The sequence below is a fragment of the Rhipicephalus microplus genome, chromosome 4 (assembly GCF_043290135.1).
Source record: "Rhipicephalus microplus isolate Deutch F79 chromosome 4, USDA_Rmic, whole genome shotgun sequence".
In the NCBI taxonomy this organism is placed as follows: Eukaryota; Metazoa; Arthropoda; class Arachnida; order Ixodida; family Ixodidae; genus Rhipicephalus; species Rhipicephalus microplus.
The window spans coordinates 14,758,702-14,830,790 of NC_134703.1; positions in this window are offsets into that span (position 1 = coordinate 14,758,702).

Here is a 72,089-nt window from a genome sequence, read left to right on the forward strand (position 1 = left end):
AGCTTTCCCGTGCTTAGCAATACCTGCAAGACCAATGTTCGTGTTCTACAGGCAGTACAAGCCCACGCACTAAGAGTGTGCCTTGGTCTACCCAGATGTACGTCAACAGAGGCAACAATTGCAATTGCTAGTGACTATCTGTTACAAACTCACAGTGTTGTAGAAGTCCTGAGAACGCACATCAGAGAATTTGCACGTGCTCCCTTTCATCATCTTGCACTGTTGCCTTCAGAGAGGCGCCAAGCATCATTCGCTAAAATGATTGTGAAATACAACGATAAACTTCCCTCGGACTTCACTCCTGCATCTAAGCCATCGACACCTCCTTGGTGCCTTATTCGACCCACAGTGCATCTTAGTTTACCAGGGATCCAAAGGAAATCTGAGCTTTCATCACCCATGTTGAAACAACTGTCTCTTCTTCTTTTGCACGAGAAATATTTAGACATTGTACATACATATAGCAGTGGCTCCACGAACCGCCAGTGTTCGTCAAGTGCAGTAGTTGTCCCAGAAAAAGTGTTACCATCAGCTTTAGGCCTGACCACTCCACGGCATCTACAGCAACGGAACTAGCTGCTTTGCGTGCTGCACTTTTGTATGGTCAATCGGGAACCTCCGCAACAATAGTTGATTTTCAGCGACTCAAGGGCTGCCCTACAATCTGTGATATCAGCACTGCGTCGCGGGCCGTACGAACAGATTGTTTTTGAAATTTGATGCCTTCTCCACACTTCACACGAGAAAGGGCATTATGTGACGTTTCAGTGGCTGCCAAGTCACTGCGGCGTCATGGGGAACGAACAGGCCAATACTGCCGCGCGGGTAGCTTTTGAAGGAACACGAGAAGAAGCCATACCACTTTCGCAGCCCGATGCAGCCAGTAATCTTCGATGACTTGCGCGTGAAATCACGTTTTCACTATGGTTCCCACCAAGCAACGAGACGAATCGTCAACACCATGCACCTGTCCTCTTTGATGGCTATCCGCATGCCCACTGGGCTCGACCGAAGAGAAGGCACCTTTCTTCATCGCTTATGGCTAGGAGTGGCATTTACAAAATCTTATTCCTTCGTCATAGTAATGGCGGACAACGCTCTCGGCGATGCTTGTCTTTGCGAAGAGACGCTACACCACATCCTGTGCGACTGCCTGTTGTATGACATCCAGAGACAGCCACTGGCATCCGTTCTTGCGCGCATCGACTACAGCCAAATATCTGTGGACACTATTCTGTCAAGTGCCCGAGAGAAGACTTTGCAACAGAAGGTGACAAAAGCTCTGTTGAAATTCCTACGCGACACAGACTTGAACAGGCGGTTGTAACAGCAATGTCACACACCACAAAAAGAAGACTGGACAATGACTGAGTATGCGTGCGTGTGCTGCCGAATGTGCTGTGTTTATCTCTCCTCCCTCTCCGCTCTCGATCTTTCATCGCCCCACCCCCTCCTATGCACAGTGTAGCAGACCGGCTGCCTATAGGCTGGTTAACCTCCCTGCCGTTCTTTTCCTCCTATTTTCCTTCTTTCCTTTAAAAACAGGCTACAATCGTCATGACGTGTCCGAGGCATCTCTACAGCCTATATCGTTTGCAGGGGATTTCAGCTTAGCTGCACTGGAAGGGAAAAAGGTAATTGTGTATACAACGTTGACGATTATAATAATTCACAGATAAAAACAATATAAACACTTTCGGACTATTTCCGCATGTAAATGTTTCAAGTGGGACTTGTAATATTGTTAACATTTTATTGAGTAGCTCACCTGGCCTAGTAACTTGGTTCACATTATACCAAAAACAAGCGACCATTAAACGCTGTCGAACATTGAATCAGAAATCACACCGGAAAATTCATTCTCAACAAGGAGAATTGTTTTCTCAAAGAGGGATGATTAATTTAGTATCTCTCAGGGACTCCCCAATCATTTGCCGGTTTTTTATGTGAATACTTAAATTAATATAAAATGAAAGTTTCACGGAAGTAAAACCCAAATTCAACTGGGAACTTCTTTTTCTACGGGAAAAGTTGAGACTAAAGTTTTTATTTAACATATAGGACAACAAGACTGGCACTTGAAGCGAACACTATCTCACACGACCGCATTGCGTTTTTTAGCGCAATGACCACCCTTTAAGAATGCTAGTAGTATCATGCCTTGATGAAGTTGTCTCCATACTCCGTCTTTTTAGTCAAAACTATAGAATTACGTAAAAACTATTGCGCAGTGAAACAGGCTGTGGGGAGAGCAAGTGTGCAGTAAGAATGAACATTTGTTTTCTTCCCCTGTGACCCCGCTGCAGTAAGGTCTTCGGGCCAAGAGGGTCAATCCTTGAATTAAAGACAACGAATATTTCGTCGTAAAATATATGCTGCACTTCTTACTTCGCTATCGAAACAATCATCGAAATATGTACGTGGTACATCTGTTCGTACGATAACGCGATAATTGTGAAGATTCAGGGAGGAAACCAGGCACAAAAGTGTATACGAGATCGCGAGACGCAATTCGTAACCGATCAATCATTTCTTGAGAAATCGTTGCTTCTGGATGTTACCTTCCGATTGATTTGATTTATTTGTGGGGTTTAACGTCCCAAAACCACTATATGATTATGAGAGACGCCGTAGTGGAGGGCTCCGGAAATTTCGACCACCTGGGGTTCTTTACCGTGCACCCAAATCTGAGTACACGGGCCTACAACATTTCCGCCTCCATCGGAAATGCAGCCGCCACAGCCGGGATTTGATCCCGCGACATGCGGGGATGTTACCTTCTATGAGACAGTATGCGTACAAGCGTAAGCCGTTCTAACTACTACCATAACCACCAGCGCCGTTTCTTTACCGCGAGAAATTTCGCAGAGTGAACTACGAAATACTGAGCGCGCCAGAGACGCGAGCTAATTTTCGAAACAGTTTCTCATGCTATAGTTTGCAGCACCTTATCTTTCGAGCAAGGTGCCAGTTTTTGTATTTGTTTTTGTTTACTTAACTTTATTTTAGTTCACACAAGTCGCTCTGTTCAATGTTCGCGCCATTCCCTCTTTGTTGATGTCGTCTAGTTTTACTTCACGCTCGTGGTCTCAGGCCAAATGCTCTTCCAGCGCATGTTCCCCCCCCCCCCCCCCAAAAAAAAATGCTTTTAGTCACTCGTGACTTTGCCTGCCTGCGGCTGGCACTCAGAAACCAGCCAGTGCAATGCAATGTAAAATATTCCATTTGAAAACTGAGTGCATATACTCCTCCTCAGAAGAAAGTGGTGCTAAATTTTCAAAGGAGCCGAGGTGTAGGCCAAAATATTACATTCGAAGATTTCCGGACCGGTGGTTTCAATAAGCTTATTGCATAGGAACAATCGTGTCACAAAACTCATTTAAAGTTACAGCATGTCGTTGCGCCTTCGCTGAATCAAGATATTCAGCTATGCTGATAGTACGATTACTAGAACTTCGTCCTGCTTTCACTCTCGGGGTCACAGAGGAAAAAGCAGCGCCAAAATTACTGTCGTTACATTTAACTTTCATGCAAGCGCTCTCAACGCACACAGCTTTACGACACGCTTGACTACACGGTGAAGAAAGAAAACTTCGTCTTTTCTTCGTAAGAGTACCATACCTCTTCAGCACAGAGACATTGGCATTACTTTTTCAGTGGCGATGATCTTTAAGGGCCATTAGCCTTGTAGGGCAGTCACCGTGTAGAAAAAGTGGCCCATTCCACACTGTCGTGGGAGTTGCCGCACAGCAAAGCTATGGTGATGATTAGGATGATGACTTTTTCGTACCGCTAATAATAATAATAACCTTTAGAGCATCATCATCATCAGCAACAATTGTTTTGTTTGTATTTTTATTTACTCCGGACTCTTTTCGCAGGACATGTGCAGCGCCTTCTATTGCTCTACCAGAAGTGTGCAGTAAGATACGATGTTCTGGTCACCATCTCCGATTTTGACGAAACTTACTGTGCCCCTGCGCATTAGCGCTAGAACAATGGTTTAAAACTTCCTTTTAGGTAAAAAAGGTTTTTGTCTGAAAAAATACTTCTTCTGCTGGTAAAAAACGTTTTTCTACAATTTTCGCGATTTAGGAAATTCGAGCCCACTTATGTAAAAATTAGTTCACTTCTCAATCTCAGTATTTGTTCGACTTAAAAAAAAAGGTGATCGGCAATGTATCGAAGCATTATTATTAATGCTTGCTGAAAATATTTTGAGGAAAGGTCACAAACATTGCAAACATCACAAGAAGCTGTATTTCAGAAAAGTATTGCAGCAATGAACTGATCACAATGAACTTTGATACGTTAGTTTTGTTTTTAATTTTATTAGCCTTCATGATTCTTGTGCACTTTGTTTTACATGCGATGAAATGTCAGCGGTTTACCAATACGTTGAAGTTGAAAAATGTTTTTCTCATAAATACCATGTCTAATTTTCTAAAATCCCTCTGATCGAAGTCAATGACTTCATACACCAGTATGTGCAAAAACCACGTTGCATTTCTTTTTTGGTTGTTAAGAAGTTGCAACACAACACATGTAACCAATGTCAGCCTTGCGGCCGTGCCGCTCTTTAAGGGCTGAAAACCGAATATAACCCTATTAAAAAAATGACCACCACATGAATGGTGGATTATGGTGCTAGAATTTTCGGTTCTACATGGTGTATGGTGGCGACTGGTGGATGCTGGAGTTCCGGCAGTGCTGAAGCGCAAAACGTCGTCATAACTTTTTTTTTCTTTTGCTTTATTGCCTGTTCCCAGACACTATGTAGATGAACGATGATGTAAAGGTCACGACAACAAGTATTTCCAGTACTACTCAATAGACACCAATTTTAAGGTTCCTTGAGAGCTGTCGAGGGTATCACCCTCGACAACCACTCAGGTACAGACTCCTGTGTTTTCTGAAGTTCCACAAATTTCGACATGCACTCTAGGATGTATATTCTTGCCGGTCATGCATCTGAATCACAGTTTAATCCTACTAAACGAGCCTGTCATAAACAGTGGAATCCTGTTAACATTACTAAGTCAAATGGCAAATCTTTATTATGTATCGAAAGAATGCAGATACCGTATAGGTACAGCGAAAAAATTTGTTTATTGTCCTTTGCAATACATCCCTAAAATACTCTCCCTCCCAGCAATGCCAAAAAAAGCGTGGTAAATAGTTTCTGGCTTATTACAAGTTAGACAATCTTACCCCCAAAGTAGAAAGACACCCCGCTCTTGCAGAAATACCTTGACGTGCAAAATGTCAGTGTGAAAACTGAAAAAGAAAGTCTTTGTGCGAGGAACCACTTGCATTCTTTTAACCCTTTTTACATCGAAAGCTAAGATGAGATCACAACTCGGGTCAGGCGCATTTTTCCGCTGCCGCCTCCGCTGGTGTCCGTAACAACATCGCGCAAAATGAGAAAAAAAACTAGCAGTAGTGACATGGTGGGGCTTGAACCCGGGTCCACCGGGTGCCAGCCCAGTATTTTACCACTGAGTTACGCTGATTCTTGTGACTTGCTGTCAAACTTTATTTAGGCAGGCTTGACTTAGCACCAATGACACAATATGGCTCGAACCCAGATCCGCTGGGTGCCAGCCCAGTATTCTATCACTTAGCTACACCAGTTCTTGTGATTAGTTGTCTAACTTGTCTTAGGCAGGCTTGATGTCGGGAAAGCGATCGAATTCATACGACTTATGCAGCGCTTCAAAACAACGAAAAAACAACCAGCCATCGCACAATGCGAACAGCGTAACGAGAGGGCCATCCAATGCTAAAATCCACCACAAAAGCTTGCTCTTGTTCCCCTATTAACTGGGGCGCATACCCATTTCAAACGTTTAAATACAGTTTCCTATGTCACGTACTCGGGATAAACGGCATCTGCACCTGTTATCAAAATTTGCACATTTAATAAACACAATCAACTGTTCTCTGCAACGATTGCCACAGCGATAATGGCAACAGCGCTAGGTCTTGTTAGAATTCACAAGAGCAAAAAAAAAAAATCAAGTGGACTGAGCAGCAGGTATACTTTACCGGCGGTTACATTTCGAGTTTAATATCCGTTTCTCGCTCGTTCCAAAGGCTGACATCTGAACAGGCTTTGTGACACGTCTAGGCTCAATCGATAGATATGCCCCACAACTGATTTAGTACTGTGATGTTTTTTGCGCAACGTACAGAGTCGTCATGCCAGCACACAGCTGTAGCTCTATTGTTAGCAACAACTACATAACGACTTGGCCAAAACGAATACAGGGTGCCGAAAACATTATGCCATCATATTAGTTCAGTAAGCATATGAATTGATAAGTCTGTGTTTTCGCATAATATACAGATAAGTACTGGCAAGTGCGGCAGGAGAGTGTCGGAGAGCATAGGCGTACGATTGATGGAGAGGAGAATCGAGGAAGAAACACGCGCGTGGAGGAGAGTGCCGATTCGTTACTTTCTCAGATCAAGAAGCTTCAGAGAGGGTGCGTGTTAAAGGTCGTCGCTCCATGCGTTAGAATGCGCGTGCGCTTGTCTTGTGATCGTGGTGGTCTCGTGCTAGCGTTCAAGGTCACTTCGCTCGCTTCGGCAGCCACGTTTGTGAAAGAAGCGCGCTCCTCAGAATAAAAATTTAACAGTGGCCGTTGTTCACGCTCACCCGTGAGATATTGGTGCACATTGAACAGACCCAGGGGATCGACATTTCCGAAGCCCTTCAATACAGCGTCTTTCATAATAATATCTTGGCCCTCGGACGTTAAAAGCAAAATATTATTACAAGTTTACGCTCGTCCTGTGTATATTTGTGCGCTTGTTTCATGCATCCTGCTTCGTTTTTTTTTTTTTTTTAGCAGCACGCTTTAAGGGTCGAATTGTGACATGTTCATGCTCATCGTGCGTATGTTCTTTTCCTACGACTTTTTTGTGCGAGGAGTGAGCAATTTCGGGCTGCTTGCCGTTACATTTTGTTACTGTAACATTCATTATTTTGGTCCTGAGGCGAAACCCTGCATAACAAGCTTTCGACAATAAAAAAATAATCGAAAACACTACGTACGTATTTCGTAATCTATACGGCTTATATCGCATGTATGAGCAAAGTATGTATGGCCATAGTCCACTTCATCTAGCCGAATCAAATTGCGGATAAAGTTCGTACAAATAGTGACAAGCTATATTATGAACTGAGGAGAATTAATTGAATTCGTCTAGTACAGCGATCACAAAGCAATACCCTCGCACTAAAGTATTATTAAATTGTACCCTACGATGAGCGTGAATGACGTTTGATAAAACCTTGCTGGTTATACAACGTCAGTGGCCAAAGTATTCAAGGAAACCATTCATGTTAAGAATAGGCACGGCTGAGAGAGAGAACACAGAAAAGGCAAGGATGTCATGTAGACTATATATAGTTTGCTATCCTGTTGTGAGCAGGCTTACGAGGTAGTAAAAGAAAAGAAGGAGAGAAAACTCGAGCGCCTACAATCAGTTTATCAGTTTATTATCATGTCAGTTTATTATACAAGTCACAATACACAAATGCATTGCAACGTATTTACCGGTGCTTCTTTGATCCCGCGGCCCGCAAGACGTGCATAAGGGATCGTTTGACTATGATAATCACTCCGGCTACTGACGATATAGATAACCACACAGGGCAATAACACCGGAAAAACGACAAGCAACGCGAATACCACCAAATGAGAACTATATATCTAGTGTAATATGATACCCTCATCATTTGCCGTTCTTGAGGCGCTGTGTGATTACCGATACGAATAATAATAATAATAATAATAATAATAATAATAATAATAATAATAATAATAATAATAATAATAATAATAATAATAATAATAATAATAATATGAACAATAACATGACCTCACTCTCCTTTACCTTCTATGCGTAGGATCTCGTGCTTTAATGTAGTAGTGTAGCCCTCATGCGAAGCGCACAACAAAAGTGCCATTTGTGCTTTTGAGGACTACATACCTGAAGTAAACTTCATTTTGACAACTACCACTCTTCATAGGTGTGTTAGAGGATTTATGTGTTATTTTTGCGTATATGTGCAATTGTTGTATATACCATATTCTGGCACGCGATCCGTGCAATAGAAGGCGAAGGAATGAACTATAGGGGAACCTCCCATTCCTCCTGGGGAGACTACGCAGACCAGCTCGGAGTCGCAGGTGCAGCGTCGTCTGATCTGGAGGTCACGTGGAGTATAGTGCGTGACAATGGGGCCCTGAACTAAAAGATTCACATAGAGAAGGTCACCCAGCCTTCTAACGATAAATGGTTTTTCAATCTCTCTGCGGGGTAACCGTTAAAAAAATGTCACCTATATATTTGTAGCTTCTTATACGCTCTCTTCATAGCTTTAATAAAAGACCGCTGGCGCTTTGGGGTGCTGCTTTAGTATGTCTTCTTTCCAACGCTGAGGTTAAATAGAAAAATGCAACGCCAACTTCTCCACCTGTCCACTCAGAAGCTTGCATTTTTCTCATTTTTAACCTTTTGCTACTCTCCAGCTCATCTCTCTCCCCTGCAATATTTACCATGAAAGCGCGACTTGAACAGTGATGTTTTACACTGCCATTACAGCCGGCAATGCAGCGTTCTATTCGGAGAATCGTGCGTCCTTAGTAGCCCACCCCTGAAGTCCATCAGCAAGCCTTAAAAGGGTTTTCGTGTTACCCAGTGTTAGGGTACGCACCGGTGGCCGCTAATGGGAGAACCATTGGCGCAAACACCTCCCCGAACACCCTGCACAAGAATGTCGCCCAAGTGAACTACGGCACGAAGGACCGCTTGGCTTGTGGTAGGCGACCAGAGACATCGTGAGAACCTAAAGAAGCCGCAAGCTTTCTGTTCCTGGCTCGCGAAGGCACAATTCTATTCACCTGAGGTACAATTACTGTGATGAAGCGAGGATGTCATCAGGGCGTCCGGTCGCGTAAGATAATCCCAAATGAATTTTGTTACACGAGTGTAACGTGGACGCATGTTTCAAATAAGATGTGACTTCATTTTTTTGACAATGTGAAACAAGTTTTTCATTGCTATGTCGCAAGTAACATTTTGTATTAGTTGATTTCGGCGAACGTTAATTATTGAAGTATAATGGAAAAAATGATCAGAATACCGTGCACTGTGGCATCCTCAACTGCAGTTCTCAAAACATTCGACAGATTCCACGTTCCTTGGCAATCGACGTTGTGTTTAGCATGCGGAAGGAAGGTGACCGTGTTGTAATTTATAGGGGCGAAGTTCCTCAAGGTGTGGTTTGTTCCCTCCTCCATTCGTATGTAGTATGTATGCAGCCACATTTAGTTTATGAATCGCTCACTGAATGGCATTGTGTGTATATGTCGTCAGCGGTTTTCGTAAGTTCAAGATTAAAGAGGATGTAGAGAGCGCTGTTATATCAAGAAATCACCACCGTATCAATGGAGACAATGATGATGAGTGGGGCAAAGCGTCGGTCCGTCCGTGTTATGCTTGCTATAGTGTGATAGGGACAGACAGACAGACAGACAGACAGACAGACAGACAGACAGACAGACAGACAGACAGACAGACAGACAGACAGACAGACAGACAGACAGACAGACAGACAGATAGATAGATAGATAGATAGATAGATAGATAGATAGATAGATAGATAGATAGATAGATAGATAGATAGATAGATAGATAGATAGATAGATAGATAGATAGATAGATAGATAGATAGATAGATAGATAGATAGATAGATAGATAGATAGATAGATAGATAGACAGACAGACAGACAGACAGACAGACAGACAGACAGACAGACAGACAGACAGACAGACAGACAGACAGACAGACAGACAGACAGACAGACAGACAGACAGACAGACAGACAGACAGATAGATAGATAGATAGATAGATAGATAGATAGATAGATAGATAGATAGATAGATAGATAGATAGATAGATAGATAGATAGATAGATAGATAGATAGATAGATAGATAGATAGATAGATAGATAGATAGATAGATAGATAGATAGATAGATAGATAGATAGATAGATAGATAGATAGATAGATAGATAGATAGATAGATAGATAGATAGATAGATAGATAGATAGATAGATAGATAGATAGATAGATAGATAGATAGATAGATAGATAGATAGATAGGTAGGTAGATAGATAGATAGATAGATAGATAGATAGATAGATAGATAGATAGATAGATAGATAGATAGACAGACAGACAGACAGACAGACAGACAGACAGACAGACAGACAGACAGACAGATAGATAGATAGATAGATAGATAGATAGATAGATAGATAGATAGATAGATAGATAGATAGATAGATAGATAGATAGATAGATAGATAGATAGATAGATAGATAGATAGATAGATAGATAGATAGATAGATAGATAGATAGATAGATGACAAAGTGCTCACAGAAAGCACGGAAACGCTTCGCATTTAAAATTCGCAATGTATATTGCGAAACTTTTGATTCGATGAAGTTAAAGAACAACAAGTTATGCGCAAATGTAACCGCACAGTATTAAAAATTCGTGATTTCTTTCACACTACGTTAGAAATGATAATGCACTATATTATAAAGCTATATTTACGCGTTGATGATATGCTTCTCCGACAGTGCTTAACGAACTGAAACATTTTCGCTCGCACACTATGAGAAATGTTTGCAACATTGTTTTTAAGTGTTCAACTTACGACTTAAAGGTAGCCCCGCCGCAGTGGTGTAGTGGCTAAGGTACTCGGCTGCTGACCCGCAGGTCGTGCGATCGAATCCCGGCTGCAGCGACTGCATTTCCGATGGAGGCGGAAATGTTGTAGGCCAGTGTGGTTAGATTTGAGTGCACTATAAAGATCCCCAGGTGGTCGAAATTTCCGGAGCCCTCCACTACGGCGTCTTTCATAATCATATAGTGATTTTGTGACGTTAAACCCCCCATATCAAATCATTTTAAAGGTAGCATTATCAGAAATTTTGGCATCTCACAAGCTGCACAACAACTGCAAAAAATAAATGCCGTCACTAACATCTCGGATTATTTGTAGCGACTTGAGCTTCTTCACCCGATTATGTTATCTTACAACTACCGCTAATATTCACGCAAGACTTTCGAAGTTTATACAATGGAGCGCCGCGTTTGTTCTTTTCTCTCTCTTTTTTTTTTGCAGCCCTCTATTGTCTTTGTGCTGGACTAATGCCAGCGGCGTAGTGCACGTTTGAAAACCTGCTACACGACTCCGATCGATCGCGCTTTCTCGTTGTGCCTTTTCTTTATATTCATTTAGCGCAACGTTCTCTCCTCTTCTCTCGGTTTCTTTTCCTCCTCTCACCTTGCGTTGTCACTTATGCTGTTCGTGAACCTTATACCGTTGTCGGGTTGCGGGGGGTTCCACTCGGGTAATGGACTGCTTGTCCGTGCCACTAACACATAGCGAGCTGCCCACGTTGTTTCCGTCTCTCGTCCTCCTAGAAACGGCAGCTAAGTGAGTGCTGGTATATTCTTACTAGCGGCAAGCTACCGCGCGAACTGGTTCCCAGTCTGTTAGTCATTCGAATGTCAACACTATATGTACTGGTGAAAACAGGCTTGCGTTCTCATCATATACGCGACGCAAAAAACGCCATCTCTTTAGGCTGGGGCAGACACAAAACCACGAGGCGCTTCGATGCAGCTCCCGCTACAACACTTTTTACCTCGTGGTATGTAGATCCAAGTAGCCTAAATATTCACGTTACAAAGCGTATACAAGCCGTTATCAGTTGTCATGTGTCGTCTTTGTGAGCACGTATCAATTTTTGATGACACTACAGTAACATCGAAAGACACATTGAACAGGATACTCGGCACCGATACTCGGCACCTCCCTAACGAGATCACGTCATCAAACACGGGAGGGCTCTTTCCCTTGCAATGTGCGTTGCCAGGTTGACGATGCCAACGAAGTTTTAGCCTGAGAGTTTTTTTTTTGTTGCAAACGCTTTTAATTGCTCCACGCCTCATAAAAATTCTTGTATTGCAGCTACATATTTTTATATCGCCTTACTTCTCTGAATGACTCTAGGTTACGATTTCTGGGCGCCGACGCGGACTCTCATATCACTGCAGCGTACAAAGTTGAACGTTTGGGCTCACAAAACTGTGACGCGCGCAATGCTGCATCAACTGCTCTCAAACACACCTAAGCAACCCCTCGGATGTCAACTGTTATTATTAAAATCCGCTGATAGAGAATATTAGCATGCATGGTTTTCCTGCTAATCCAAAGGAGTACCAGAGTACAAGGTTACTAGATAATATATATTGTGATACTTCGGGCAACTGCAAATTATCTATCTATCTATCTATCTATCTATCTATCTATCTATCTATCTATCTGTCTATCTATCTATCTATCTCTATAATAACCACAATCATATACATAACACGTGATCCACGGTGTGTACCAATCTATATGGGTGGGAATCCAAGCACGACAACGTCAAGGAGCTCGCTTTGCAAAAAAAAAAGAAAAACGCGCATGCATTCATCGAGGAGTTGTTGAGTGAAATATGCCGATAGAAACAAACAATAAAGATTATTTCTCGAGCCAGAATCGAATAGAGCCCTCCAGTGTGGCCGCAAAATATTCTGCTACCGAGGAACATCAGCGCTTTAAGGACATCGTGTAGGCCGCATACGGCCCATGCATCTTTGGTCATTTTGAGGTAGCGTTTTCTTGATGACAGACAGAGATATTGACATAATTCATACATTTTCTTTTTCAATATGTTTCGTTTTTAACGGGAGCACGTGTATTATATCTGACTGTTATTAGAATTTTCTGGAACCACAAGGACCTTAATTTCGAGTTACTTGGCTTATGGAAACTATGTGGAGAAGAGGAAGACGAAGTGATTCTTTGTAGAACACATCTCGCTCATCGCAGTGCTTTTCTGAACTTTTCGATGCAGTTGTGGGGTGCATTGCCCCGTAGGTTGCGGTAATGAATGTACAACCTCACGAGGCAACGTCTGACTCCGGTTCGACCGCGGCCACTTCCTCGAGGAAGCGAGGAAACACATCCAGTGAGAGTGATGACACTGAGCTGTACTCCGCGTCTTGCGACGAGTCCTCAGACGACGGCTTTCAACCTGTCCTGCACCGCAAGGCCAAGCGACGGATCATCAATCCATCGCCGGTGTCAAGTACAGCCACCGTGAAAACGGCGCCCCAGCGATGGCCCCATTCCATCCTGTTTGTGCCAAAGAACGCTACCGAAAGTCTGCGTGTTCTGAACAGGCAAGCGCTTTCGCTCTATTTTGAGAACACTGTGCCGAACGAGATTAAAGACCTACGGCTTAATACAAGAAGAAACATCCTGGCTGTCGATGTGCGGCACCCGAGTGCGCTGAGCACGCTGCAACGAGTAACACAACTGGGAAACAATGCAGTTAGGTCCATCATACTAGCCGATGGTGCGACCACATCAGGAGTAATTTACGACATTAACACAGAAATCCCAAACGCAGACCTTCCAATACTTATAAAACCAGCGAGTCAAGACCACGTCATTGTCGGCGTTGGACGGCTTGGATACACACGCGGTGTGAGAGTAACGTTATAAGGTGACTGTCTTCCCGCATACGTGAAGGTTGGCCACTTTCGTCAACAAGTTCGACCGTTCATTCCTAAACCCGTGCAATGCTTCAATTGTCAGAAGATCGGCCATGTAAAGGGTGTTTGCAGGAGCTCCGCAGCATGCCCCCGGTGCGCCGAACCACACGCGGAAGACAACTGTAGCGCTACCCCACTGAAGTGTCCTAACTGTCAGGGTGCTCACAAGGCTTCTTCGAAAGAATGTCCGCACATAAAGAAAGAATTTTCTATTCTGAGGCAAATACAGCTCAACTCACAAAGCAGCTGCCAAGAAAATCCGGCAAAGATGACGTCGCCGTCGAAGGTCTTCTCGTCGGACAGCGCCAACTTCAGGCGATAAGTCGACGCATCAGGAAAGATCGCCAGCTGCAGTTTACAGCACGGCAAACACAGACGTTGTAAAAGATCAAAGGGGCAGACCAGTCTCTACAGATGAGTGGCCTCCACTTACGCGTACACAACGCTCAGAAGAGCCGCAGCAGAAGCCGTATTCTTCAGAGCAAGCTGCTGTAATGGAGGACTTGCGGAACACAGATCAGCAAGTGATAGCTCTTTTGCGACCATTATTTAACGCCATCCGCTTGTTGTTGAGCAACTTGCACACACCGTCAGCAAGAAGTGCATTGCAATTACTGGACGCTTTGAGTCCAGTACTCGCAGCGCTTCAGTAAATAATGGCTCACCAGCCACTGTCTTTCAGAGAAGAGGTCCGAAAAGCAGCGATTATTCAATGGAATGCCCGGGGACTCAGGTCACGCATCGCCGATTTCCGTCGGTTCGTGTACACCAATAAGTTCCCCATCATTGTCATCTGCGAGCCAAATTTGCAGAAAGAAATCAGACTTTCTGGTTATGAGTCATTCATGTCGTCTACAACTGCAGACAATAGCAAAGTTCTGATGTTTATTCGCCGCGACCTCACCTACATTCATCATCCGGTGTCACCCCACGACGACAATCAATATATAAGTATAACAGTGAAAAGGAGACTTACCATCACGGTTGTGGGTGCCTACCTCTCTCCGACAAGTCGTTTCGACCATACAAGACTACAAGGTATCCTGTCAACAACTTCTCACCCATGCATTATAATTGGCGACTTCAACGCCCATCATACAATCTGGGGAAGTTCGAAGACCAATGTTAGAGGAAGAAAGTTGGTGTCCTTCGCCTCCGACAACCAACTTTTCTTGCTAAATGATGGCAGTCCAACGTTTCTACGAGGTTCAAGATATAGCAGCTGCCTTAACCTGGCCTTTGTCTCACGAGGCCTCGTCAGGCATGCTGAGTGGTTTCCAGACATAGAAACGCATGGGAGTGACCACATTCCCACTAACGTCAAAATAGAAGGATTGTCCCATGCTAAGATACGCGACAGTGTTCAGAGAGTGGACTGGTTGAAATTCCAGTCTCGCATGGAAGAGCAATGTGAAGCAAACATAACCCTCGACATAGAGGAGATAATTAAAAGCACAATACACGATACTACGTGTACCCTCACCTGCTCTCCCAAAGCAACGGAATTTGACATCGAGCTAGAACGACTTCGAGCAATCCGACGGCGTGCTGAACGAAGATACCGACGCACGGAGGCAATGGAAGACTTACGGATTGCTCGACGTATACAAAAGAAGATTCAGCGCCGGATAAATAAACTCGAGTCACAACGTTGGACTGCTTTTTGTGAGTCACTTGACCCCCGAAAACCTTTATCCCAATTGTGGAAGACGGTACGAGGCCTCCGCACAAAACCCACTCAGTGGTCACCATTCAGGGCTCTCGCACTTTTTGAACAGAGACGCAGCATTGACGTGGCAGAAGACTTCTGTGCCAGAGTATCTGGGCCACTCGCAGTGCCCAATAGCCTATTGCCCTCGACTAACACTCCACAAACACTGGATTCCCGCATGGATATGCCTTTTTCCATCGTGGAGCTCAGAGCAGCACTAGCGTTGTGTGGACGCACGTCGGCACCAGGGCCCGATAGAATTTCTTATAGGGCCTTGTGTCATCTGGGTGAACGCGCGAGAATCCTCCTTTTGGAGTTGTACAACAAATCCTGGCAAGATGGAACGCTCCCGACAAGCTGGAAGACAAGTCGCCTAGTTCCACTTCTGAAGCCAGGCAAGTCACCGTTGGACCTCTCATCTTATCGTCTGATCGCATTGGCCAGTTGTGTAGGCAAAGTTATGGAGAGGATGGTCCTGGGACGCCTGGAGTGGTTCTTGGAGTGTAACAACATCTACCCAGATGCCATGGCAGGATTTCGGCGTGGTCGAGCATCGATTGACAACGTAGTCGACCTGGTCACTTATGTCCAACACGAGAAAGGCCATAAGCGTCTCTGCGCATCTTTGTTCCTAGACGTCAAAGGGGCGTATGACAACGTTACGCATGAAGCTGTTCTCACCGCTCTCGAAGATATAGGAGTAGGTGGTCGGATGTATCGCTGGATACGTAGTTATTTGTCAATGCGATCCTTCTTTGTGAGCACTGAAGACGGTCCAACATCTCCACATTACAGCTACCGGGGCGTCCCCCAGGGTGGCGTACTCAGCCCTGTGCTGTTCAATCTTACGTTAATTGCTCTCACTGAGCATCTGCCAAGCACGGTCAGGCTATCAATGTATGCAGATGACATCTGCATTTGGGCATCGGCTGTAACACGCCTGCAGTTACGAGGAAGAATTCAAAAAGCTGCCACTTAAACATTACACTACCTCCGAAATCGAGGCTTGGAAATTTCTTCCGAGAAATGCGCCCTCGTAGCTTTTACACGAAAGCCTATGGATAAGTACACTATAAGCACCAATGGTCAAACTGTACCATACGTTCGATCGCACAAGTTTTTGGGCGTCATAATTGACAGAAATCTATCATGGAGCAATCACGTTTCGTACATGAAGAAACGGTTAATGGACATCTGTAATATACTGAAGTTCTTTGCAGGGAAGACTTGGGGAATGTCTCCCAGTGCAATGCTACAGCTGTACAGAGTACTTTTTCTCGGTTTCCTGCGGTATAGTTTACCGGCATTGACCAATGCAAGCAAAACAAGCCTTCAAACGCTACAGTGTGTTCAGTCCCAGGCACTCCGGATTTGCCTCGGCTTGCCTCGTAGTGCGTCAACAATGGCTACTATAGCTATCGCCGGTGACCACCTCATCACAACACATATCGACGTTGAGGCACTCCGGACACATATAAGGCATCTTGCTCGGACACCCTGCCACCACCTAGCCTCTTTACCAGTTGACAGACCACGTTCGTCATTTTGCCAAACGGTCACCACATACCGCGATTCTTTGCCAACATGCTTCACACCCGCCGCCAGGCCTTTGACTCCTCTCTGGTGCCTGACTCAGGCTAATATCAGGCTAACTATACGTAGCATCAAGAAAAAAGCAGATATGTCGTCACCTGCTCTTAGACAGCTTGCTTGCTGCTCTTGATATACGAGACGTATCAAGGCTGTATACACGTATACACCGACGGCTCTGTTTTACAGAAGATTTCAACGGCATCATTCGTTATACCGATAAAAGACACGACAAAAAAATTCAAGACCTCCCACCTTACGACATCAACGGGAGCAGAGCTCACAGCTCTTCGTGCCGCATTGCAATTCATTAGCGATCAACAGCCACAAAAATGGACAATTTTCAGTGACTCAAAGGCGGCACTGCAATCCCTCATATCACCTTTACGCCACGGCCCGTACGAACAGCTGGTATTTGAGATTGCAGAAAAGACTCACCAACTCATTGAGGAAGGACATGAAATAGCCTTTCAATGGCTGCCAAGTCATTGTGAAATAATTGGCAATGAACGGGCCGATCGAGCTGCCCGTTCTGCCCATACTGAAAGCGATGAAGTATCAATTCCGCTTTCCAGAACTGACGCTGCACGAAAACTCCGCATGCTTGCTCGCAAGCACACCACGTCACAATGAAACGAGCCACATTTCTTCCATGCACGGTTAGGTACTTTAGACCCAACTCTCAGTCTTCGAATTCCTCCGGAATTACGCCGACGAGACGCTACTATGCTGTGCAGATTATGGTTGGGCGTCGCATTTACCAATGCGTACGCGTTCCGCATAGGAATGGCTGACACTGCTGCCTGCGACTATTGTGGCAGTGATGAAACAACTTGGCACATTCTGTGTGAATGCCCACAATACTGCTCGCAGAGACAGTCACTCTGCAATGCACTAGATGATCTGGACAACCAGCCTCTTTCGGAAGAAAGACTCCTGCGCTGCCGACAGGACTTTATGTCGCAGAAGAAGGCTGTGAAGGCGCTCATGCGCTTCTTGCGTTCAACCGGCCTGTCCAAACGACTGTGGTTGGAACTCCCTGAATGTGTGTGCATGTGTTTTTTTCTAATTTATTTTATATCTCTCCATAGCTATCCTCTTTCCGACCCTTTTCCCCACCCCGTACAGGGTAGCAAACCAGTTCGTCTAGGTTAACCTCCCTGTCTCTTCCTCTTAATTATTTCTCGCTATCTCTCTCTCTTGGCTTATGTGAAAAACGGTACCAAAAAAACTGTAAATTACATAACTTATAATCTGCTTCAGTAGTTGTAGGCATTCGTGTAGAATAGAAGTAAAAAATATTCAACAGTTTCTTCGGAATACATAAAATATCCTGGTAACTAAGAATTTAAAATCACAGTTCTGAGATAATCGAGTTTAAAGCGCAAAAACGGCGGAAAATTAAACACTTATCACAGATACCATTAAAGTGTTTTATTTTAGCGACAAACATCATTGTGAAAGTCAATTTCCTACTTTTGAGCCTCTCGTAATGCGTGCCTTGCTTCTTTTGTGAGCTGTCATGCAGCTCCATCACCACGATATCGTCAAGTGTGGTCAATGTTTTCCAGCAAATTGACTGTTGTTTGGTCAAGTTTTAGTGCTATTTCATAATTTAGCCTCGTGTGATACTACTATAATCAAAATGCTAAAACAATATCCAATGTCGCAGTTCTTAAGACTATGAACCTAAACAAAGACAACAAAGACTGTGCGACGAAATTCCCATTATTCGGTACTTATACCCAGCAGTTGGCACTTGCTAATTTGGTCTAATTGCATTGCAAATACTAGTCGTGTTCATTAGAGCACACCTGCGGTTATCACTCTCCATGTGATGCGGCTCGAAGGATGCTGAAAGGCTATGAGGTTCACCAATGAAGAGCTTGGTTTTTGAGCGTTCAACGTCTCAGTACGTCACTGACATTTCATGACACTTACAAGAAGTTGCCACGAAATTCACACCTGCTGAAGACCTCCTTTACCTTCAGCATCTTCAGTTATAGACAAGCACGACAAACGTAAGGTGTAATGAAGCAAGGAGATTTAAGTGTCCGAGGCGATGCGCTTCGTAGGCGAAGTGCGAACATAAATGCGCCCAGTGCCTTCGAACTGTGTTGTAGAAGTTGCCCGACAATCTTGTATACACAGCAGACTATTGACAAGTGTTTTGGTTATCGCACATTATGTTAATTAAATAGAGTAGAAGCCCCGAGAGCATACGAATACATTTCCCTATGGTGTGCTATCACTCTTTTCTTGCTTCCCGAAAAACTGATCTTGAGGCAAAAAAAGCCCTAATGTGTAACATAAAAAATATTCACAAAAGGACACCCTTCCAATGTTCTATATATATATATATATATATATATATATATATATATATATATATATATATATATATATATATATATATATATATATATATATATATATATATGGAAAGAAGTGTATACCTAAGGGCTCGTTTTTCCGTGTTTTGACACAATAATAATGAGATCTAACCGACAGTAATGCCAAGGAATGTACAGCGGAGTTATTAGAACCAATGAAATGTAAATAAGAAAGAAAAGTGGGTGAAACAATAACCAGCCGTGAGCAGGAATCGAGCCAAAGACCTTCGAATAACGCGTTCGATGCTATATATATATAAGTGAGAGAAGTGTATACCTAAGGGCTCGTTTTTCCGTGTTTTAACACAATAATAATGAGATCTAACAGACAGTAATGCCAAGGAATGTACAGGGGAATTTATTAAAACCAATGGAATGTAAAAAAAAGAAAGAAAAGTGGATGAAAAATAACCAGCCGTGAGCAGCAATCGAACCTACGACCTTCGAATAATGCGTTCGATGCTCGAGCATCGAACGCATTATTCGAAGATCGTAGGTTCGTCCAGTGCCCTCTTAACTTCGTCTCTTACGCCGTTGCTTACTGCTGCTAATAAACGAACCTCATTAGAAATCTGCTCCAACCCTCTGCTTAGGAATTGAAGGGCTCCTCTCAATTGAGTTACTTTCAGACAGGTAATTATTCTGCAAGACCAAGAAATACTGATAAAAGAGCCAGAACTACAGATAACTGTAGCTCCAATGACTTTCATGAGCCTAGAAGAATGCAGCATGGTGCTGTAATGATAACCGCAAGTATAGCATTAGTATAACAGGAATAGTTCTTGAAATAGAAAGAACGCCAGGCCTGCGCGGAAAGCTCAGCATCGTCACAGCGAAAGCATGAAGAGCAGCCTTTCACAGCCTTTTCTGAACAATATGGGTAAATACTGGAAGCAAACTCACTGGGTACTCATCATCATCATCATCATCATCATCATCCTGAATACGTACACTGCAGGACAAAGGCCTCCTCTCCCATGTTCCGCAAGTCAACTCGGTTCTGTGCTTGCTGCTGCCAATTTATACGCGCAAACGTCTCAATCTCATCTGCCAACCTAACCTTCTGTCTCCCCCTGACCCACTTGCCTTCTCTGGGAATCCAGTTAGTTACCCTTAATGACCAGCGGTTATCCTGTCTACGCGCTACATGCCCGGCCATTGTTCATTTTCTATTCTTGATTTCAACTATGGTATCCTTAACGCCGGTTTGTTCCCTGACCCACTCTGCTCTCTTCTTGTCTCTTAATGTTACACCTACCAATTTTTTTTCCATTGCTCACTGCGTCGTTCTCAATTTAAGCTGAACCCTCTTTGTAAGTCTCCAGGGTTCTGCTCCGTAGCTAAGTACCGGCAAGATACAGCTGTTATATACCTTCCTTTTGAGAGATAGTGGCAATCTACCTCTAATGATTTGAGAGTGCTTGCCGAATGTGCTCCACCCCATTCTCATTCTTCTAGTTACTTCAATCTCGTGGCTCGGCTCCGCGGTTATTACCTGCCCTAAGCAGACGTAGTCTTTTACACCTTGAAGTGTACTATTACCTATCCCGAAGCGCTGCTCCTTTTCCGAGGTTGTTTACATTACTTTCGTTTTCTGCAGATTAGTTTTAAGACCCACCTTTCTACTCTCCTTGTCTAACTCTGTAATCATGAGTTGCAATTCATCCCCTGAGTTACTCAGCAATTCAATGTCATCGGTGAAGCAGAGATTACTAAGGTCCTCTCCATTAACCATTGTCCCAATCTTTTCCCATTCTAGGCCTCTGAAAGCCTCTTGAAAGCACGTGGTAAATAGCAATGGTGATATTATATCCCCCTGGCTTACACCCTTCTTGATTGAGATTCTGGTACTTGTAAGCACGTGGTAAATAGCAATGGGGATATTATATCCCCCTGGCTTACAACCTTCTTGATTGAGATTCTGGTACTTTATTTTTGAAGTACTATGGTACCAGTTGATTCCCTGTAGATTTCTTCCAGAATGTTGGTATATGCTTCGTCAACGCCCTGACTCAACAGTGCCTGCATGACTGCTGATATTTCTACTGATTAAACGCCTTCTCGTAATCTATGAACGCTTTGTATAGTGGTTGGCTGTACTCTGAGCATTTCTCTATTACTTTATTGATAGTATGAATGTGGTCAATTGTTGAGTAGCCTGTTCGAAATCCTGCTTGTTCCTTTGGTTGATTGAATTCTAATGTTTTCTCTACTCTGTTAGCAATTACCTTTGTAAATAGCTTGTATACTACAGAGAGCAAGCTGATCGGCCTGTAATTCTTCAAGTCCTTGTCATCTCCTTTCTTATGTATTGAGATGATGTTAGCGTTCTTCCAAGACTCTGGTACTCTTCCCTTTAGGAGACACCTCGTAAACAGGGTGGCTAGTTCTTCTAACACAATCTGTCCTCCATCTTTCAGTAGATCTGATGTTACCTGATCCTCACCAGGAGCTTTGCCTCTTTGCATGCTCTCCAGGGCTTTTCTGGCTTTTTCTTTCAGTAGTGGTGGGGTGCCATTTGGGTTACTGCTAGTTCTTATAGTAAGGTCATGGCTGTCTCGGCTTCTGCACAGATCTCTGTAAAACTGCTCCGCTATTTTATCCTATCCGTATTGGTAGTTACTTTGCCATCCTTGTCCTTTAGCATATACATCAGGTTTTTGCCTATTTCAAGTTTCGTTTTCACTGCTTTGACGCTTCCTCCGTTCTCCAGACGTATTCGGTTTTCTTCATGTAATACCTTCCTACATTGGATACCTGGGTAATCACTACGCCATACATATTCATAACTTCTGCATCGCAGGCCGGCATTGACCATACTATCCTTCGTCATGCTTCGGAGAAGCTCTGTATCCGCTAAGCACTTGTAAAAAGTTTTCTGTTGAATGCAGTGGCTAACGAGGAGGAAGAATTGCGCATAAAGTTGTTATGTGACACAGCTAATAAGTGATGAAGAACAAGCTTTTGTAATGTGTTGGACCACTGGGCAACCCAGTCGTTACGCGATTCGCAGTGTGTGACGCTTGGTTGTACCTTTGCTGTTTTAAAACACTTTTTTGCTCATATTATCGTGATTCCTCTCCCGACATCATGCCCGCCCAAGGCACGTTAGGACACCGGCGGTGGTTATGAACAGTCGTTACTCACACCGGCGGCGGACAATTACGGCGTGGCGCGGGATTTGTTTTGTGATCTCATAGCAGCATTCGCTGTAAAAGAAGAAAGTGTTTTACTCTTCTCAGGAGAAATTCGCCCAAATTTTATAATAGAGAGGAGTACTGAGTACCCCCTAGTAATGTTGTATTTGTTTTCGTACCGCGCGTTTTTATTTAATAATGAAACCAATGACTACGCATTTACAACAATGGAACTGTCTCAGCTCGAGCTTCAACACAACGCGTTTACTTAAAATTCATGCGTTGTTAATGAGCCGTAAAGCTTTTTACCTTCTCCGTTTTCACTTGTTTTCGCAAGAGCGGATGGTAACCTGAATTTTTCCTATTGTTTAGGCCGTATCAGCAAGAAGGGAAGGGAAACGATTTCCCACGTAACTACTTCTACTGCCAACAGCTACGAAGGAATGCATGTTTGCGTCAGTTCTAGTTTTGTATTAGCAGCGTCGCATGCAGGCCACTCTGAAGCAAAAGAGACGCCACAACCTGAGAACCGTTACAGTGAATCCGTTAGTGTAAATGTAAAACAAATTTTTATACTAACACTGGATTAATTTGAGACAGTGCCTCATATACATCGGCCACAGCGACGGGGAATGTGTTCCCCAAGATTGTATTTATTTTTATATCTTTTTATTTTATTATCTTAAGCACCCCAAATAAAATGTACATTAGAGGAGAGGTGGATACGTAGGTAAAAGTACGTTATAAATTGTACGTAACCGGTATATTTACAATAAAGTGAGCATTCGCAATGGTCTGTTAATGGGTTATTACACGCTTATCCAACGAACAGTGAGATGTTGAATGCTGATGATTGTTAGGAGAATAAAAAAGTTGTGTTATGCAACCTACCCAAAAAGACTCTCAGTCAGTTCAAAACGTGATGTTGGAAATTGGACAAGCAACTTGACGAAAATTACTGATGTGATCCCCAATGCGCGACGTGACCGAAATGCCACAGATAAATTAACTATCAAATATATATATGATTTCTCATCGTTAAAATACATAGTTTTGCCAGGCTACAGCTGCCGTTATTACGAAGGGCACAATGTTAGTACGATTTAGTTCGCTTCGCAATGGAGCTGTGTGTCAGCGCTCTGTCTACCAGCCAAGTTCGATCGCGCTAATGTAGCGCAATGACGACCACCCGCCACACGTAATTAGCGACAGAGGTGGCATCGATGAAAACACGTCTTCCTTTTTTGATGTGGTAGTCCAGACATCAGTATGTTTGACTATGTGTATATATAGTTTGGCGGGGGAATCTCCCTGTCTGCACCGCTGTACTGGTTTTGATTTCGTGAGCACTGCATAAAGAATAAATGCGAAAGTGAACGAAATCAACTCGCCATCACTTTCGTAGGCTTCCCATACTCTCAATCGATCTGCAACCTCTCCATTTAAAGGGCTCTTTTATATATCTTTACCTTAACGTTTGACAGTTTTTTCTTCTTGAAACACTGCTCGCCTATATTTAAGCTACAGAAGTTGGATTTTATGAAATAGCTCACCCTATCTACTGAGCATTTATTATTGTTACCTGGTATTGTAATAGTTGTGTAGGAATGTTTTTGTTTTGGAGTATTTACGGAGTTGAATAAAGCCTCAATAAGGGGGTTTAGGTTGTCAACGTACTGAAGTGTCATGCATGTATTCGTACAGTTTGAACACTGCAGCGCTACATTTAGAATGGTTGTTTTTTTTTTAATTCTTAAACAAAAGCATTAAAGTTATATTTCTTCAATACATCTCTGAAGCTGACCATAAAATCCAGTGTTCTTGTCTTCTATTGACATTTCTTACATGAAAATAAAAACAAACGTGTTCAGAGTTGCTTCCAAACATTTCAGAACTGTTACGCCTTTCAAGTCTACTGAGCCCACTCAGTAACAGTGCATTATATACGAACAAGCTTGGGTAGAAGCGTACACATATCCTCAAAAGACGTGAAGAGCGTGCTTTAATACGCTTGTTTTTTGTGTGCTTATTCTTCCGCTTTTCAGTTTTCAGCACACTTTAACGAGAGATATCCTACTGACACAGACAGTTGTTTCCCGTTATTGTACGCAAATATAGTCTCTGTGCGCAGACAACCAGTTTATCGAAAATTTTTCTACAGTGTCATCGAGCAATCGCAAATAGGCAAAGCTATTGATCAAGAAAAATTATTACTCCTATATTTACTACTAATTTATGTGCTCATACGATAATGATAATATTCCTCTTTAGCTATGACCAGTTGTATTTTTTCTGAAGACCTTCAATCTTTCCTAGTATCTCACAGAGAATTTCGTGGGTGCACATTGTTTGAAGGTGTGCAAGAAACATTATACTCATATGCAAGCACTGTCACCCTAATGTTGCTTAAACACAAAGTAGAAGCAATTACATTGCGCTTATTTAAAAAAAAAGACGCAAAAAAATCTCCGAATGTTTCTAGAACGAAGTTCACGCCCTTGTGTACCCAACATTCAAGCAGCCTTTGCCTCGGTATTCAGCTCCGTTTGGGCATTCATTTTCCTCAGTTTTTCTTAAAATAACTCGTTCCGTTCCTTCCTTATTCGCACCGGAAATCCTGCCTTTACACAAACAAGCTCGCTCTATGCTGGCTTTATGCCTCCTGCGCATCAAGGAAGTGCGGCGAGAATTTTTTTTTTAGCGCCCCCTGGTTGTAAATGCTCGGAGTGTTTCTCGGAAGAAGACCGGTGGCGCGCGGTGGTTGGCGCAGCAGCGTTGATCAAAAGTTCAGCATTCACGGACGCCGAAAGCAAAAGGAGAACATGCTCTAATGTCTTCTTTCTCCGCTCTTTGTTTTTTTCCTCGAAGTTGGAGGCACAGGCGTGAATTTTTGAAGGCTGAAATGACAAGCATGAAGAGACAATGCACACACCCAAACATGAAGGCATCCAAGGAAGTGTGAACACACTAACAACGCAAAAAAAACTAAAAACGGAAAGCTGACTCTCTTTTTTTCCATTTTTTAAGCAACAACGTTTTCTTCCGTCTGTGATGCATTCGCTCGTTCAACTTTCTTGTATACGCCTTTTTAAAACTACGCGTTTGTACAATGTCTCCCACAACGGGTGTAAAGTTCTCGACAAATGCTACAAGATGCGAAAGTGGCATTTGCATCTTTTGTTTCGAAAGCCCCACGAGTTTCCTAGAAGGCTTCTATCGCACTGGGTCTTTTTTTCCCTTGTCTTTCTAAGCTTAAATGTTGGAACGTTATAAGGTACTCTGAACATTTGTAATAAATTGAATGAGAGGTCAGCAAACACCTTAACATAGAGATAAGAGAAGAGTCAGAACGCCACAAACGCGTCACACCACGTTGCCACGTTGCTTGTGACGTGCGCGTTGCACGCTCGCATTCGCGTGCTTTCTTAGTGTTTGCAAGCCGTGTATTTCTGGCATGATGCAATCGTCACGCACTCTTTCAAACAATGCGTTGATATAGAGCCGTTTGGTTATTCGCAATATATTTAGTTCACTTTCCTTTCTGCCCACTGGTGTGTGTGTGTGTGTGTGTGTGTGTGTGTGTGTGTGTGTGTGTGTGTGTGTGTGTGTGTGTGTGTGTGTGTGTGTGTGTGTGTGTGTGTGTGTGTGTGTGTGTGTGTGTGTGTGTGAGAGAGAGAGAGAGAGAGAGGGAGAGAAGTTATTAGAAGGCAGAGAGGGCAGCCTGAGCTAATTCGCTCTAGCCTGCTACTCTACACAGGGGATGAGAGAAGGGGGAATAAAAGTGGGATGGAGGATGACGATACGACAAAAACAGGTGGTGCGTATGTACAAGAGCCACTTAGGGTAGCACCATACAGTCCAATGTCAGGTTCAGTGCTTTTGATAAAGTCTAAAACAGCCCTTGTAGCAGTTTTTGACACTGTTTGGTCATTCATTGCTGAAAAAAATGTGGATTTCACCTAGTGGTGTTCGTCCGATGCTGACCAACATTGAAGTTAGCATTTTGTTTTTGCGCCACGTATAATGGGCAGTCACAAAATATATTAGCTAAAGTTTCGCGCACATGGCAGCGCTCACGATACAGGCTGCCCACACGGCTGATAAGTTGGGTGTAGTGACGAGTGAAGGCGACGCCCAGTGGAATCCGGTGCAGCACATTAGCATGCCTTCAGCTGATTTTAGCCGGAAGACAAAAAGTCATATTTTTGCATATTGTCATCCAAGCATTTACATACTTATAAATATTACCCAAAAGTTCTTACTTCCAGTTGCTGTAAAGTCGTTGGTGATATCTCAATGTACATCTAAATCCTTCAGGAACAAAGAGTCAAAGCTTTGCCGCAAAAGAGAAGCAATGAACACGATATCAACGAATTGGAAGGTTACGCCGAGAATTGCAAGCTCATCAAAACGTGCCCCTCGTTTCTCACGTACAAGTGACGCACGAAAAGTACTCACAGGTATAGATGAACGCGAATAGGTATCTCAGTTGTTACTTCGCTGTGTCTGAAAAGCGCGCCCTTTTCGCAAACGGAGAGTGTGCAACGATTGCAGTGACCACTGCGCGCCCGGTAACGAACACAGAATCATTCCGGTGAAAGCCCAAAGCGTAGGAGTGTCCCCAACGTGAGATAAACGAGCGCACGCGAGAGCGTCCCTTCTCTGCAGGGATTGTACGCGGGAGAGATGAGAGCGCACGCCGCCGCTTCGTGACAATACAAATTAGAGTACTGTTACGCCAAAATGTTTTCAAATAATTTAACTAAGCTCAAACTGTGGTTACGGCATTAATACAGGTGTTCATTGATAAGCTCGAGATTACAGTTTTAATATTGACCATGGCTACTATATTTTAGTGGGAAAAAGCGGTGGTGAAACACTTTTCTTTCATTCACGTCTAGATAGCTCACTACATGTGCGAGGCCCTGATTGCGTGTCTGAATAAATCTAATCGCCTTTAGTTTTTTCCATTATACTTTCAGAACCATCGGAGGAGGCAAGAACTTTAAAGTCCTTAGATGCTGCCCGAACATTAAAGTAATGTTTGCCGCCTCGAAAAGTGGCACGACACAGGTGATTAAAATGGTCTTGTACTTTAATGAGCATTTGTGGTTGGTGAAGCTACAAGCATCAAAATCTCCATGCATATAAACAAAGAATGAGCAAACAGGCAGCGTGTTTTGTAATTACTTCGCAGAATTCAAGAAATGCTTCAAATTTACTGCCATGAAATCATCAGCACCACTGAGCGATTGTTGCTGCTCTTTAATAAAGAAAACGCTCTTGCGCACCAACAGTGCCTTTTTGGTGGAGCTTGGCGTAGTCTATCGGTGGTTGAATCCCAAAAGTATTCTTTATGTGGCAAATAATGTGAGAAATAAGGAAAATGTGTGTACGTTATACACTTGTTTTTATACATGATTGGCTGACGTCAGTCTTATTCAATATCTCCAAAAACTGTAAGAAAACCGAGAAAAGCTACATCGAGGTGCAATATAAGACGTCACATCAAAGCATAAAACTAATTCTTTCAGAAACTGCACGCATACACGCATACATGAAAGATCACCATACACGGCCAGATGTTTGCATACTAGAAAGCTCGGGTGAGCAAGAAAGAAAGGACACATACTGCGACGTTCCATTATTTCCCCTTCTACGAAACTAGCCGCTTGCGGTGACAGGAAAAGAAATGACTTCACATGACAGCAGCGGGTGTCTTGAATCAAATTAACTTTTTTCGTAGACAGAGCAGTTTGTGGGTCAGGCGAAGCAGCTGTATTAAGGATAAAGTAACTCGAGAAAGTGGTTTCTGCGGACACGCGCAGTCCTTTCTTCCAAGGCGAAGAACCATAAAGTTAAGTGAACAGATGAGTAAGTGATCATTTTCCTCCTTGAAGTTTTATCTTCAAGGTATACGTCTTAAACGGTAATTTCATGTCTTTATCTTACAGGCTAAAAAATTTCTTTTTTTCTCGTTTCGCAATAAGGAAGTCACCATTTAGCAAGAAGGACAAGCGACAGAAGTTTCTAGGGAATGCAGATTGCCACTTAAGGGTTCCAGAAGCCGTTTTTTCTTCGCGATTTGAATTGTTTTCAGTCATATTTTATGTTATATTGTTACGCCACGTATGTGCCGGACGAAGAAGGAAAAAGAAGCAAGGGGTGTGGAAGAAGAAGATCATCATCATCTGCCTGCGCCGATACGGCTCGTCCCTCGAACCGTGTATCAATAAACCCCCAGACGCCTACTGAGGTCGTAACAGAGTGGTGGAAGGTGCTGGGTATAGGAACCAACGACGGGACCGCTACCCCTCGGATTTCGCCGGAGTCGTCGCCTCGCCGGCCTGCCTCCTTCTTTGGCCATCATGCCTGACGAAACAGAAGCTCGGGAACCAGTCCCCAGCAGTTCTTGGCCGTATCACAGAGAGCCACGAACCTTCTCCGGGAGGGCCAATGACGACGTGGACTCATGGCTCAAACATTTCAAGCGAGTAAGCAACTGCAACAAATGGGATGCTGCCTCCCAACTGTCACGCGTTGTTTTCTACCTCACTGATGTTGCCCTCGTTTGGTATGAGAACCATGAAGATATTCTGACAACATGGGAACGCTTTGTTGAAGAAATCAAGAAGTGTTTCGGCAACTCAGCTGCAAAAAAGAAGCTTGCCGAGCAGAGTCTTGCACAGAGGGCCCAGCTATCCGGTGAGACCTGCACCGTGTATACTGAAGAGATTTTGAGGCTGTGTAGGGAAGTCGATTCCAGCATGTCGGAAGAGGACAAGGTGGGGCATTTGCTGAAGGGAATTGCAGAAGATGTTTACAACTTCCTTATTAGCAGGGAAAGCCTGACTTCAGTGTCTGACGTTGTACGGCACTGCCGCACGTTTGAAACCCTGAAGCAGCGCAGAATAGCGCCTAAGTTTGGTCGTCTGGCAAATGTCACCTCAGTAGCCAGCATAGAAGCGGCCTCAACTGGTGACCTTTCGGCAACCATCCGCCAAATTGTTCGGGAAGAGTTACTCAGACATGGCGAAATGACACGTGAACGGGCAGCTGCCACGTCTCCATCCTATTTCCCGCAGGACACCACTGCCCCACAGCTTACAGTTTATGAACATCCATCCGTCAACGCAACGGAGGTTGCAGGGCCTCGGCGTATTCAGCAGTCAAGTCCGGTTTTTTACGAGCGATCACAGTACCCTCAACGTTTCCGTTCCGTACGCCCATACCACCCACCGACAACTGATTTCATTGAATCTCGGGCTTACGCGAACGCTCGCAGACGTGAACACTTCGAAGAACGGCGACGACCTCGTCCTGCGCCTGTGTGCTACAACTGTGGTCTGACTGGTCACATATCGAGGTATTGCGATCGTTCGCGCATACCACGCTATGATCAGTGGACAAGCTTGACCGATAAACCTGCTGTCCCACCTTTTCAAGGACACTGGCCCACCGACTCAAGACCCGGCAGCAGCTTCTGGCACGGACACTGGCGCAACAAATCCCCTGCCTCTGATCGAAGTGTGACGCCACCTCCTGCGCCTCGATCCCACCGGTCTCCATCGCCACGGCGCCGCCCATCGTCACCACATCAGGAAAACTAAACAGTGCGGCCGATGGGGGTGAGGTCGCTGGTGACTTGCTGCAAAACGAAATACCCCCGTCTGTGTTGATGTTCAAGAACAAGGTAGAAGTTTTTGTTGATGGTGTGTGTACGATGGCTTTGGTGGATACTGGTGCTACAGTTTCGATTATGAGTGCTGCTTTTAAACACCGTTTAGGACAAAAGGTGATGTTTTTGTGGGAGAAGGCAACAACATTCTGTGGCGTTGGTGGTAACTCGCTGTGTCCCATTGGTGTCTGTACCGCAGAAGTGTGCTTGGGTGATCAAGTGTTTGTCACAGAGTTTACGATTCTTCCAAGGAGCACACACGACATAATCCTGGGGATTGACTTCCTTCGAATGTGTGGCGCCACTGTTGATTGTAGAAATGGAGAGGTGTACATATGTGATGCTGCCCCTGGAGAACTATTAGAGAATTCAGACAGGGAGCACGGTGCGCTCCGGGTCAGTGAAGATAGCATTGTGCCGGCATTCTCTGCAGTCTGTGTTCCTGTATACTCTTCACGCATTGAAAACAGTGACAGTGCGTTCGACGCATTAGTGGAGCCCTTTCATCTCAGTTGCATTAAGAAGAACACATTGGTGCCGCATTGCATAGTGTCACTCGTTCAAGGACGCACAGGACTATGGGCGGTAAACTGTTCAGCTGAGTCGGTGGTTCTACCAGGAGGACTGAAGCTTGCCAAGTTCAAAACATACTCACCGATGGCAGTGGCTGCCCTCAGTGATGCTCCAGGTGGGGCCTCAGCCAATACTTCTACGGCCGATTCAAAACTTTTACCTATGATCGACAAGTCACTTACTACTGACAAACGCCGCATGCTTCTGGACGTTTTGTCGAAATACGTGGCGATTTTCGATTTTTCCCATGACCATGCGCCCTCGATTCCCGCGTCTCGGATTCTCCACAGGATAAACACGGGAACAGCACAGCCCATCCGCCAGAAACCCTACCGAGTGTCGCCGTCTGAGCGCAAGATAATTGATGAACAAGTGCGTGATATGCTGCAGAAGGGTGTCATTCGAGAATCATCGAGTCCTTGGGCGGCTCCCGTGATTCTAGTCAAAAAGAAGGATGGTACCTGGAGATTCTGTGTGGACTATCGCCGTCTAAACTCCGTCACAAAGAGAGATGTCTACCCTCTCCCACGCATTGATGACGCTCTAGACTGCCTCCATTCAGCATCCTACTTTTCGTCCATAGACTTACGCTCAGGCTATTGGCAAATACCTGTGCATTCAATGGACAAAGAAAAGACGGCTTTCGTTACTCCGGATGGACTATATGAATTTAACGTGATGCCTTTTGGTCTATGTAACGCGCCCGCTACATTTGAAAGATTCATGGACACCATTCTGCGCGGCCTGAAGTGGAACATCTGTATGTGTTATCTTGACGACGTTGTTATCTTCGGGCGTACATTCAGTGAACATAACGAAAGGGTAGAGCTGGTTTTGAAATGTATTCGAAATGCTGGCTTGGCTCTTAATGCAAAGAAGTGTCATTTCGGAGCTCGACAAACACTGGTGCTGGGACATCTCGTCAACAAGGATGGCATCAGGCCCGACCCGAATAAGACGGCGGCTGTTAGAGCTTTTAAACCACCTGGCTCAGTGAAGGAGCTTCGGAGCTTCTTGGGCCTCTGCTCTTACTTTCGCCGATTTATTCCCGCCTTTGCAGAAGTTGCCTTTCCACTGACCTGTCTTCTCCGCCAAGGTGCTAGTTTTGAATGGACTCCTGATTGTGAAACTTCTTTCAACCAACTGAAGTTCTTGCTCACGTCGCAGCCTATCCTGCGGCACTTCGATCCTTCTGCGGCGACTGAAGTTCACACCGACGCAAGCGGCATTGGCATAGGTGCAGTCCTCATACAGCGATGTAATCAAGTGGAACACGTAATCGCATATGCCAGTCGTACTTTAAGTAAGCCGGAACGCAATTACACTGTGACCGAACAAGAATGCCTTGCACTCGTCTTCGCTGTGCAGCGATTCCGCTCATACCTATACGGTCGTCCTTTCCAAGTAGTTACGGATCATCATTCTTTGTGCTGGCTTATCAACCTTCGGGATCCGTCAGGCCGTCTAGCACGCTGGGCCCTCCGGCTGCAAGAGTACAACTTCACGGTATCGTACAAGAGCGGCAGGAAACACGCGGACGCAGACTGCCTTTCAAGGATGCCAGTTGATGCTACAGTTTGCGACGCTGACGATTTCGATCATCTGATTGCGTCCGTAGCACCAGCGTTCCCGGATAAGGCCACCTTTGAAACTGAGCAGCGGAAGGACGTGAGTTTGAATCCGTTATTCGTGATCGCACAAGCATCCACTCCGGAAAGCCGCTTTTGCGTCCGTGATGGTCTACTGTACAAGAAATCCATCTCCGGCACCGGTTCCCGCTTCCTGCTGGTGGTTCCAGAGGCACTACGGTCATCTGTTTTGTACGCCATGCATGATGACGCCACTTCAGGTCACCTCGGAACGACGCGCACTCTTCATCGTACCCAGGAACGCTTCTACTGGCCACGTATGCGCCAGTCAGTTGAGTTGTACGTGGCCAGTTGTGCGCAATGCCAGGCGCACAAATCTCTCTCAGCAGCTCCGGCCGGACATCTACAACCTGTGACGCCTCCCAGTTCTCCGTTCGAACAAATTGGCATTGACCTGGTGGGCCCTTTTCCGCGTTCATCGAAAGGCAACAGATGGATTGTGGTATGTGCTGACCATCTTACTCGGTACTGCGAGACTGCTGCCCTGCCATCCGCGACTGCTGGTCAAGTGTCGTCCTTCCTTCTCCATTCTATCATACTGCGTCATGGGCCCCCTCGCGTCATCATAAGTGACCGTGGACGTCAATTCACGGCAGACGTTGTCGAACAACTTCTCCGTATGTGTGGCTCAGAGCTCAGACACTCGACGCCTTATCACCCGCAGACGAATGGTCTCGTCGAGCGAACAATTCGAACACTGGTGAATATGCTTTCTATGTACGTTGCTTCGAACCACAAGAACTGGGACGATGTCTTGCCGTTCGTCACATACGCGTTTAATACTTCCCAACATGAGACCACCGGCTACAGCCCGTTCTTCCTCCTCTATGTTCGACCCCCCCGTTATACTCTGGATACAATATTTTCCTTCTCTGATCGGGACCAATCAGAAATCTCCCTAGCAGAAACTCTTTGTCTCGCCGAAGAAGCTCGTCGTCTTGCTCGTTTACGTACAATAGCCTCGCAAGACAGATCGAAAGTTCGTTATGACAGCAAGCACCGGCAGGCCACATATATTCCGGGAGATCTCGTGTTGGTGTGGAAGCCTTTACGCAAACGTGGCTTGTGCCAAAAACTGCTCGCGCACTACATCGGACCTTTTGTTATCCTTGACCGCCTGAGCGCAGTCGACTACCGCATCGCACGTCTTACAGCTAGCGGGAGACGTTCCAGAAAGACAGAGGTCACGCATGTCGCTCGCCTGAAGCCTTTCAGTCAACGCGACACTGCATGAAACGCGCGGCGCGCTTTGTCTGCGAGGGGGGAAATGTTACGCCACGTATGTGCCGGACGAAGAAGGAAAAAGAAGCAAGGGGTGTGGAAGAAGAAGATCATCATCATCTGCCTGCGCCGATACGGCTCGTCCCTCGAACCGTGTATCAATAAACCCCCAGACGCCTACTGAGGTCGTAACAATATATAGGATATAACATCTGAAATTCAACCTGCCATAGCCATGTTAAGATTACGAGGCACGATGCAGTGGAGGGCATCGAAAACGTTTACCATGTGGTGTTCTTTCAGCGTATTGTTGTGCCACAGACATGTTCCTCGTTCGGGAGCACGTCTCACTAGATTGAGCGCTGTTCCGAAGACCTGACTCCCCCCCTCCCAGCGCCGCCTTCCGCGCAGAAGAACCGTGCAGTTCCGGGGATAACGTCGCTTCCTCCGCCGAACCACCTTGCAGTTCCGGGTATGGCTGCGTCTCCTCAGCCGAGCCACTGTGCCGTTCCGGGGAACTGGTCTCGCAGAAGAGTCCCAAAACGCTATTTAAGGCCGTGCCGGCCCTATGTTAGAGGATTTTGCCCCAGCCGACGTTGTCGTGCTGGCCGGCTCTGTACAAACGACAACCTGCTACAGTAAACGCTCCTTTTTGTTGCCGTTTTCAAAACGGATTGCCTCCCTGCTTCGCCTTCGGGCTAAGGCTTCAGCGAAGTCCACTCGACGGCTCACCGCTCTTCGCCACCGCTACCATCGCGACAGAGCAAATTCCTAACAGTGGTTGGCAGCTTCGGGATACGATATCCTACGTTTGGCACGCCGGATCAAACCCCTGGAAACTCGAGCACGACCGACCTGATATTAGCGTGTGAATACGCTGGGATACGCTACCCCTGTCCTCAACGTTTTGCTGCTCTGGGACCCGCTACCCCGATCTCAACGGCTGAAAAGTTGGATCGGATCTCCGAGCACGAGGACGACCGCCGTGATAGCATTTGGCTACCCTGCGATACGCTACCCTGTTCTCACCGTTCGGCAAGCTGGGACAAGCAACCCCGGATCTCTACATTGGCAAGCTGGACCGGATCCCTGAAGGCCTGACACTGTTCGACGGCAGCCACGAGTTGTACCATCGTCGGCTACTTTGGTTGGGTGAGTGCCCAACGTTTACTGTTCATTTCGCCAGACCTCTCTAGCACAGGCAGATGTTAGGAGAGTGTTTTGTTTTGTTTTGGTGGTTATAATTTATTATTCACCTACTTTAAACCACGAGATTAGTTTTGGAGTACGGTGAATATCAGTAGTAGAGCATCACGAGGGACGAGATCGCGATGGAGCAGTAGCTGGTGCAGGACCTCCTTGAAATTTGTGGAGCCATGGGGATTTCCGCCGGGTCCGCTAAAACAAGGGAAGCTATTCTCGAGGTGATCCGGGCCGAGAATGTGACGGCCGAGGAACCTGACGAGTTTTGGGAGCTTATTTGAGAGCAAAAGCAGAAGGCCGAGAAAAGCCACGAAGAGCTCGAAGCTCAAAGGCACGAACAATGGAAGGCTGAAGAAGCTCAAAGGCACGAACAATGGAAGCCCGAAAAGAATCGCAAAACGAGAGAGCATGCTCTCAGAATGAAACAGCTTGATCGTCAAATTGAAGCGATTAAGTGGCAACGAGCACAATACCGACTCGGACTCTTCAGAATGGACGAGAACATCGTGTCTTTTCTCGTTAATTTTGAAGAGGTCTGTGACGATGTTGGTGTTGAGCGAGATTTATGGTCGGTGAATCTTGCCACGTTGCTTCCCTGCAAAGTCGCAAGCATTTTGGAGCGCTTATCTGTCGAGGAAGTGCATAACTTCGGTAGGGTTAAATACGCTGTGTTCTGTCACTTTGCTGCCCTGAGTCCTGCCGACTGCGAAAGTCGAGAATACAAGTACAGCACTGAAGTGCGCAGCAAAGTGCTCGAAATTGAGGCCCATCGCAAAGCGCAGGACGCCAACGTGCGTCAGAGAGAGCGAGATGAGGCGCGGCGTAAGGCGATGGAGGTGGAAGCGCGTAAAGATAAGGCATGCCGAAAAGCTATGGAGGCTGAGGCCCGTGGCGAAGCACAAGCTGCCGAAGTGCGCCGGAGAGAGCGTGACGCTGAGGTGCACCGCGAGGAGTTAGGGGCCGAGGCCCATCGCATAGCTAAGGACGCCGAGGTACAGCAGAAAGCACTGAAGATGGAGCCGCTTCGCAGCGCAAATGATCAAGATGAATCGCGTACAAAAGAGCTTGACGTCGAGTCACGTCGCAGGGCGCTAGAGGTTGACGCCTGCCGACAAAAGCTTGAGCAGGATGCGCGACATAAAGCGCTACAGAATAAAGCTCGTGAAAGAGAGCATGAGGCCGACTTCGAAGGCCAGAAAACAAGGCCTATCGACGACAGCGATAGACACCCACCGATCGAAAGCTCTGTAAGCGCGCTTGTTAGCTTCAAAGTCATCGGGACTCCCGTTCTGTCACAGACAGAGACAGCTAGCAACGGGCCCGAGCGAACGCTAGCTAACAAATCGGGAGCTTCGACTCCACACAAAGAAGGCAGCACACTTATGGGTAAGTGTGTCGAGACGGCCAGTATTGTGAGAAGTTCGAACAGAAAGAGGCGTCGGCGTAAGCGTAAAGCGGTAAAGACGACTGGCGCCAAGCGCGCTAAAGCCGCCGTTAAGTGCTGTGACGTAATTAGTCGAGACACCAGGATCAGGGCTAGGCGTAGGATCGCGAAAAGGTCCTCTATGAAATGTTTGAAGTGCAGATTGCCACGGAGATCGAGATTAAGCGAGAAGTGCGTCAAAAAAAACCGAATTTCAGGAAAATTCGGACGCCGAGATCATCGCCTGGTCTCATATTTTTCTCTGCCGCGTAGAGGCAACCAGGAAGGGAAGCATAGCTTACGCCTGAGCCGTAACACCGGCTCTTGTTCCCCGCCGTGGCGAAATGGTCACGGGTCGAACGGGCGGGGTAAAGGACGCAGGACAGATGCTCCCTTCTTCGAGTTAAGTGGCTGTACATCGAAAGTTGGTGCTACCGAGTTCCGAAAACAGATTTGTTCATTGTGCCTTTGTCAAGACCGGATCCCTCGAAAGCTACGGAGTGCGCGACTCCCCAGAGTTCGTCTGAGAGGGCCCCCGTCTTGCCGTTACGAAGAATGAATATCGTAATCAGCTTTGAAAATAACTTTTCTAGTTTTGTCGTCAGCCGTTGAGCAAGGAAGGCGTCGGAATGTTTACAAGTTTTACTTTTCTTCTCATCAAAAAAGCTGACATTGAGTTGTTCGTTTAATTATTTTGTTTCCATAATATTTCCAAAGGTAACAGTCAGTGTGTTTTATTTTAACAGAGAGGGCATAGTAAAAGCCCCTGCTTAAGATGCCTTCTGTGTTTGACATTACATGTTATTATGCGCGTCAGTGTAGGTCACCTTTGCCCTTTATTTTGTTTAACGTGCGCAAGTTTAATTTTCATTGTTATTTTCTTACTTTTCAAGCATGTTTTATTTTGTTGGGATGCTCATTGGCTGAGCACCTTAAGTTAGGGCTTATCGAATGACTTTGTTTTGTTTAGCGGTCTGAAGCTTACAAGAGACGCCAATGTGCGTGATTCGGGTGTTCTTGGTATTCTAAATTGTAGATTCGGGGCCAAATTGAGTTAACCTCAGCAGCTTCGATCATCCCCAATCTTCCCGGGTCACAATCGAGAATCGCCCACGAAAACGAAAATTCTGTTTGGTTTAGCAGTGTCATGCACTGTAAAGGAGTGTCAGCACTGTGTATTCCTCCCGAGATTCGTTGCTCGTGATGCTAATTGTTAGCCCAGCGTAATCTCGAGGAAACATTTGGTTCCTGCTGGTCTGGCGATTTGATCAGCATTTGGAGGGTGCTTGCTTTGGCCAGAGTGGTTCGGCTTTGTGTTCGACTCCGTCGTTCCAGTGAACCTCCGCAGGCCTATGACAGTCTCAACGGGCGGAGAGAGCGGAACGGCTACCGACGGTCAACCAGCATCCCTCCTTCCGAGCCGCGCTGACGGCTCAAAACTCTGGATGCATTGTCTGGCGGCGGGTGTGCTGTTGTGTCACAGACATGTTTCTCGTTCGGGAGCACGTCTCATGAGATCGAGCGCTGTTCCGACGAACTGACTCCCCCCCTCCCAGCGCCGCCTTCCGCGCAGAAGAACCGTGCAGTTCCGGGGATAACGTCGCTTCCTCCGCCGAACCACCTTGCAGTTCCGGGTATGGCTGCGTCTCCTCAGCCGAGCCACTGTGCCGTTCCGGGGAACTGGTCTCACAGAAGAGTCCCAAAACGCTGTTTAAGGCCGTGCCGGCCCCATGTTAGAGGATTTTGCCCCAGCTGACGTTGTCGTGCTGGCCGGCTCTGTACAAACGACAACCCGCTACAGTAAACGCTCCTTTTTGTTACTGTTTTCAAAACGGATTGCCTCCCTGTTTCGCCTTCGGGCTAAGGCTTCAGCGAAGTCCGCTCGACTGCTCACCGCTCTTCACCACCGCTACCATCGCGACACAGCAAATTCATAACAGTATACACTCTGAAAGTTATCCAAGTGGGAACTGCCCCACCTAGCGACTAACAGCAACGTTAGGCTATGTGGATATGAAGCCATTGGCTTCACCTTCAGCGCGGTACGAGCGAATCCTGGCTGCCCTAAAGGCCCGTGATCTGGCCACTCAAATTCGGCGTAGCGGTTCCTACGGCAGACCAACCGGGTGACGTGGGGCTCTCCACAGCCTGTTCTCTGGATCGGAATGAAGCTAGTTCCCCAATTTTGTGTTCTTTAACGTGCACTCACTTCGCACAGTATACGAGCTTTTAGCATATTTCCTTCCCTGAAATGCGACTACCACGACCGGGATTGAACCCACGACCTTTTGGAGAACAGGGGAGACTTCTCTTTTACTCATTCGCAATGCGCTCTGGGCCATAAGCCACGTCTTTAGAAATATTTCACGAAAAATCAATTTTCGTGGGCTCATTTGTATGTAGTCGCTTTTTAAACCCCAAGCATCTCTTAGCAATCTTCCCTGTCTTCGAGATCTATCTATCTATCTATCTATCTATCTATCTGTCTATCTATCTATCTATCTATCTATCTATCTATCTATCTATCCATCTATCCATCTATCCATCTATCCATCCATCTATCCATCTATCCATCTATCCATCCATCTATCCATCTATCCATCCATCTATCCATCTATCCATCTATCCATCCATCTATCCATCTATCCATATATCTATCTATCTATCCATCTATCCATATATCTATCTATCTATCTATCCATATATCTATCTAGCTATCTATCCATCTATCCATCTATCCATCTATCCATCTATCCATCTATCCATATATCTATCTATCTATCTATCTATCTATCTATCTATCTATCTATCTGCCTCTAACTTTTTTCTCTCTAGCTGTCCCTGGAGAAGCCGCCAGTGTATCGCTGTTTACGTTTTCTCATCCGCTAAAAGCTATGAAGATGATTCGGTTGCACCAGTGGCTTCGCAAGACAATAACACTTCCCTAGATGCAAGAGCAGCTTACAACTTCTTTTGGCAGTGATGACGCGACTTGTATAAACGTGCGTGTCTAAAGTGTCATAAAAAATTGCCGCCATATCCACAAAGCAAATGAGGCTAGTAGAGCTTGCTCGGTGATGATTCGGTAACCCGCAAGTCTTCCGTACACGTTCCTCTAGCAAGATATAAAGACGTGACGGGTTTTCTTGATGACCCCCCGCTTCGCTTCTGCTTCGCTGGCCCGCAGCTGAAGGTTTGCTTGATGGTGAGCCCTCTTCGCTGCGATCTCCTGGACTCTCACCGCAAGGAATTGGTGATGAGCCCACCGAGCTTCTGCCCTGGCTTCTGGGGTATACATGCTGCGGAGCTTGAACGAAGAGTGTTCACTGAGTAAGCTCTAAGTGAAGAGAAAGGAATTGTGACACACGTGAGTGCTGTATACAGGTGTGGCCCTCAAGAGATCACCTTTTTAAGTAGGGGACGCGGCACAGAGTGTCGAATTGGTGTAGGGGCTAAGTGGTGGCGTGCCGCTTGCATGACTCACAGGAGAAAACGCAGACTCGAGAGAGCACAGCGAGCGATCAGAACTAGTCTACACGCCACCGATAGCGGAAATTGCGCGAACATGATAAGCTTGACGAGTTAACTCCTGAAAAACTTGACCACGTATCTGCTTGCTCACTGCAAATGACGTCACAAGATGAGAGTACACGAGTCTGGCCGGAGCACATTAGTTCTGGTCTCATCCACGGCCACCCATGACGCTGTTTTCATACCATTTCCGTCCTAGTATGATAAATTAAATAAAGGTTTGTTTAAGCATATTTTATTTTAACCAGATTAATACCGCTATATTGCCATGTGTTTTACCTTCACGACAAGTCAGCAATGTTTTCGCGGCGTGTGGTACTGTATAGCGTGGTCGTTGGTAAAGAACAATTTCTCAGACAAGAATGTATCTTAATGCTTCGAAGGGTGACTGGCAGTGCGCATGTATTACTGGAGCGCAGAAGTAGACGCCTGCCGAAGTAGGCACCACGATATCATCGGCAAAGGGCTATTTAGGGGCGAAGCTCCTCTTAGTCAAACCTTGTCATGCGTCGCGCGAAACAGAGGGAAGAGACGAGAAAGAAAAAAAGAAGGGCAATATCTTCCGAACAGTATAATAGAGGGCGCTGTCTCATAAAGGTATATACGAACTGCAGTTGAATGAGTATCTTCTAGATGGCACTGTACCACTACTCTGCGATTGACTGCTGCGTGGGCTGTGTCTGGGTACGCGGAGAACGAGTGTCTCTCTCATTCTCCTGGATAGTCGCTGTACCTGGCGGATCGTTGGTGGCCCTGGATGAAGCAAAGCGGCGGGTGCGTTGTAGACGCTTGGGCTCGGCTTCCTTGGCTCGTGCCTCGTTGGTGTTACGTGCGCACCGTCTGCATTCTCGAACGCGATTGGACCCATGCACGGACGAACGGACGGACACATGGACAGATGGACGCTTCACCCCACTCATCCTCATTCACTCCGTGGATATGCTGTGATTTTTTCAGCATAGCGTTGCATTTTCAGCGCTGCCTAAAAACATCAGGATCTTTAAAATTACGTATTAGTATTTTGTTGTTAAGGAATACACCGCGTAATACTTTCGTAGTGATGTTGTACCTCAGATATGCATAACGTTTGCTCTTTCGATGATCACAAGTATGAATGCTGCCACCCCTTCAAGATGGCTGGACGTTAAACAAGTGCCTAAACTTTTACCGGGTGGATGAACCGTGTGACGGACAGAAAGACAGACAGGCAGAGAGATCGAAACTTTGCGTTCATGTATCCTCTTTAAGAATTAGGCGAGCACTGCTTCGTGAAGGCCAATGAAACCACGAAGCTGGTGGCCATTCCAGCTGATAACTTACGTACCAATTTATTAAACTACAGGCATTTGAAAGAAAGATACGCAATGCCCTTCTTGTACTGGCGAATGAAGCGCGGGATCATGTGACTAAGACACACACCAGTTGTTAAACTGCGGGAGTGGGCATCGATGGTGCTTTGAGAAGCAAGATCAGCCTAGCATTGCAGAGCTTTGCCCGCCCTTTTAAAAAATGAAAGAAAATGACAACACTAATGAGATGTAATTAAATCACCCGTCTGACAATCTGGAAGCCTCACTGCAATTAAGTAGTTCCAAGAATAACACATAACGCTACAAGACACCAGGAAAACGATTTAGGTCAAAAAGGGTCGCGTTACACAAAGCCACAGAAAGTCTCACCCGAGATAAGTCAGACACGCTTTTCTGAAAACGATACATGTAAACGCAACAGATGTGTGCGAGAGCATATTCTCGTTATGAAGCAAATGATGCCAGTGCAGTGGCGCCGCCGACGAGAGACGGATACGACATTTGCACTGCTTTTATGCGTCTTTCCGTTGACGTTATGACACAGAAAGGACCCAAATTCAGATCCTCAAACGGCTCTCAGTTCATCTTTTGTTCCACTTTCTGTCGCAAAATTAGCTTGAAGCCGAGAATTCCAGCAAGGCAAAGAACTGGAGCCATCGCGGTGCATCTAACAAAAAACGCGTACCCGCTCGCCGACCTACGAACATACGAGAGCCATATTTGTGAATAATTCTTTTTTTTTTCAGTCGCATTTCTATGTCCTATTCACTATTGCATAATGCCTGATGTATTCGTTTCTAAAGAACGATTGTACCAATGTTGTATTCAACGCTGTCCGTCGCCGTTCAAGACAAGCGCACAGCTTCGAACTTTCACCCCGTGCTCTTTTCCTGAAGAGGCTGATATATGAGCCCGTGTTCGTCGGACTCCACGCGATTTTTCTCAGAGCTGAAGTGAAGCGTGCATGCCGCATATGAAGACGACATTCTCCTTTGCGCTGCTCCGATGTTTTATTACTTGCTAAGTTATTCGCAAAGCCGATGTTCTTTTTTTTTCGACGAACAGAAGCATTGTCTGAAGCCACGTTAAATATTACAGGCATGGAAAATCATTGTCTGAAGGCATGGAAGTACTTATACTCAGATTAAACATGGTTAAAAAGAAAGAATGTATTCTTCCAGATGCATGCTAATATATTGCATCTACTTTATGTGCTGAACTTCAATTAATACTTAAATTTTGTTCCACATAAAAGAGGCAGGCTCGCCGATTCGTCTATATTGTTGAAGAAGTGTCTGCATTCTGAAATGATGTTTTTATAAGTGAGCTGTTGAACACTTAGCCCTGCGAGTTTATAATTTTTCTTCAACTAGCGGAATTTAGAGAAGTCTGTCAAACATTGAGTGATAGCGTTGATATATTGAATGCTTTTGACAACTATTTGCGTTTTTATGGAGCAGTTTCAGCGTTAATTTAACCAAACTTCAATTGAAGGCTGTCGGTGGATTTTTACGAAAATTTTATTTGCTAGAATATATATATATATATATATATATATATATATATATATATATATATATATATATATATATATATATATATATATATATATATATATAATTTTTTTACCAGTCATAGCGTTTCATAACTAAAGGGTTGCAAGCTTCATCGCGTGATTAGATACATAAAATGTCTTTCCTTTGCCTGTTCTTTTATTTTGTATATCCAGCATGACTTCTTCGACATACATACAGTGACGTTATATCTATACCTCCAGCTTTCATCTAACGCGTCAACGCGCACGAAGCATCCCACCACACTTAGCCTATTTTTGTGACATGTTATCTTGACTTCAGGGCAGATAATCACTTTTGACCAAATATTTCAAATAAGTCTTTATGTGTCTGAAGTTGGGTTTCGAAAACCAACGGAGGAGTGAGCCATGGCTGGAAAGCTCGTTCTTGGCCCTATCAGTGGATTCATTAGGGTCCGCTGTTCTTCGAAATCGTCCTTATGGGCTGGGAAGCAGCCTGCAGATGGGAGATCAATGGGTCTGCTTTCGAGTAGCTTGGAAACCTTTGTAATTACCACTCCTAGCAAAGACACGCCTGGCTGGCCTAGAATCACTACAGAATACCAAGTGCTATGAGTCTCGCACAGCGAATCCAATGACCATGCAGATTAAGGTGCTTTAACATGTCTCTAAAGATGTTGCCGAAACTTGCGGAGTTCGCAGCAGCAACTCGTGGGACACAAAAGCAAGGTTTGTGGCTCAATAAAACTTGTTGTAGGGCTAGTTGCTTATTTGTCATATTGCAAGAATTCAGCGCAACCTTGACTCTCACAAACACACACACAAACACTCACACATCCACCTGAGTAACACCCACGACACGCAGTGCTCACTGCTAACTGTTTAGGGTACTCGGCTGCTAACCCACGGGTCACGGGATCGAATCCCGGCTGCGGCGGCTGCATTTCCGATGGAGGTGGAAATGTTGTAGGCTCGTGTGCTCAGATTTGGGCGCACGTTAAAGAGCCCCAGGTGGTCAAAATTTCCGAAGCCCTCCACAATGGCGTCTCTCATACACATATGGTGGTTTTGGGACGTTAAACCGCACATATCCATCAAGCAATTACCAACTGTTTATTGCTCCTAAATGAAGTTCTTATATACGTACACATGAATGCGCAGGGGCGATAATTAAGAGAGCTGCGCATGTGTAAAGCCTACAGCGCGTGTGGTATATAGCGCCACCACACAATAAGGCACAAAAAAGTAAATCCGAAAAGATTATTGATTGACTGACTGATTGATTAATTGATTGATTGTTATGTGGGGTATAACGTCCCAAAACCACCATATGAGAAAACACGAAAAGCAAATGAACCAGTTAGAATTACTAAATCCTTGTCTCGATAAAAGATATCTCCTGTTGATGCAACACCAAAGACAGCTCGCTACCACGGTTATTTCTATATTTTTCAATAAAGTATGCTTCCAATAGCAGACGTGCAAATAAATTCAAGCTTCTTCAATGAACCTTCCTACCTCTGAATCGTAGCTCACACCCGCAAGCCTCAATATATGACACAAGATGTGCGTACTTATCCTCGTTTTTTCTTGACCTTTAGCGCATGCTCCCTAAGCCAGTCATTGAGGTATCTCTCGGTAATGCCAATGTATACGTGACTGCTTATAAAAAATGGAGTATACAACAGTAATGGAACATTGAATAAAGGCGTTCTCATGTTTTTTTTTTTTTTCAGGCAACCACATCTTTTGCCGCGCCTTTTGATTTTCGTCATACATTCATCATATGAAAGTACCATCCTGCAGCGGACATTCCAAGGACTAAACGAGAGGTGGCTGCCTACTACCACTACTACTACTACTACTACTGCTGCTGCTACTACTACTTCTACAACTGCTGCTGCTGCTACTACTACTACTTGTAGTACTACTGCTGCTGCTACTATTACTACTACTTCTGCTACTACTGCTGCTACTACTACTACTACTACTACTACTACTACTACTACTACTACTACTACTACTACTACTACTACTACTACTACTACTACTACATACATCGTAGACGCGCGACCCACGACTTAAGGAGCTTCGCGCCTAAACAAACACTCCGTAGCATGGTTCACACAAAATAAGCGGACGTTGCTGCCTACTGAGTAACTAGAAAAGAACAATCTACTATATTTGCTACTACATTGATGGTTTACGTTTTCTTATCTTCTTCCCTCTCACACGGAACTGGAGGCAACTTACGAAACCGGCTTTGTCCTCCTTAACGTAGTTACGTTCTAAATATGTGTATTTTAAGTATTTTGACTCTCTACAGTATTTAATGTCTGCGTGATACCACAGCTAGTATTGTCGCCGACCTTTATCAGAGTTGGGCAAGGGGACGACGTCAGTCGGGAGAAAGTTGCATAAGACACTCATCAAAATTATACTAATGACAAAAAACCACAGCATATCCACGGAATGAATGATGTTGAGTTGGGCGAAGCATTTATCAATCCGTCCGTGCTTCCATACATTCGTCCGTTCGTGCATCCATCCGTCCATCTAGTGAACACTTTAGGTATCGCCATACGTCTTAATCATATAATTTTTTTCTCACCTGCTTTCATTAAAAACACAATAAAAATCTTGTGGTCAACATTTTTTAAAGTTTGTATTGTTTTTAAAAAACCAAGGCTCTAGCGAGCTATCCACTGATGAAAGAGATCAAGTCGAAAAGAACACCTTGCCACACAATGGTTCGTACGGGAGTTTCCCGCAATCATTGCTTGATTTTATGTGCGAAGAAAGGCTTCACAAAACTATGAAGAGCGCTGACAGCAAAAAGCTTCGTGAATTCGACCCGTTTCTTTTTGATAAGTGTGCCAACTTTTCAATTATAACGCAACCCGTCATAAATCTGAAAGATTTATTCAACCTTGAAATAACATACATAAAAAAGGCTTTTCATTTAAATTATGCGTAGTTTGATGATACGAATGAACAAGGAATAAAGAAGGGCAATAGGAAAAATAGAGCAACGAGATTGCTGGATAAGACGCGTAATATTGTTTAATTATAGACGAAAAAGATCTAACCTATAATAATGATAAAATCAACAAGCAAAATATTTTTTTTGTTTCGTTCATTCGATTCGTATAAACTCCTCGCATGTTGCATTACTGCCGACAAGCATCTGTAGTTCGATCAAGTTACGACTATTTTCTTGTTTGTTTGTACATGGCTTCGTATTTCACCATCGCGTGCTTTTAGCATAGCGAAGTCAGTAAGAACAATATTAAAAATATATGTTGGACGCACACGAACGTACACGCAAACTGCACCTTCTCATGGTATTTTGTTCATTTGTAAGCTGTTGCATTAATTTCTCGCTGTTGCGTTTTTCACAGTACGTGGAAACTAATTCTCATTCCACTCAATACGCTGGCTTTCCGATAATGATAGGTCATGCAACAGTGGTTGATCTTTTTTTTTTTGTTGTGATATCAGTACCACTCACAAAGTGAACATTCTTTCACTTAACGAAAGCATTACGTAAGCATGTCTTACATATGCAGCGTGGTTTTGCAGTTTTTCAAAGAAAGACCTATAAACCTGCACTCTGTCGTTTTTGATTAACGAAGTTGAACTCGGCAAGCATACACTAGCTTTAATTTTATTGCAGTGCCTGCACCCGAAATTCAAACACAATGAGCGTAATCCCAAGATCTGCTTAGCAAAGCAAATATGGTGCTGATGCACCCTTCATATATATATATATATATATATATATATATATATATATATATATATATATATTCATTGATTGCATTATTGCGTGTCTAAGCGTGAAATTCTGTGAACTTCATACACAGGCACAGAAAGGAGGTCAGGTGGCAGAATCTAAAATAGAAAACAGAGAAAGAAATGTTGAGGGAAGGCAAGGAGGTTAACCAAGATGGCTCAAATTGATATAAAAGATAATGAATCTTATTTTCAAGGCACTCAAAAAGAGCTCGTGCAATGTATGCATGGCTTTCTGTTCTTACAGACATTTTATGTCGCCACTGCTCTACTTTACATCTTTTTAACCGCGGAGCCATTTATGCTGAGCATTCGTTTTTGTCGAGTGACGGAACTGTCACGCCCTCTCCTCATCCTCTATTTACTCTTTCTACTTCTACTCACTTTAAACTTCCCTATTAGAATTCGTGTGATAATTTCTATGGCATGGAATTGAATAACGCTGGTGGGTGAGAGGACGAGTGAAAAATTGAGAGGAAAAAAGACAAAGAGAAACAGGGATATGTAAAGACGTAGATTCCTGGCCAGGTGCGATGCGAACCCGCATAACTTCAATGCCAAAGCGATCATCTTAAGTACTCGGCTATCTAGGCACTTTGTTTTCTTTGGTATTATTACAACACGTAATTAAAATAACACCAAGGTCTAACAATACTCCTTCTGCAAGCGCTAGATGTTCGCTAGATGAAAATATTTCAGTTCTTTGAACATTTATGTCAAGTATGCTCTCCCATTACGTAAATATTTATATTTTTGTACTGATACCTAGTACAAATGCCTCAGAGAAGAGACTTACCGGCACCACATATGATAAGTAAGCTCTGCCTAAATACGTTTACAAAACAACACAATAAGCTCAGAAAAGTGGCTTGATGTGAAAGAAAGCAAATAACCATGTCGGTTCGATGGTAATTCGAAGGGAAACAAGGCTAGTACTCCCGATAGGCCCGGAGGCCACGTTCGTCGAAAGTCGAGCGAAAGAGGATCTAAAAGCTAGAAACAGAACAAAAACTGTTTGTATAGGGAGCGGGGTTGGGGGGAACGAGAAATCAGATCAGTGCTTCTACAGCAAAAGCCTCACAGCCAACTTCGTAGAAGCCGAACTAACAATGCGTGCTGGTTGCGGTGAGTCGTTTATTTGGGAGACTGCACGCAGACAAGGAGAAGCAATAAGCTTACTGTTCGGCCAAGTGAACAGTGGCATTGGTGATGAATTATCTTCAGAGAAGTCCTGCGCGAAGACCGTGGCTTTGGATCTTGACTTGGAAGAAGTGGAAAGAAAGAGGAACAGATGACATGTTTTGAAAAACAATACAGGCAAGATTTGTCGCTCATATCTGCGATGGCATCACAATATGAATAAGACGATGGCACCAAAACGGTGCCCTATATATTGAATCCATCCACCCACCCATCCACCCTGACGCTAGCTTCACTTATACGAAATTTCGTATTACGGGACGTGAATAGATGACGAACGTATGAGACTGGTGCAAACATGATAATCGTGAGATGCGTGTCAGTTAACAACATGACTACATGCTCCGCTCATGATGCACTCGCGACTGTTTCGCTAGCTTGACATGTACCAAATTCGGTATTACGTGGCGCGAACAAACTATATAGGTATATGACACATCCAAACATGATAATCATCATGCGTGTCATGTAACAACATGACTACATACCTCATTCATGATGCGCTCGCAGCCGTTTTGCTAGCTTCACCTATGCCAAGTTTTGTATTACGTGAATTCAATGGATGACGAAGGTATGCGACTGGTGCACACATGATAATCATTAGATGCGTGTCATGTGACAACATGACTACATGCCACTGTCAAGGCGCCAGTGCACTTCGACGTGACACGACGCACGTGCGCGCCGGCGTTCGTTTCGTCGCGTCACGCCGGCGTTGCCACGTCAGTCGCCGCTCCTGCCATATCCTCGCAGGCGCGTTTCGCGCTGTGTAGTGGTTGTGAAATGCAGCATGTCGCATTTCGCGCCGGTTGCCGTCGGGCCGCGCCGACGGACGCTGGTCGCGCCGGTCGCACCTGGCGTCAGACTGTAGAGTTCTCACGTTTTGCTAACGTATAGCATCGCTGTGCCCAGTGTGGGCGCGCGTCAACGTTACGTTGGAGTATATTGGGCCCTTCATGGTGCACTCGAGGCTGTTTCGCTAGCTCCACATATGCCGAATTTGGTGTTACGTGACGTCAATGGATGACGAAGGTATATGACTGGTGCAAACGCAATAGGGTAATTCCACGAGAGATCGACACGGGTGCAAAAGTTGATATTTTAGATTTCATTGAGTATTTTATATTTTGTGCACCTGTCACCAGGCAGCCCAAAAGTCAACTTCGTTTTATGATTAACGGCATAACTTACGAGAAAAAAAAAATATCAAACTTCACCAACACGGAGGCACCAATTTCGACACCTGTCATTTTTGAAAATTGCAGATGCTATCGAAAGACCAATATTTTTGTTTCAAAGAAGATATTTTTTACCTGAAATGCATGTCTAATGAAGAATGAATTCATACGGTTTCAAGTTTGTAGATCTTAAAAAAATAGCTTTTAAAAATGTCGAATTTTCCGACAGTTTAAAATAAGTTACGTATTACCCAATTTTTGCTCCGAAAGTAATGCAAGCAACGTTTTCAAACTTGACACGTTTTAAGGATATAGTGTGTTCATTAGATACATAAATTATTGCTGCCGTAGGGCAACTGTAAATTTTAATATATTGCCTCAAAGTTATCATATTGGCAAAAGATTACCCCACTGAAATTTGAATAATAAAAAACCCCACCTTCAATTTTTCCTAAAATCTCGTAAATAGACAACCGAAGGCCATCATACAGTAAAATAGAAAAACATGTTGCATTATTTGGTTTTAGCGACAATATTCATGGTACAAATCAGAGCTTTTCGAGAATGCGCTGATAAGTTGAGAAATCTACAAATCGGAACGGAAAAGCGGCAATGAGCTTGAAACGCGAGTAAACGTGACCGCATTTGGTGAAGAAAGGCTGTTTTAGTAGATAGGAGTAACTATTTTGAACACGATATTCTACAGTATCGGAATTCACTCTTATACGTAGAGCACTGAGACTTCTAATATGTGGTGCCTCTCCATTACTGACACACAGATGAAACTGCTGTGATGGCCATGTGTTTGCAACACGTTGGGTAAGAGAATTGAATGTTGAATGAGTTCATAAACGATTCATAACAAATTTTTATCATTTGGGGCACGAAGACTGCCGCATTAGACTGAAGAACGCGCTTCAGGGCAAGTTGTCATCCGTCGTCTGCTCTACAGATGAATTGCTGTGCGCCGCATCTCGGAGGCAATGCTTTAGATCACATGGTTCAAAGTAGGGACAAAGATTACGCCTCCCGCAATTTTATCGACAAAAACATTGTGAAATTGATTTTAACGTACTATACTTCAGTTTCGCATTCGCACTGCGGATACTTGCGCACGCTGTTTTACGTCTGCTCTCATTAAAGGTGAGAGACATAGGAAGAGACGACAGATAGATCACTTTCGTGCGGCTGGTTTCACGCATAGTTGCATTGCCAGTAATTTGAGCCTCAAGGAGCGTGGCGATGGTTGACCACTTCAGCCGGGATAGAGTTTTTGTTCAGATTACCTCATGTTGAATAAAAAGAAAAAATACCTTATCAAAGAAACTTCGCAAGGTCGAGGACATCGGCCTGTTTGCCCTCCAGAAGCTTTTGCCGAAAGCTGCCCGCCATGCACATAACCACGACCACGTTTGCCAGAACTGCTTCAGACGCCTCAGAGATATGCTGTCTTCGTCTAATGGCTTCTCAGCTGAAACAGCTGATGAGTTTTTGCCGGACGAAGAAAAAGGCAAAAGTCAAGAGCGGTGCGTAAACACGCCTGAAGCATTTTCACATATGCGACTGGAGAAGCTGCATGCGCAAAACAGCAAAGTTCATGCAGAGCCAAGACAACTTAGCTGCAATTCTACAGTAACCGTGAAATGCCACCGTAACGTGTGTAACCGCCACTTTCAACCATCAGATCTAAAATGCAGTGTGTGTGCCCAGTGGTTCAAGAACTTCAAGCAAGCCTATGAAGCGTGTTCTTCGTATCAAGAGCGCATGCGTTTGTTGACACTGTTGCCAAGCGATATAGAGCACCGAAAACTCCAAGCGCTTATACCAACCTTGTCAGCTTACATGATATACAGATCCCGACGCTGGCGCGCAAAACACGGGATATGGTTAGCACGAAAGGTGGTAAAAAGGACACGGCTGAACCCAATGGACATCCAGGCAGCTATGGCTTACTACTCCAAAGATGAGTATAGCTGCTCTCGGCAGAGTCCCAACAAAAAAGATGTAGTATCTGTTATCATTGACGGAAAAAAAGGAGCTTGTTTCGAAAAGGTTTATGACCCGTTCGGTGCGAGAGGCTTACCGTCTCTTTAGAGAAGCTAATCCGAATACGTCTATTGGGCTCTCAAAGTTTTATTCACTGAGGCCGAAGTGGGTTCTTCTTGCACCACACCAAGAAGTGTGCCTTTGTATATACTGCGCTGATGCCACGGAGTGTGTTTCTGCCCTACAAGACGTCACCGATAGTGCCTACACGGCGTACTTCTTGAAATAACTATGTCTTTGCAGCTCCCCGACAAGTGATTGTTTTTTAGGCCATTGTGACTATTGTGCTAATGAGGACGCTCTGACAGCCACATGTTTAGGAATCCCTGAAGATATTGAGGTAGCCCATGCAGTATGAGAAAATGGCGATCTAGTAAAAAAAAAAAACAGCCCAGGCAAGTGCTTTTCTGCGAGAGCTAAGTCTATGGTTCGTGAAGTGGATTATTAATGATTACATAAGATACATTCAAGAATAAGCAATACGCTAGGCGAAAGAGAACCAATAAAAATAATGTTGCATTTTTCACTTTGATTTCGCCGAAAATTGGACAGCTATTTTACCGAATGAGGTACAGTCGTATCACTGGCACAAAAGACAGGTGTCTATATTCACGTGTGTCGTCACAAGGAAGCAATCAATTCAAAGTTTTGCCGTCATCAGTGATGACACATGCCATGATGCTGCACATTCCTGTTTTGCTCTACAAATAATCCACAACTATATGAAGGAACAACTTAAGCCTGACACGCATGTTACTTATGTTTCTGATGGTGCATGCAGTCACTTCAAAAACAAGTACCAGTTGTTCGAGTTATGCCAGAAAGATCATGGATTTTTCCATGATCTTTCTGAAGTGGATTTTTTCGGCCACAGCACATGGCAAGAACTCTTGTGACGGCGTTGGTGGCCTACTAAAGCATCAGGCTACGCTCTACAACCTCAGAGCGGCAAGCTCAGCTGTGATTATGTCAGCATGCCAAATGGTGTCGCAAATGAGCGCGAAGCTCAAGAATGTCAAGCTGCTGTGTGCAAATGCAGATGAGCTATAAACATTCCGTCAGTTTAAGAAGAGCCAGTGGAAATCGTTGCCACGTGTTCCAGGCATACGTCCTTGGCATGTTTGGCTAAGTACATCTGAGGGCACTGATCGTGGTCGTATTTTGTTAGCGTCACGTACTGCTAAATGTGATCTTCAAAAGATGCAGCCATTTTGAGCGCATCTCTTGTTTCACGCAGTCACCACCAAAATACCAGTGAGGGTACTTCAGGCGCATATGCTTTTTTTTAGCGAGACCCAACACTTGCGTTGGAACAATTTCATGTTTGAGTTTATCTGCAAATATAGACAGATGTTTTGCAACTGAGTAACAGTGTTGAAGATTTCCTCCATTAGAGCTGTGTTATCAGGAGCATAAATGCGCCTTCATGGGTACGTATTTGTCACAGTGCTAAAACAGCTTTTCTTCACCAAATGCGGTCACGTTTACTCGCGTTTGAAGCTCATTACCGCTTTTCCGTTCCGATTTCTAGATTTCTCAACTTATCAGCGCATTCTCGAAAAGCTCTGATTTGTACCACGAATATTGTCGCTAAAACCAAATAATGCAACATGTTTTTCTATATTACTGTATGATGGCCTTCGGTTGTCTATTTACGAGATTTAAAAATAAAATTGAAGATTGGTTTTTTTTTATTATTCAAATTTCAATGGAGTACATTTTTGCTAATATGAGAACTTTGAGGCAATATATAAAAACTTACATTTGCCCTACGGCAGCAATAATTTATATACCTAATGAACACACTATATTCTAAAAACGTGTCAAGTTTGAAAACGCTGCTTGCATTACTTTCGCAGAAAAAAAGGGGGAATACGTAACCTATTTTAAACTGTCGCAAAATTAGACATTTTTAAAAGCTATTTTTTTAAGGTCTACAAACTTGAAACTGTAGGAATTCATTCGTCATTAGACATGCATTTCAGGTAAAAAATATCTTCTTTGAAACGAAAATATTTGTCTTTTTATAGCATCTGCAATTTTCGAAAATGACAGGTGACGAAATTGGTGCCTCCGTGTTGGTGAAGTTTGATATTTTTTTTCGTAAGTTATGCCGTTAATTATAAAACGAAGTTGACTTTCGGGCTACCTGGTGAGAGGTGCACGAAATATAAAATACTCAATGAAATCTAAAATATCAACTTTTAGACCCGTGTCGATCTCTCGTGGAATCACCCAATAATCCTGACACGCGGGTCACGTAAAGTTATCACAACACACCACGTTCATAGAGAGCTCGCGGCCTTTTCACTAGCTTCACAAATTTAGTATTTGGCATCACATGACGTGAATAGGTGACGGAAGTAAACGACAGATCCAAACATGATAATCATAACACGGGAGTCATGTATGTCATCTTTTACCTCCACCTCGTACCGTTATGCTGATTTTAAAGTGACATATCATCCTTCCCCATTCGTGCTTCACATATCAATGATATCATCGATTCCCACTGTACATGGAATTTGCCACTTTTTCTTAACCGGTCAACACCAGCATTGGCTAAGAAGTGGGTCAATGTATTCGTTAAGGCTCCATGCAGACTTGGCTCATGAAGGTGCTCCTAACGGCAACAAGTGCAGATTTGGTGGGATGTTGTCAGCCGCTCTGACGGGCTTGCGTCGTCGGCTCCCGTATCCTAGCAAATCAGCTGCCTTGGCCACTCGGGCGCTGGAGGCAGCACGTAACTGTGGCGGCTCCTACAGTATCCATGGCGACTATGAGCAGTTCACTTCATAAAATATAAGATGTTTCGCCTAGATATGACTCATTAGGAAAATACACACTAGAGAATTCGTATTTTCTCTCGAAGCATATTGCGGCTTTTCAATGTGGGCCTAATGAAATCCGCTACGAGGTGTGTTCTATTTTTATCGCAAGAGTGGCTAGGCCCACCTATGGTGTCGTGTTTGGCACTGAAATGTTTTATTATATCACTTTTTTTTTTCATTTCGCGACTATGTGCACTTGCGCTAATACCTTTTCGTCGTTTAACGTGTGATAAATATAAGTGAATTCGGAATATCAGAACAGATCTTAAATGAAGCTTCTACTAATTATGCAGCACGAAGGACGTCAGTTTTAGTATTTCTCGTACAACGAGTAAAATCATACTAATAGCCCTATTCGCTTTGCTTGATGGCTCTTATAATGTCTTTATTACTTTCTATTCATTATATTCGGCGCTATGTTTGTGTCAACGTGTGTTTTTCCAGATTTAATTGTAATATAACGAATAAGTTTTCGTCAATTGTTGTCGTTGTCGGAAAACGAGTGTTTGAGATACATCACTGCTCTCGCACACCCAAAATTGCCTCCTGTCACTTTCAAAACACGAACGTCATTCACAGATAAATGGTAATTATGAACCTATGTTTGATATTAGCTGCCCATAATTACACAAATCACATGGACATCATTAGCTCTGCTTAATAAGCTATAATAATAAGCCTAATGGTATAGCTTGTTCGCAAGAGCGAATGAATGCTGAAAACCTTACGTGCCACTTTTTACAGCGAAAGCTGTTATGAGATCACAGCTCAGGTCTCGCGCAGCGCCGTAGTTGTCCGCCGCTGCCGCCGCTGGTGTCTGTAGCCACATCGCGCGAAATTAGAAACAAAAATCAGCAGATACCACGTACCTATAGAATCGACGTTATGCGAAGCATGCGGAGAAGTGGTGACCATGTTGATTTTTTTTAATTGAGCAACACATCATGAAATGACGCTAAATATATGTACAAATGTTGCACGTACAGGCATATGTTGAAGAGCTGCAGATGTTTATATAACCAGTAGTTTGCACTTGCACATATAACCAGTAGTTTGCACTTAATCTCAGAAGCTGATATTAAGCGCTAATACTCACGAAGGTGCAGGCCCTGGACACTGGTGTATGTATACGTAAATCAACTTCAGCGCATGGCACCTAACCACAATTGACGTTAACCCGACGCGAAGGCTGTATCAAAGGAGTACATACGTAATGTTTACAAAGTTGGGCAGGCAGCACTGCAACCACGATTGATGTTTCACGAACGGATTAGCGTCTATTTGAAAAGTAGTTGCCAGACCTGATGTAGCTCTGTGGTACAATGCTCGACTGCCACGCAGAATTCTTGGGCTAGACTGCCGCTGGGACCCTGAAATTATTTGCCTTAGTCGGAGTGTGAACGTTGCCAATGTCAGGTTTTTTCGTAACCCTCACATTTATTCTATGCCTTCGTTGGGTCGACGCTGCCGATGTCGGGTATTGCTTAACGCTCATGCGTTAAAATTGCACATGTGTGTTCTCGTCGTTCCTGGGCAGAAAAGTGTCGATAACCTGCGGCACATACCCGCATACCAGCGGCACATACCCGCCCGTGAGTATGTGCCACTAGTATGTGGGAAGTGTTTGACAACATACGCGACGGGATTGTGACATTATTCATATATTGACCAGAACGTCATATTCGTCAAACCATCTTAACCGCACATGCTAATTTTGGTTCAGGCGGAGTTAAGGAGGTGACCACGAGAGCACCCAAACGTGAGCGGCTAGATAGATTGATAAATAGATACGCTCTAAGTTGCCGAAGTTCGCTAAGAAATGCTTCGCATTCAAAAACTAGCACCAATGACACAATGACACTCGAACCCAGGTCCGCTGGGTGCCAGCCCAGTATTCTACCATTGAGCAACGCCTGTGCTTGTGACTTGTTTACAAACTTGTCTTAAGCGGGGTCAATGTCCGGAAAGCAATCGCGTTAATACGACGTATAAAGCGTTTTAAAACAGCGAAGAACAACCAGTCGTCGAACAATGCGAATAGCGTAGCGAATGGGTCGTCCAATGCTGCAACCCATGGAGGCGGAAATGATGTAGGCGCCTGTGCTCAGATTTGGGTGCATGCCAGGCGGTCGAAATTTCCGGAGTCCTCCACTACGGCGTCTCTAATAATCTTATGGTGGTTTCGAAACGTTAAATCCCACATATGAATGAATCAATGTTACAACCTATTACAAAAGCTTGTTTTTGTTCAGCTATTAACTGTGGCGTATAACCACTTCAGGATATGTTTTCATCAGCGTCAAGCACTGCATGAACAATTGGCAGAATATTCTTCGAAATAGTTTAGCGGATACCACACTTCTGATTAGAATGGTGGAAAATAGCATAGCGAATGCCAGCCTACTACCCTAAAGCTTTTATTAATAATGCCGTACTAGGCATCAAGCAAGTGGGCTTGCAACAATCAGCGTTTAGAAAAGGCTCTGGAAGGCTGTTCTTTTAGCTCTCGCTGTGACTGTGCTGCGCCATCCACGCAGGGCTGGCGTTTTTTGTGAATATGAGGACTAGATTTTCAAAAAGAGTTACAGCTAGGTTACCTGTGGCATAATGCATTTCTATTTATTTAGGACTATAAAATTCTGGTCGTATATCAGCATCACACACTAAAATCTTCGTCTTGGCTTCTATTTTTGAGGGGTGCTCACTCGCTTTGAACAATGTGTATACAATCTTCCGAAATCAACTCCGAATTTCGCTATTGCATCTCCATCGCACACATTCCATACATCATGCTCAAGTAAGGCTACGAATCATAGCCTGTGCGATTCGCAACGAGCATACGAAGTAAAGACCTCCTTTTCCGATAGAGCCGTTCTTATTACACCATGGGCAGAATCTGTCAACAAGCACTGACCCTGATGCAACGCTTCCTACGTGCTTCCCTCTCTGGCTGATAAGAAGCCAGCACAAAAGCCTATATGTCTTGTGGTCGACTACCCATCGTAAACATGTGCACAGGGCAAAGTGGTCCCTGGCGGAATTCCAATTTTCCCATTTCCGCAAAGCCACATCGAAGACCACACGCCGGTGTTTATATACATTTTTGCCATACATAGTGCACCTCTAGCAGATTGAACAGGAATATTTACTGAAATAGAATGAACTGAAAGGAAAACACTGAAGGCACTCCATGGCACGAATTGCTTTCTAACTTTCTGGCTCATTTCGTTTTTCTTTCTTTACTTGCACTAAACGTGCAACTGCTATAAGGCATAACAAATACTGAGAATGGGTAGTTTTAGTTTGTATTACAGCGAAGGCACTGCGTATTTATTCATATTTCCCAACCTATTTTACTTTACACCCACGCTCACATAAAACACCGAACTATATTGGTTTGCAGAGAATGAAGCACACGACGGAACTCCATGTTATTTTGCGTGGACTTCTGCCTCTCTTTTTTTTCCCCGATTTCATGCAGTATGCAGGGCCCTCAGCTTTTGCTTCAGTGGTTGTATAGGTATACAAATATTGTGTTGCAACTGAGAAAGAAAAAACCTCAATGCCTTCACAGGTGATAAAGAAATGCAAAAAAAGTAGTGTACGAGCTCAAATATAATCATACTGCCTGCGGTATCTAGGTAAAGGTTTTTTTATATTCACATACATCAATGTTTTCTTCAAACATTTTTGCTGGAAGAGTACAACGCGAAACCGGTTGCTCGCTACGTATTTTGAGTAACTGCCGAAACGCCTAAAGCTATCACATTGTTTGCCACGGTGGCCTACATAATGTTGCAAAGTTCCATGCACCTTATTTTGTTTTAAACTTTGTGTCGTTTTGTTGCGGTAGTTGTGCACTATCTGCCTGCCTCAATATTATATCCTGTTACGCTGAACTTCTATAAACAAAGTAGCTGGTACAATTTGAGAAAGCGAACACGATGTCGGATGTACAATATTAACAAACAAATCTGACGTAAAGTATCTCAATGAAAAAAAACAGTTTAAAATTTTCTCGTGTAAATAGCGCACTAATTAATCTTTAGAATAACGCTAAGTAACCGCGATTCATCAGTGAAGGTTTGGCGGCTACAGTGCGTTTCTACTCTGTACGAGTAAGTGAGTTATATTGCGGCCACTGGCTGCGGCATTTCAATCGAGGCGAAAATCAATGAACGCCACTATACTTTCGTCCAGGGGTACCTAAGGGCGACACAACCATAGGAAAAGTATTACGAAGTGGCTCACTACGGGTTGCCTTGTTATCATGTCATATTATCAGAGGGTGGTTATAATGCGTTAAAACTGGCGAATAAAATATGTAGCTTAAGCAGCTCTTCTAAAATAAACTGCTACATTATTTTGTACAATTTCGGGTCCCACTCTGCAAAAACGTTTCAAACCTGCCCACATTTGCATTTGTGAAAATACGAGTGCGTGCGTCACCGCAGGTTCTTGTATTGCGAAGGTCGGAGCACTGTTGTTAACACTTCAGTTTTTCTATTTAGATTGTTCTAATAAAAGAACATTTTAGCGTGCCCGTACTGTCTTTGGACCTTTTTAAGCATTATAAGCTCTGTAAAACATTATAGTGAAACGCCGTCCACACATTACTGTGAATTTGCGTCATAATAAAAGTAGCTCTCAGCCCTTTTCAAGTTCCAGGGTAATTGAATATTTTTATGATGCGGTGCCCTTTGCGGTTGTTTTCATTGACCATTTTGATGCCACATACGAGGTTCCTGTGGTTAAGAATCTAAAGGCGATAAAAATTTGAGAGTTTTCTGCATTGGTAAGCACAATGTGAGACGCAATCTAAAGCACAGATCTCGAATGATGCCGCCTAGATGCTCTGAATGTAATCGACCGCCGCCCGATGTCATTTGGATGCATTTAAATTCATTTTTCATTAGAAGTGGCCCAATCATGAGCTGTGTCCCAAACTTAACACGGAATGGGTGGGCAGTGCGAATCGACTCAGCCGTGCCCTTCGAAGGAGTACAAAATACGGTAAACGTCAACATACTGAATGGATGATCCCGAAACACCACAAGTAGCACAGTAACAATACTGCTATCAGATAAATAAAATTGCGCGAATTCTGTTGTGACTTCCATCGAAATACTGAATGGATATAGAGCAGGCTCTTGCGGGTCATTTGCATTGGAGGCTAATGAATGAAGTAGCTTATTTCTGTGCGATTTTGACCTTCAAGCCTTAACTTCTCATGCAAAGTCAATGCAAAACTGGTTCAGAAAATAAAAATCACTTATTCTGATGAGCTTCATTACTGCCACTTTACGATGGTTCGCTCTCACAAAGGAAAGCTTGCGTGCTTACATCGAACATGAAACGCTAAGAAAAATGGGTAAACAGACATCGCGGAGATCAATTTATCTGCTGTGCAAAATATTTTGCTTTGAACAGTCTAGCTCCTCGGTATCGATTTGCATTAGGTTTCATTAGATCTATATGCGTTAGGTTGCATTGTTGACGCCCATTTATTTCTTATTGCTCTGATTGGTTTGCTTTCATCGTCGCACAAGCGATCCGCTCATGATTTGTTTTATTCCTCTGAATTTCATCACTGAATAGCTTCCCATGTCGCAATAATTGCGGATAAATTTAGAATGTCTCGCTGTGGTATTATGTTGTCGTCGCTTGTCGTAACACAGGCTAAACCATATATGATATAACCAGCTGTACATACTGAGCAAGCCCTCATGCCACAGAGAACTCTTATTATTATTATTTTCCGGGTGCTTTGACGATGACTAAAGTGCAGACAATGCTATATTGGTCTAAAAAAGCGGGATAACACAAGCGGCTTATGAAAATTGAAAGAAGAAGCAAGGCAAAAATAAAAAGAGAGAAGAAAAACACGAGTAAATATTACAAATTGCTAGAAGTAAAAGATAAAACACACATAATAATGGTGAAAATATCCAGAAAAAATAGAAAGAAAGTAGGATAAAACAGAGAACCAAAGATGGCTGCCCGACTTGGCACTTCTTTCGCGCTTGGCACCACTAGGTTCGACTGCATTATTATTATTATTATTATTATTATTATTATTATTATTATTATTATTATTATTATTATTATTATTATTATTATTATTATTATTATTATTATTATTATTATTATTATTATTATTATTATTATTATTATTATTATTATTGCTTTTAGCCCGATTAAAGAAGGTTTATATGTCACTTTAAATTCAGCATGTCGACGTAAACTATGCGGCGACCATGACTTCCAGATGATTATTATCATGTTTAGAAGTGTTACTTACCTTCCTACTTTATTCTCGTGGCGTGATATCAAATTTGGTATATGTGGGATTAGCGAAACGGCCACGAGCGTGCTATGGGCGTAGCATGTAGTCATGTTTACTTAATACTCATGTCAAGATTATCATGTGAAACGGGTTGTTGAACAAGCAGGCGAACTCGGCGAAGGAGAGCTTTATTTAGCGCAAGGGCTAACTGAACGCAAGCCTGCGATCACAGCAAGTCTTCTTCTTTTTCTATCCTCGAGCTCCATGCCCACTACCCTCGTTACAATCACCCCCGGCCGATGAGGGAGCCATCCTGGCGACCTAAGGACAGGTGTAGACAGAAAGGTCATGGTATGGCTTGAGCCGAGAGATGTGTACGATTTCTTTTCCCCGACGGCGCTTGTCCGGAGATGCATCCAGCGGCTCGACAAGGTAGTTGACAGGGGATGTTTGGCGCACAACTCGATAAGGGCCATGGTACGTGGACGAAAGCTTGTCGGAGAGTCCTGGAGTAGTAGAAGGAATCCATAGCCACACCAGTGAGTTCGGAGAAAAGCTCATATGCGTGGTTGACGCGTCGTGGCAATGCTTTTGGCGCGTCTGGTCATGTGACGTGAACGCACGAGCAAGCTTCCGACATTCTTCAGCGTGTGCTGCTGCTCGAGAAACGGTAGTCATCTCTGAAGGGTCCGGTCGATAAGGAAGAATGGTATCCATTGTTGATGATGGCTCGCGTTCATAAAGAAGGAAGAAAGGCGAAAATCCAGTGGTGCTTTGAGTTGCAGTGTTGTAAGCATATGTCACAAAAGGGAGTATGCTATCCCAATTGGACTGGTCGGATGAAGCGTACTTGGCCAGCATATCCCCAAGTGTACGATTAAAACGCTCTGTCATCCCATTAGTTTGCGGGTGATAGGCTGTGGTAGTGCGGTGTATAATGCGACACTCGCTCAACAACGTTTTGATGGCATCGGAGAGAAAAACGCGGCCACGGTCGCTTAGTAACTCCCGAGGTGCTCCATGCCTTAAAACCAGGTTTTGCAGTATAAAACACACAACGTCTTTTGCGGTAGCAGATGGTAACGCAGCTGTTTCAGCGTACCGCGTTAGGTGGTCAATAGCGACAATGACCCAGCGGTTGCTACTCGAAGTATAGGGAAGCGGACCGTAAAGGTCGATTTCGACACGATCGAAAGCTCGTGCTGGACATGGCAACGGCTGCAAGGGACCTGTCGCATGTTGAGTGGGCATTTTGCGTCGCTGGCACGTAAGGCAAGACCTTACGTAACGGCGAACGAAACGGTACATACCGTGCCAGTAGTACCGCAGCTGCAAGCGGGTGTACGTTTTTAACACACCAGCGTGGCCACATTGTGGATCATCGTGGAACGTGGCACAGATGTCAGAGCGCAGATGTCGGGGGATCACGAGCAACCACTTACGGCCGATCGAGCTGTAGTTTCGGCGGTAAAGCAGGTTATCCTGAATAGCGAAGTGTCCTGCTTGACGGCGAAACGTCCTGGAAACTGGAGCGGGCGTTCGGTTTGAGAGAAAGTCCAAAAGAGATGAAATCCAAGCATCTTTGCGTTGCTCGGAAGGCATGTCCGAGATGCTGATGGCCAAAGCAGCACTAGTGGAGATAGGCGAGCCGACAGGCTCTGAAGCCAATGGCGAACGTGACAGGGCATCGGCGTCGGAATGCTTCCGGCCAGAACGGTAGATAACACGGATATCGAACTCCTGTAACCGCAATGCCCAACGAGCGAGCCGACCATTAGGATCTTTTAGTGAAGATAACCAGCAAAGCGCATGGTGGTCTGTTACAATATCAAACGGACGTCCATATAAATAAGGCCGAAATTTTCCGATTGCCCAAATAATAGCGAGGCACTCCTTTTCAGTTACACTGTAATTCTTCTCGGCTTTACTGAGGGTGCTGCTGGCAAAGGCAACGACGTACTCGTCAAAGCCCTCCTTGCGTTGGGCCAGTATGGCCCCTAGCCCGACACCACTAGCGTCCATATGAACCTCCGTTGGAGCAGACGGATCGAAATGTCGGAGTATGGGAGGCGTGGTGAGGAGCCGTCGGAGTTCCTGAAATGCATCATCACACGCCTGCGACCACGCTGACAAGTCACAACTTCTGGCAAGAAGATTGGTCAAGGGGGCGATAATGGAGGCGAAATTGCGGACGTAGCGCCGAAAGTAAGAACATAAGCCGATGAAGCTTCGAAGCTCTTTGATGGTGGTTGGCTTTGGGAACGCCGCGACTGCATTAAGTTTCGTAGGGTCCGGGAGAATGCCGTCCTTAGAAACCACATGGCCGAGAATTACAAGCTTGCGAGCGCCGAAGTGGCATTTCTTCAAGTTAAGTTGAAGTCTCGCCGTGGAAAGGCACGTAAGAACTTGCTCAAGGCGGCTGAGGTGGGTCGCAAAGTCGCTTGAAAATACCACAATGTCATCCAAATAACAGAGGCACGTTTTCCATTTCAGACCTCACAAGACGGTATCCATCATCCTTTCGAAAGTGGCAGGTGCATTGCAGAGGCCAAAAGGCATAACGGTGAATTCATATAGTCCATCCGGTGTTACAAAGGCTGTTTTCGGGCGGTCACCCTCTGCCATGGGCACCTGCCAGTAGCCAGAGCGTAAATCTAACGAAGAAAAGAACTCTGCTCCTTGTAAGCAGTACAAAGCATCATCGATGCGCGGCAGAGGGTATACGTCTTTGCGCGTTATCTTGTTGAGTCGGCGGTAGTCAACGCAGAACCAGATGGATCCGTCTTTTTTCCTGACGAGAACAACCGGTGAAGCCCAGGGACTGTTGGAGGGCTCGATGATGCCACGTTTCAACATGTCGTCCACTTGTTCGTCGATGACACGGCGTTCAGCAGATGACACACGGCACGGACGCTGCCTTAGCGGGGCTTGTTGACCGGTGTCGATACGGTGAACGACTGCAGAGGTTCGGCTTAAGCCTGAATGGTCACGATCGAATGAAGAACGAAAGCGGAGAAGAAGATTTATAATCTCTTCGCGCTGAGTTGGTGTGAGCTCAGAGTCGATGGCATCCGAGAATACGTCCAGAGCATCATTAGGCGCGTTGGTAGGAGTGACAGCACCAATCTGGAGCGAAACCGCAGAATCGGGTATAGTAGCCGGAAGAATGCACTCGTAAAGTTTGTAGCTTCCCAGGCATTCTCCACGTAGTAGGGATGACGGGCTGTGCGACGGACTGCAAACATAAATGGCAGCGTGACCATTGCAAAAAATGACGACGGCAAACGGAAGCATGATATTTCGACGGCACGCAGATGGGACCGATGGCATAAACAACACAGGCGATTTCGGAGGGGAGGCCCACGACACCGAGACCACAACAGCTGAGAAAGGCGCAATGTCAACGTCAGAAGCAACAAACACTCTACACGAAGCACCATCGTCGGGGTCATAGCACGGCACAGACAACGCGAGTTCAGAACGAGCACAGTCGACCAAAGCAGTATTTGACGAAAGAAAGTCCCACCCAAGGATAACGTCATGCGAAGAACGGAATAAAACTACAAATGTGACGAGGTACATCGCACCTTGAATGACGACTCGTGCGGTGCACAAAGCTGAAGGCTGAATATGATGGGACGTAGCTGTCTGCAAAGATAGGTCGGTAAGTTGTGTGGTCACTTTCTTCAAGTTTCGGCACAGTTTCTCGCTAATTACAGATACGGCAGCTCCAGTGTCAACAAGTCCGTGCACCTTAATGCCATCAATTTAGAGTTCGATTTCGTTCAGGGGACAGCAGTTAGGTCTTGAAATTTTCGCTGCCAACGCAGTTCTTGCCTCCGGAACTGCGCCCGTCAGTTTTCCCCTCGCGGTGGGCTGTTGCGACGTAACATCGGAGAAATAGATCGACGACGAGGAGAAGGTGAACGGCTTGCGCCGGATGGTCGGCGACCGGGACGTACGTCTTGAGGTGGATTGGCAGGAACGGGATATCGTGGCTGAGTGGGCATGGTGGGCATGTAATGTGAGGCCCCTGCAATGTCGTGAGAAGGGAAGCTGCGACGACGGCAGTGACGAGCTACGTGGCCTGGGACGCCGCATGAAAACATATCGGCCGATTATCTGGAGTGCGCCATTGGCTGACGATAGGAGCACTGTTCGCTGAATAAGGTACCGTAAATGGTCGTGCAGGCGGCGGCGTCATATAAACGTTCTGACCTGTTTCATATACAGCCGGAGACGGGATGGTCAGCGAGCGGGAAGGTGGGGTCGACGAATAAACGTGGCGAGTAGCTTCGTAGATGGCCGGAGACGCTGGCGCACGTGGTTGAGCAACTGCGGCTGCATACGTTAGTGGTGCGGTAACAGTTGGGGGAGCCTGAGCTGGCGGCAATGCTTCGGCAACTTGCGATCGAATGACCTGGCGAAGCGAAGGCGACAAGGGTGCCATCGGCTCGGTAGTTCTTGTGATTATAGATAGCTGCCGAACGACCTCCTCGCGTATGAATTGCTTTATGAGTGGCATCAACGCAGAGTGGTCGGCGGTGTCATGGTGATAGTCGAGAGATGAGATGTCCGCGGTGTCTTGAGCAGCGCAACGTGTAGAAGCGCGCTGCCTACGCAGCTCATCATAGCTTTGGCAGAGCTGAATCACCTCGGCGACCGTCTGGGGACTCTTCGCAGCCAGCATTTGGAATGCATCGTCGTCGATTCCTTTCATGATGTTCTTGATCTTGCCTGCCTCGTCCAGAGTCGAATCGACGAGCTTGCAGAGAAATAGCGCATCTTCGATGTAGCTCGTGAAAGTTTCATCTGCTCTCTGTACCCTGCCCCGCAAGCGCTGTTCAGCACGAAGGCAGCGGACAGCAGGACGGCCAAAGACTTCCGCGAGGGTTTTCGCCAATTCCGACCAGGTACTGAAATCACTTTGATGATTTCTGTACCATAGTTTTGCCACGTCGGTCAGGTAAAAACTCACATTTGTGAGCTTATCGGCTGCGTTCCACTTATTGACGGCGCTCACCAGTTCATACTCGGCAATCCAGTTGTCCACATCTTGGTCCTCTGTGCCACCAAATATGGGGGGGGGAGGGTCGCGCTGCCGGAGAGCGCCAGCGCAGAAGACAGGCACAGGTGCGAGATCTGGAGTAGCAGCATGAGATGGCCCCGGATCAGTCATTTTAGGAGGTCGTTGGAGTGTGCGGCTGCGAAGTTCCAGGGTGAGGACCAGATGTACCCCGCACCTCCACCATTTGAAACGGGTTGTTGAACAAGCAGGCGAACTCGGCGAAGGGAGAGAGAGAAAATTTAATGCGGAAAGGCAGGGAGGTTAACCAGAAAACATATCCGGTTTGCTACCCTGCACTGGGGAAGGGGTAAGGGGAGACAAAAAAAAAGGGGAAAGGGAGGAAGAGAAGCACAAACACACACACACACACTCGCACACAGTAGTGTCACAATCGTTCAACGAGGCGGGTCGCTCGCAGAAACTTCATCAGCGCCTTCGTTGCTTTCTGGCGTGAAGCTCGATCTTTCCGACATTCCAAGATTGACTGTTCAGAAAATGGCTGGTCGTCGAGGCGAGCAAACACTGCTGAGAGGGACTGTCGCTGAGAGCTGTACTGGGGGCACTGACATAAAATATGTTCAATTGTTTCGTCATTGTCGCAATGGTCGCATGTAGCGCTGTCTCTCATTCCGATGCGGCAGGTAAAAGCGTTCGTGAAAGACACCCCAAGCCACATACGGCAGAGAAGGGTCGTCTCGGATCGGGGTAGGCCAGATGGAATAGTAAGTCGTAGGTATGGGTCCAGGCGGTGAAGACGGGTGTGGAGAAAACCGGGCGTATTCCGCATAGACCTTGCGACATCCTGCGCAAGCGTATTAATCTTTGCTGCTGCGTCGCTTCTTGATAGTGGAATAGGTTCCATCACTCCATTTTCGTGAGCATTCTTAGCTGCATTGTCGGCATGTTCGTTACCAATGATGCCGCAATGGCCTGGTAACCACTGAAAAGATATGTCATGTCCTTCGTCTTTTAGGTGATGGTACAGTTGTCGTATTTCGAGCGCCAATTGGTCTTGAGGTCCACGACGTAGAGCATTTTGTAGACATTGGAGAGCTGGTTTCGAATCAGTAAAAATGCTCCATTTTTGTGGTGTCTCTTGGTCAATCCTGCGGAGTGCGCTGCGGAGTGCCGCGAGCTCCACGGCTGTCGATGTCGTCTTGTGTGACGTTCTGAACTGGATGGTTTCGGCTCTTGCTGGGAAGATCACAGCTCCTGCAGATCCTCCAACAGTTGTCGAGCCATCCGTGTAAAGTTTGACATGATCTTTGTATTCTTCGTGTAGCATGAGTAGAATCATCTGCTTTAAAGCTGGCGCCGAGAGCTCCGCCTTCTTGCGAATCCCCGGCACTGTCAAGCGCAGTTTTGGTCGGTCCAAGCACCAAGGAGGTGTTAGTATCCGTTCCGGAGGCGTGTAGACTGTTGGAAGGCACTCACGGAAAGTCAATACTCTCTTACAGAAGGAGGCACTCGGTCGATCTTCTGGAAGCGAAGCTAGGTGGTGGGCAGGGGCGCGAGCAAGGTGTCTAATATGAGCTCTAAGCACCTCCAAAGTAATGTGCACTGTGGCCGGATGATCTTTGGCGATTGCGATGGTTTCCGCTGTTGATGTACAGCGTGGTAATCCAAGACAAACTCTGAGTGCCTGGCCCTGGGCGTTTTCTATTGTGCGTATATTGCTTTTGCAAGCGTTCGTCAGAACCGGCAAGCTATACCGCAGGTACCCCAGAAACAGCGTTTTGTACAAATGCAACATCGCGTGCACTGATGTGCCCCACGTTTTGCCTCCGAGGAACTTGAAAAGTTGTGCGATGGCCGTTAGGCGCTTCTTTAGAGTGGCCACATGGGGACTCCAGCAGAGATTTCGATCGATCGTGACCCCCAAAAACCTGTGGGTCCTGGCGTAGCAGACACTGTGTCCATCGATGGCGATGGGATATGACGTCATTGCCTTCCGCGTGAACGCGACCAGCGCCGATTTCTCAGGAGAAATCTCGAGGCCTTGTTCTCTAAGGTACGCCGATATTGAATTCGCTGCTTTCTGGAGTCTCGCACGTACCTGAGGACGTGTTACACCTGATGTCCAGGCACAAATATCATCTGCATAGAGAGATATCTGCACGGAATCTGGTATGCGTTCAACGAGACCGATCAGAACCAGGTTGAACAGTGTGGGGCTCAATACACCACCTTGAGGAACACCACGGTGTGTATAATGTTCAGAAGTCGTCCCATCATCAGTTTGCATAAACATTGATCTCATATGTAGGTAGCATTGGATCCAGCGGTACACTCGCCCACCCAAACCAACTGACTCGAGGGCGTCTAGTATGGCTTCGTGAGAAACATTGTCATATGCTCCTTTGACATCTAAAAATAGTGCGACAGATAACCGTCTGCTCATTTTCTGGTGTTGTACGTAGGTCACCAGGTCAATGACATTGTCAATGGAGCTCCGAAGACGACGAAAACCGGCCATGGCGTCTGGATATATTCTATGGCGTTCTAGGAACCACTCGAGTCTGGCAAGGATCATTCGCTCCATCAGCTTCCCTACGCAACTAGCCAGCGCTATTGGGCGGTATGATGTCAGCTCTAGAGGCGATTTTCCAGGTTTGAGAAGTGCAACCAACCGGCTTGTTTTCCACTCTCTGGGGACCGTTCCATCTCTCCAAGACTCATTGAATACTTCCAGCAAAGCACTTCGTGCTCGATCACCGAGATTGCATAATAGGCGGTATGATATGCCATCCGGCCCAGGCGATGACGATCGATTGCATGAAGCAAGAGCCACATTCAGTTCTTCCATTGAAAAAGGCAGGTCCAGGTGCGGGTCCAGTGAATGTGGCGTGTAATCAGCAGTAAGGGCTTCTGTGCAATTTGGCGGGCCCGCAATCTTCCTACAAAAGTCTTCCGCTACCTCGATATCCCTTCTATTTTGGAAGGCGAAGGAGAGCTTTATTTAGCGCAAGGGCTAACTGAACGCAAGCCTGCGATCACAGCAAGTCTTCTTCTTTTTCTATCCTCGAGCTCCATGCCCACTACCCTCGTTACAATGTTAGAAAACGTCATTTACCTTCGTAGTCTTTTCACGTCACGTGATACCAAATTTGGTATATGTGGGGCTAGCGAAACGGCCGCGAGCGTGCTATGAACGTAGCATATAGTCATGTTTTACATAACACGCATGTCAAGATTATAATGTTCGGTCATGTCATTTACCTTCGTAGTCTATTCACGTCCCGTTATACCAAATTTGGTATATGTTGAACTAATGAAACGGCCGCGAGAATGCTATGAGCGTAGCATGTAGTCATATTTTATATGACATGCATATCATGATTAGCATGTTAGATCATTTAACTTCGTCGTCCATTCACATCACGTAATACCGAATTCAGTAAATGTGGAGCTAACGAAATGGCAGCGAGCACGCTATGAGCGTAGCTTGTAGTCATGTTTTACATGACACGCATATCATGATTATCGTGTCAGAACGTGTCATTTACCTTCGACGTTCATACACGTCACGTCGACCCAAACTTGGTATATGTGGAGCTGGCGAAACAGTCGTGAGTGCGCTATGAGCGTAGCATGTAGTCATAATTTGCATGACACATGAGAGACGCTGTAGTAGAGGGCTCCGGAAATTTCGACCACCTGTGGTTCTTTAACGTGCACCCAAATCTGAGCACACGGGCCTAATACATTTCCGCCTCAATGGAAAATGCAGCCACCGCATCCACAACTCGAGCCCGCGACCAGCGGTTCAGCTGCCGAGTACCTCAGCCACTAGACCACGCGGCGGGGCATGATGATTACGTTTGGACGTGCCATTTACCTTCGTCGTCTCATCATGTCACGTAATACCAAATTTGGTATATTCAAAGCGAGCGAAACTGCCATGAGCGCATCATGAGCGTGGCATGTAGTCATGTTCTTACATGACACGCATACCGTGATTATCATCTTTGCACCAGTCATATACCTTCGTCATGCACTCACGTCCCGTAATGCCAAATTTTGTACATGTGAAGCTTGCGAAACGACAATATAATTATGTTTGTTATGTCATACTAATTTTTTTATCTATACCATTATCTAAACAGAGGCCAGATGTGCTAAAGGTCGTGGACAGACAGACAGACAGACAGACAGACAGACAGACAGACAGACAGACAGACAGACAGACAGACACACACACACACACACACACACACACACACACACAGACAGACACACACACAGACAGACACACAGACACACAGACAGACAGACAGACAGACAGACAGACAGACAGACAGACAGACAGACAGATAGATAGATAGATAGATAGATAGATAGATAGATAGATAGATAGATAGATAGATAGATAGATAGATAGATAGATAGATAGATAGATAGATAGATAGATAGATAGATAGATAGATAGATAGATACGCTCATAGTCACGGAAGTTTGCTAAGAAATGCTTTGCATTTAGTACGTGAAGTTGATTACATCGGTATAAAGCTGATAGTGATAAAGTCGCTCTCCCGCTATGTTGGCGAGCTGGGATATGGCTCGAAAGGATTCGTATTAAATTTACGCACAATACCATGACCATTCTCAGGCAAAGAACAAATATTAGATTAACGAAGAGAGTGGGGTGGAGTCACTACGTAAGAAAAAAAGCAAGCATGTCAGTTAAAAGTTTAAATAAAGAAGACAAAGGTTCGTTCAAGTCTGTTCATTGTTCTTTTTCAACTCCTTTGTTTCAGTGAAGACCTACACATGATTTCTAAATTACAAAGAATATCGCATTGCGCCTGTGCACCGTCTTCGAGCACTCGCGGACACTGACCCACTTTCGGCTTAGTGTCGGCAGGCATCTCGCTCAGTTTCGCCCGAGAACCCGAACTCGGCGTAGAGCACTCGCCCATTCATCGCTTCCCGCGAGGACCATTCCAACCATTCAACGCGGCACGCAGTCCCCCTCGGGCGATCAGTTCAGGACCAGAGCGGCGCTCATCTACCCTCAGGGTTAGCCGCGGCGAGCAGCCCGAACTTCGCGTCAAGAAGCCACTCTGCGGACAGCTGCCGGCCCACAGAGATCACCCGCCCATCCACTTCCGCGCTCGTGATGAAGAGCTCGCGACACAAGTCGTTAGCGCGGAGAGTTGTATGTACACGCATCATTTTGCTTCCTCACTCCCACTCTTAGCACACGCTTGCCTACTTCATCTGCGCGTTTGCCAGGATGTGGCCCAGACGAAGGCCTACAAAATTTCTAAGAGAGCAGTCACTTTCGAAAAACCTCCCATTAAAAAAAAAGACGCATTAACCACGTCTCCCTTCTCTTTCTATAGCATCGACGATTACGGTGTTACAGCTAAAGATTTTGTCATTTCTATCTTTATTAGCTCGCTCATTTCGTCTGTCGCACTTTATAATACACGGTCTACAAGGCCTAGATTTCTCGTACTTTAACAGTGAGGGTGTTATAAAAAGTGGAAAGAACGTTCAGTAGAGTTATTGTGCAAGAAGCGATGTGTTTCAACGTGACTTGCCAGTAAGCCAGAAGTGCGCAAAGAATTTCGCGTCCTCCCTCAAGTGATGACTTCTTGCTCGAGTTACGAGCTGATATTGTTTCTTGATGTCTCTCGTTTTCTGTTGCTATTGTTTTTATTTAGATATATTGTTCTAGCAATTACAATCATTGATTAGCCAAGAAGTTAAAGAAATATAAGTTTTATCTTGCGTCGTGAGCTGCCAAGAATCATTCTGTTTTCTTTACTCGATAAGGCAGTTAAAGCGATGTTGCTTTAGCTGCCCCAGGCTTTCATGAAGCGATAAAAAGAAAACGGTGCTGTATTTTACTTGAACTGTGCAGGCAATAAAGCAAAGGACAAATACTTTTGCGCAACCTTATTCGATTACCTTGCCAAACTAACTTTCCGAGTGATTATTCAATAAAACTTAGTCAGGGCATCCTAGCTCACCGTATGGACGAAAGGAATGATAATGCCAAGCCGTATGTGTTTCAGGAGCAGGGATTTTTAAGAGCTAGGATTACTCGTCTGCGCGTGAAATGACAGAAGTTGACCAAGACGCGTATGTGCACGATTATCAGGGGTCGGCAGGAATTGCTTACTTTAACCATCTCTCTTATTCGCACATTTGCCAGCCCTTTGTTTGTACAAAAATTAAAATATTGCATGTCATTAGGTTTTTTCTAACACTTTCTTTTATTTAAAATTACTTTGAGGGTATTGTTCTTCATCTGTAGTCAAGCAGTCAAGCTTACCATTTCAAAAAGAGTACAATGAATTCACGTTTTCGCAATTCGGAATTTTATATACGTATACCTAAGTAAGTATTTGTTACGTTCTACCGGCCATAGGCCGGCCGCGGTGACAAGGAAATCAGTCGATGTGGCAGTGCAAACCAACGAGCCTTTATTTCGAGCTCGGAAATATATATAGGAAAGCAAGAGGAGAGAAAGAAGGAAAGTTTTACAATGACGCATGCGCCGAGGGGCGTCATTTGGCCGGACTTGTTATCTGCAGCATTCCTTCCCCCTAGGAGCCGTAGCGTTCCACGGGCTTTCTGATTCTTGTGGACCGACGTAACTCGGGGACAGGGCTTTCGGAAAGGTCATCCGCTTCGCATTTCGGAGCATCCTGGGTGGTTCGGTGTTGTCCCTCGGGTGGCGGTTCTTCTGGAGTCGCTGTTTCTCGGCTTGCACCTGTGTCGGATGAACGTTTTCGCACCTGGTCGACATGACGTCGAACGACGCCGTCTTCCGTTGCTACAGTGACGAGACGTGCCCCACTCGTCGATTTCACTTTGCCTGGCGTCCACTTGTCCCCAACACCGTAGTTGCGCACATAGACGGCATCTCCAGGAGCGAAGTACCAACTCGCAGACTCAGCACCTGGATTCTTCGGCAATTCGTGGTTCCTGGGAGAAAAGCAAATATCCAGTCTAGTACGCAAACGGTAACCCAAAAGTAGCTCAGACGGCGAAACCCCTGAAGCTTGTGGCGAATTC